The sequence below is a fragment of the Gastrolobium bilobum genome, unplaced genomic scaffold (genome assembly GCF_033153095.1).
Source record: "Gastrolobium bilobum isolate Gb01-03AN ecotype WA unplaced genomic scaffold, APGP_CSIRO_Gbil_v1 utg9042, whole genome shotgun sequence".
Classification (NCBI taxonomy): Eukaryota; Viridiplantae; Streptophyta; class Magnoliopsida; order Fabales; family Fabaceae; genus Gastrolobium; species Gastrolobium bilobum.
This window is the reverse complement of record NW_026899634.1, coordinates 2869-74957: the sequence shown is the minus strand read 5'-3', so window position 1 is coordinate 74957 and position 72089 is coordinate 2869. Positions and strand designations below refer to the sequence as shown.

At 36.3% G+C, this 72089-nt stretch overlaps 4 protein-coding genes across 5 annotated transcripts in view; 3 read left to right on the top strand and 1 right to left on the bottom strand.

Annotated features, from left to right (window-relative positions):
* The first annotated feature begins 20462 nt into the window (after positions 1-20462).
* Positions 20463-23199, top strand: LOC133292122 (uncharacterized). Of its 2 annotated transcripts, XM_061490498.1 has the most exons (4): positions 20463-20591; positions 21022-21099; positions 21463-21542; positions 22218-23199. In XM_061490498.1, the coding sequence occupies exon 4, from the start codon at positions 22246-22248 to the stop codon at positions 22999-23001; it is 756 nt and encodes a 251-aa protein (XP_061346482.1). In that variant the 5' UTR covers positions 20463-20591; positions 21022-21099; positions 21463-21542; positions 22218-22245; the 3' UTR covers positions 23002-23199. The 2 variants fall into 2 exon arrangements, with proteins under 2 accessions (XP_061346482.1, XP_061346481.1); XM_061490497.1 differs by lacking the exon at positions 21463-21542.
* A 1966-nt stretch (positions 23200-25165) lies between these two features.
* LOC133292119 (serine carboxypeptidase-like) lies at positions 25166-54324 on the bottom strand. The gene is made up of 9 exons (XM_061490493.1): positions 53948-54324; positions 53006-53174; positions 40275-40394; positions 36995-37138; positions 36742-36895; positions 27442-27530; positions 26434-26692; positions 26175-26308; positions 25166-25703 (listed from the first exon to the last, which is right to left on the bottom strand). The coding sequence occupies exons 1-9, from the start codon at positions 54259-54261 to the stop codon at positions 25575-25577; spliced, it is 1512 nt and encodes a 503-aa protein (XP_061346477.1). The 5' UTR covers positions 54262-54324; the 3' UTR covers positions 25166-25574.
* A 13893-nt stretch (positions 54325-68217) lies between these two features.
* LOC133292120 (uncharacterized) lies at positions 68218-69367 on the top strand. The gene is made up of 3 exons (XM_061490494.1): positions 68218-68469; positions 68959-69149; positions 69248-69367. Exons 1-3 carry the CDS (start codon positions 68289-68291, stop codon positions 69365-69367), a joined length of 492 nt encoding a protein of 163 aa, XP_061346478.1. The 5' UTR covers positions 68218-68288.
* A 2678-nt stretch (positions 69368-72045) lies between these two features.
* Positions 72046-72089, top strand: part of LOC133292123 (uncharacterized) — a 1326-nt gene continuing 1282 nt past the window's right edge. The window contains exon 1 of the mRNA XM_061490499.1: positions 72046-72089. This exon is cut by the window's right edge and continues 174 nt beyond it. The gene's annotated coding sequence lies outside the window, so the exon portion shown is untranslated.

The following is a 72089-nucleotide window of genomic DNA, read 5'->3' as shown; positions in this document are numbered from 1 at the left end:
TATATATATATATGTGTGTGTGGCAGGATATTCTTATATTTGTGTAAAAGTTAGAGATCTTATACTCAGTCTTGATCCACTTGTATAAGCAATAGAATTCCTAGCATAACGTACAACAATAACCAAACCCTGATCATATGCCAAGATGAATCATGTTTACGTGAGCGAGGGAGAATCTGCCATCGACTTTGCCCACCATATCCGTCGTTGCTGCTCAGCATGTCACCCCTCTCCAATGAGTGGTCGTATTATTGATTCCACGAATAAACAACATTGAGCAATGCTTGACTAAACGTCAAGGTCTAAAGCAGCAATCTACAATAACCGAAAGTCAATACCTTCAACTTTTGACTACATTGTCTAGAGAATTCATCTTCCTCTTATGGTTCACCAATGTAGACTCGTTTACTGTGAGATATTTTGGCCAATCCCGTTAAAGTTCTTGTTGGTACCTTATTCATAGTTTCAGACAATCTTAAATACTCAAATGTTCAAGGTCAATGAAACCATGCATGCCATCAGAGAGTGAAAGCAACTTTGGACAATTGTAAATCAAAAGTGTTTTGAGACAAATCAGAGTTGACAGTCACTTAGGAAGTTCCTTCATATTATCACGGTCCTAAATCGTCAAGGAATGTAATGTGTTCGCAGATCTTTGCAGCCATTGAGGCAAAGCCACCAGTTATGGCAAATTATAAAGATATACAAGCTTTAACCTTAACTCAAGGATTTGGCTGTGAAGAAGGACCTTTAACATTTCCAACTTACTACACCCTGATAATAACCAAACTTTCTAGATTTGGAGAAGTATAAAATGGAAAACACTTAAAACTCCCACAAGAATTAATAGACAACCATTTAATATTAGGATACTTCATTCCTTCGATCAATGACTCCAAATTATCACAATAAATTAAATTTAATATTTCTAAAGAAGTCAATTTTGCAATGTCTTTGTCCAGAAAATCAGATTGTTTTGTGCTTATACTCAAAAGTTGAAGGCTAACCATGTTTCCTATTCCTTTTGGCAATGTTTATAACTTAGTGCATCCATTGAGGTACAAAGCTTGCAGATTTTGGAGCTCACACATGAATTAGGGAGTCTCATATGTTTTTCATTTGAGGTAAGAGAGAAAATCTTAAATGTTTCCACTTACCAATGGAGTTGGGCAAACTCTTTTATTTGGAATTAGTTAAATCCAATAACCTGAAGTATTTGCACATTTACACCAATGTATTCAAGAAATCTTCATTGTTGGCTCCCTCAAGAAAAAGTATGGTTCTTAGACCTTTTGGAAAGGAAGTTTGACCTAGCAAATCATTTTTTACGAATGCCAAATGATAGGAATTCTCGGATATATTCTAACTACAAGAATTTATGAGTTGAAACTAATCCTTTGCAACATACATTGCTAGAGCATGCACCAAATCTTGTAATTTGAAGTTGCAAGTAGTACCATGGTCAGTAAAATCTTGAAGAAAAGATCTTGATTGTAGCTCACACAAAAAATCATTGCCAACATCTTCCAACATGTTAGTGATGAAAGAAAACCAAGCGCCAGCCAAAGCTCAATAACAACAAAATGATTGAAATCAAAGTCCTTCTAGAAAAGGGAGAAGCAAGCAAAACACTGTTTTATTTATGAAGGTAGTTGATCATAACTTAATTTTATAGTAGGCAAAATGTCACTTTCTTTCTGTGGTAAATTCCAAATCTCATTGTGACACCCACTTCATTATTGATTTTTAAAAATAATGAATACCCAAATGTTCTCAATGCCAATCGAAGCCCTTCGTATTTTTTCAAATTTTCTTTTCCAATCTACAACAATTCAGGATATATTCTCTCTTCTCCTTCTTTGAAAGCCCATTCGGCAAATAGGGATTATGAATCATCATGAGAAATACCCTCTAAATTATAAGATGAATTAGTGCCCATCATGGTAGCAATTGAGTGGCTACGTATAGTGGCGTTCATTGTACGACTGATATCTCAATGTCCGTGAAAGGAAACCTGAACCCCAAATTCAAGAAAAAGGGCATACATGCTCATTCTTGTAAATATAGAAAAAGTGGCGCTCATTCTACGACCGACCTGTGTATACATGCTCAGAGGAAGAAGGGACATACCCATCTACGTTGGCACTATTACTAATGGGGAGTGCGGTCATCAAGAGTGATACATGAACACAAGGAGAGCACCTCTATCACAACCCAAAGGATAATAATCGTGCAACATAGTAAGAGTGGCATCTTTTGTAATTTTGGGAATACTTTTCGCAAACAATAACAAGCAGAACATAGCAAGAAAAATTAAAGAAAGCATAAAGAGAGGAGATACCAGTATTTCACAGGTTCAGAAACTCAGTATTAGTGAGTTTCCTATGTCCTGGGGCCTAAAGAGGGTTAAACGCCCTCTGATATCACACTTTATTCAGAAAGCAAGAATCACAGGTATAGAGTTATGGCATACAAATACATCTATAAAAAACTAAATATGTGGAGATACTCTTTTAGACAACAAACCAACAAGAACAGAAAACTTGAACAACAGACATCAAGATTCACAGATCAGCTAAGAAACATAAAATCAGAGCTCAAGAAAATGGAGTAGACTTCACCAATCTTCACAAGACAGCATAGGAAGCGTTGTTCCTCTCACTGGACCTCCAAGCTAACCACCACGAGCTTCACCTGTCCTCCTTGCATATTAGCCTCTCCACCGTTTGAACACCAATCGAAAATGTGCACCGATCAAAAGAATCACCTTGTTGAGATGAACAAGGTTCTCCACAACAGCAAACAAAGTTATGCACTCTATAAGCCAAATTTTAGCAAAGACTCTCTCTCACAAACCCTAGTCGAAAGAACCTTCAAGAAGATATCAGAGAAAAGAGAAATAGCAGATTTTTCGTGTATCAGTCAAATGTGCCACGATGCTGTATATTGCTAAGTCACCAAAGGTTATTAAACCTTCACATTTGGTAAACGACAACGTTTCTTTTATTTTGCTTAATAACAAACAATGGTAACAGCAGCTGATATTAAGCAATGAGGTAAAAGGGCCTTACAATAATAATAATAGCAATCAGCCCAATAAGGATGAAAAAAGGATAAAGGCCCAATACTTTAGAGAAATACATACAACAAAACTCCACCTATTTTTCTAAACATACAACAGAATAAGTATGAAAACCAGATTTGGTATAGGCATTTAACCCATAGGCCTATATGCAATGCATGATCATGGTGGTTCAATTTTTAGCAAACCTATAGCATCTCTAAATTTGCCAACAGGTACAGATTTCGTAAAAATATCAGCAGGGTTAATTGTAAGAACCCGCACCGTTAATTAAGGTATTTAATTAATTAATTACGAGAAAATAGGAAATGATTCCATAATTGACCCTAATAATTATTTATGAGGCTTAGTAATCGTAATAAGTGATTAAGAAAATTATAAGAAAAATATGATAAATCTTAGAAAATTATGTAGTTTCACAATCCAAAGTTTGGGATTAAAATGCTAAGCGTAGCAATTAAAGTTAATACTGTGTGTTTTATGGCTAAGTGGCTATATATATGCATTTTAGCACATAACCCTAGGCAGACCAGAATTCCTACGTGAGGCACTTGGTGGGCTGAGGGTGGTTTACTGTTCCATTGCCTCCTTTCACCATTTTTGAACTCAAGTTGTCACCTTTACTTGATTTCTTCCCTCTTTGAGCTTGTATACACTTAAGAACATGCATGGTGAGGAAGTGTGAGGGTGTATTCTGAGTTTCCATCCTCTGTGTGTGGGTGAGAGTGCTGTTTTGGGTGGTGTGGTTGCTGAAAGTCATAGTTATGGCATTTTGGAGGTCCAAGTGGTGACCTTTGGTGAGAAGAACCAACCCTTGTGAAGCCTTTTTCGTGCATCTTTCTTGAGTCAGACTTGAGGGGCTGTGTTGAGCTCCAAGAGAATCTCCTTCTCTGTTTTAAGCCTTTGGTATGTATACCAACCTTTGATCTTGAGTTTAATGCTTAAAAATGAAAGCTTGATGCATGTTAAGGTCAAAAGATGATAACTTGTTGTGGGGTAATGTTGAACACACCTAGAAATGCATGTTTAGGTGTTTAAAATCGGTAAAAACCCAACCTTGGAAGGATATCTTCACGAAAATGCAGAAACTGCATTCTGTCGTGAAATATCTGGATATCGGCCCGTGGAATATCCGGATATGGGATATCCGGATATGATATCCGGATATGTGTATTCGGATATGGGGTTTTGGGATATCTGGATACTAGATATCCGGATATGGGATTCTGGATATCCGGATATTGCATATCCGGATATGTCCAGTGAGATATCCGGATATGGTCCCGAGGAATATCCGGATATTCTGGGATTTCGTAGAACAGTAGCTGTGATGTGTGTACAGTAGGCTATTGGGGGTTTGTGGACCCCAGATTGATGAAGTTGAACTTCTGTATTTAATGGACTAAGCCAGAATCATGGGATTAAGGGCTTGTGGCTTTGTTAGAAGCTTTGAGACTTGAAAACGTAATGAAAAGGCGTTGTCTTAATTTTGTATGCTTGTGGTGCATGTTGTTGATGTATTGTTGGTCCATAACAGATTGTGAATCTGCTGTGTTTGGACTTTGAGTTGTGGACTCTTGGCTTTTGGAGTTAGCTTGCAAGGTAAGCTTTCGTGTCCTCGGTTTAGCCATGTTGTGGTTCCACCATGTCCCATGGGGGTATGGTTTATGCATGCTGTGTACATGCTTTTGGATATTTGATATGTTGATTGAACTTTACATGTAATGGCTTTTAATATGCATGTGTTGTTTCATCTTGACGGGAAGCCTGAGTATGTAGCGCCATACAAGATGGTGTACCGGGGTGAATGCAAGTGGTACTTGCACGGTGTGTAGGTGATAGACGATAGACGTATACCTGCACTGTCTCTGGCCAGTAGATTAGTATTGACACACATGACATGATTATCTGCTGCATTGCATTGTTTTTGAAATGATAAATGATAAACTGCTTTTGAACTTATATTGCACATGTAAGTGAGCTTAGGGTGGAAGATCCTTGAGGACTCACTGACTTACTGAGATTTCCAGATTAGGGATCTTACCCCACGTTTGGGGAATGCTTATTTCAGGATCAGGTAGTATGGGTACTGATGCCTCAGGCGGCGGGAGGCCGGAGCTTAGCTGATTTTGTTGTTTCTACTTATTTGTTAGCATGACTGGATTTGGATGCTGTTTATGTTTTCCGCTATTTATGATATGTTGTTGTTGAGACTGATGTTGGGCATGTTGCCTTATTTGAGTGAGCATGGGGATTGTCCATGACACTTTCTGTTGGTACTTTTAGATTGGAGTCGTATAAACTGTTAGATGGTCCGGTCTACGTTGTTGTAGTTCCGTGACTAGAGCCACACTTATATTATCTATGTTATGAGGTATTTCAGTTAGCTGTTTTATTGCAATTACATACATGCGATCTTTTAGTAATTGATTATCAAGCAAGTTGGTAATGTTAATGGCATCATAATTGAAAAGAAAAAGTAATTCCGCATTTAATTAAGCGCAGCTTAATACGATATTATGATAACATTACCGGATATATACGGGGTGTTACATTAATAATACTAGAAATCTTTTCAAGAATTACTTGTTCACTAGCTATTATTTCCCTAATAAAATGAAGCCTAACATCTATATGTTTTGTTCTTTCATGAAATACAGAATTTTTTGAAAGATGGATAGCATTTTGTGAGTCACAGTTTACCTTTGGTGGGTTCTTACCTAAACCCACTCACCTACTATACCTTTTAACCATATGGCTTCCTTGATAGCTTCAGTCAATGCCACATATTCAGCTTCTGTTGTTGATAATGCTACTATGTGCTGAAGATTACATTTCCAGCTCACCACATTACCTCCCACAGTAAACACAAAACCAGTTAGTGATCTACGATTATCAATATCAGCAGCATAATCAGAGTCACAATATCCAACAATATTAAAATCATTATAATCAAATACATAAAAATTTAAACAGCAAATGATATATCCATTTAAGTATCTAAGCAACCATTTAACTGCACTTCAGTGCTCTTTGCAAGGTTTACTCATAAACCTGCTTATCATGCTAACTCCATATGCTATGTCTGGCCTTGTGCTAATCATAGCATACATTAGACAGCCAACAACATTAGAATGGGGAACAGATGACATATATTGTGTTTCTTCAGGAGATAATTCTCCAGAAACAGCTTTGAGCCTAAAATGAGCACCTAATGGAGTGCTAACAAGCTTGGACTGATGCATCTTAAAGATTCTTAGAACCTTTTTGACATACTCAGACTAGGATAGTGATAGATGTCTATCTTCCCTTGTCCTTGTAATTCCATGCCAAGAATCCTCTTGGCTGGTCCAAGAAATTTCATTTCAAATTCCTTTTTCAGCGTATTCTTAACAGAATTTATTTCACTTAAATTTTTAGATGCAATCAACATATCATCCACATATATCAACAGATAAATGTAACAGTCATTATGAAAAAAATTTAAAATAAACACAATGATCAAAACTACTTCTAACAAAACCTTTTGATAAAACAAAATCATCAAAATGTTTATACCATTGTCTGGGGGCCTGTTTGAGACCATATAATGATCTCTTTAGCAGGCACACCATGTTTTCTGTCCCCCTCTTTACAAAGCCTTCAGGCTGTTCCATATAGATTTACTCATCAATATTTCCATGGAGGAAGGTAGTCTTGACATCAAGCTGCTCTAGCTCTAAATCATAGATAGCAACAGCAGATAACATCAACCTTATTGATACATGTTTGACCACAGGTGAGAAAATCTCATTGTAGTCAATTCCTTCAACCTGGGAGTACCCTTTAGCCACTACCCGAGCCTTAAACCTTGCTGGTTCCACTCCTGGTATCTCTGGTTTTCTTTTAAAAATCCATTTACAGCCAATTACTCTTTTTTTCTTTGGTCTCTTCACCAAAACCCAGGTTTTATTTCTCTTTAAAGAGTCCATTTCCTCATCCATAGCTTTCACCCAACTACTCTTGGATTCCAGCCTCATAGCCTCTTTAAATGTAGCAGGTTCATCTAACTCAAGCATATCCCCAACTTGTAAGGCATATGCCACAACATCAACATGTGCAAACCTACTCGGAGGTCTAATATTCCTCCTAACTCTGTCTCGTGACAACAAGTAGTCATCAAGACCACTATTTCCCTCTTCAACCTGTCCTCCTTCATCAAGAGGACCGGTTTCAAGCTCTGGTTGACCAGAAACAATTGGTTGTTCCCTCAGTTCTTCACCATCAGCATGCTGCCCAGTTATGGCAGATTGCTCCACCTCAAACTAAAGAGTTCCAGGTGGTTGGGAAGAACTGGAATCACTCATAATGTCCTTGTAGAAAATATTTTCTTTGAAAATAACATCCCTACTGACCACACACTTCCTTTCAGTTATAAGCCAAAGCTTGTAGCCTTTTACACCAAGGGGATAACCTATAAAGACAGACTTTAAGGCTCTAGGACTCAATTTATCTTTCCTAATATGCATATAGGCAAGACACCCGAAAGGTTTTAGGTGATTTAAATTGGGTGGCTTATTTGACCAAAGTTCTATTGGGGTCTTAAAGTCTATGGTAGAGGAAGGACACCTATTTATAACATAGGTGGCTGTAGCAACAGCCTCTGCCTAAAATACCTTGCCAAGACCAGATTCAGCAAGCATGCACCTCACCTTATTTAAAATTATCTTATTCATCCTCTCAGCCACCCCATTTTGTTAGGGTGTTTCAGCACAAGTCCTATGTCTTTGGATCCCATGCTCCTTGCAAAAATCAGCAAACTGATTGTTGCAAAACTCTAAGCCATTGTCAGTCCTAAGGACTTTAACCCTTTTTCAGTTTTATTTTCAACCAGGATTTTCCAATCCTTAAAACTAACAAAAGCTTGATCCTTATATTAGGTCCAGACCCTTCTGGAATATGAGTCAACTATTGAAATAAAATAGTGACATCCAAATAAAGAACTGGGGATATTTGGAGACCCCTACAAGTCTGAATGGACATATTCCAACAGTGCCTTAGAGGTATTGCTAGCAGCAGAAAAAGAGAGCTTGTGAGTTTTTCCCAAAACACAATTTTCACAAAATTCCACACTAGTTTCCCCTTTTGAGATAATAATACCTTGCTTATACAGCTCAGACAGCCCCTGATTGCTGATTTGTCCAAGTCTCCTATGCCAGAGAATGGATTCATCAGTGTTAGCAGCTGCCACACAAGCTTTTTGTGTGACAGCTTGGCCTTCTAATATATATAGGCCATTCACAAGCTTTCCTCTCATGAGGACTTGTGATCCCTTGACAATATCAAGTAACCCTTGCTTACTTCTAAACTCAAGGCCACTAGAGTCAAACATCCCTAAGGAGATCAGGCTTCTCCTTAATGTGGGAACAAATCTAACTTCCTTTAGAACTTTACAGCTCTCATCACCCATCTTGAACATAACAGACCCCACACCTTTTATCTCACACACTTGGTCATTCCCTATTAAGACTTTGACACCCCTTTAAGACTCCAGCCCACTAAGCCACTCTTTTCTGGGTGTCATATGGTATGTGCACCCAGAATCCATCACCCATTCAGCTTCAAAAGTTTTATCTGACAGAACCAGTGCTTCTACACTGTCAAACTCAGTGAGTACAATTGCATACTCAGTTTTATCTTGCTGTTTGGGGACCCTCCTTGGGTTTTCAGGGCAATTCCTTTTCAGGTGGCCCTCTTTATGGCAGTGCCAACACACAAGCTTGGCTTGTGGTTGACCCTTACTCTTATCTTGGTTTCCCTGGAAACTCTGATTACCTTGGGGAACAGTGTTGTTGTTCCCCTTCCTTTTATTGTTTGACTTTCCCTTTTTATTTCCCTTCCCTTTAACATAGAGGCCTTCAGCAGTGGGCCTTTTATGAGAAATTATTTCAACTTCTCTAGCCCTCAAGGCCTCAGTAATTTCATTAAGAGTCATATCTCCCTTACTGTATTTTATAGCATCCTTAACCCCTCTGTAGGAGTCAGGAAGAGAATTCAAGAGGATCAATATTTGATCATCATCAGTGACAACAGCCCCTGCATTCTCCAGCTGTAGAGTTAACTTATTAAACTCATCTAAGTTATCCTCTAAACACTTACTAGGGTCCATCTTGAAAGAAATAAATCTTTCCTTCAAGAACATTTTTTGGGGGCTGACTTGGTTTGATACAAACATTGTAACTTCACCCAGAGCTCATGAAGGTTGGTGATCTTGCTAACCCTACGCAGTACACTGTCAGAGATATTAACAACTATCAAGCTATGGGCTAAAGATAACAGGTCTTTCCTTTCTTTTGGTGTCAAGTTTTCAGGTATGTCATTTTCAGCTCCAATTGCGTCCTCACATTTTTGCTGGACCAAAACAACTTTCATCTTAATTTTCCACATATTAAAATCACTTCTCCCATCAAATTTCTCCACCTTCAGCTTAGTGACGCCCATCTTGCCGAACCTCCACAGCCAGGCACGTAAACCGAATGGAAGAGGGGGGAAGATATGACAGACAAAAGAAAAGAACAGAAAGAGAATAGGAACCTAAGCTCCTGATACCAATTGTTGTAATTTTGGGAATACTTTTCGCAAGCAATAACAAGCAGAACATAGCAAGAAAAATTAAAGAAAGCATAAAGAGATGAGACACCAGTATTTTAAAGGTTCAGAAACTCAGTATTAGTGAGTTTCCTACGTCCTGGGGCCTAAAGAGGGTTAAACGCCCTCTGACAACACACTTTATTCAGAAAGCAAGAATCACAGGTATAGAGTTATGGCATACATATACATCTATAAAGAACTAAACATGTGGAGATACTCTTTTAGACAACAAACCAACAAGAACAGAAAACTTGAACAACAGACATTAAGATTCACAGATCAGCTAAGAAACATAAAATCAGAGCCCAAGAAAATAGAGTAGACTTCACCAATCTTCACAAGACAGCATAGGAAGCGTTGTTCCTCTCACTGAACCTCCAAGCTAACCGCCACGAGCTTCACCGGTCCTCCTTGCAGATTAGCCTCTCCACCGTTTGAACACCAATCGAAAATGTGCACCGATCAAAAGAATCACCTTGTTGAGATGAGCAAGGTTCTCCACAACAGCAAACAAAGTTATGCACTCTATAAGCCAGATTTTAGCAAAGACTCTCTCTCACAAACCCTAATCGAAAGAACCTTTAAGAAGATATCAGAGAAAAGAGAAATAACAGATTTTTCATGTATCAGTCAAATGCCACGATGTTGTACATTGCTAAGTCACCAAAGGTTATTAAACCTTCACATTTGGTAAACGACAGCGTTTCTTTTATTCTGCTTAATAACAAACAATGGTAACAGCAGCTGATATTAAGCAATGAGGTAAAAGGGCCTTACAATAATAATAATAGCAATCAGCCCAATAAGGATGAAAAAAGGATAAAGGACCAATACTATAGAGAAATACATACAACAGCATCCTCCATGAATCTGGGAATAAACAAACACGAAGTCAGTAGAAGAAGATGAAAAGTCTGAGTTAGTTGACTTTGGGCCACTCTCAGGAAAAGCTAATTTTATGCAATTGTGTAACTCTTTTATCAATCAGACATTAACATAACTGCACATGTGAACAATTAATATAGGATGTGTGAGTCTAGATATCATTCCCATGGATAAAACTATAAAGTTAAAATCAATATGAAGCAATAAAAGTAACACTTTTTATAAAAGATTTGTGTTTTAAGAACTACAAGGACTAAATTAAGGCTAACTACTTACTAATTACTAAACTAATCTAAAAATAAAGTAGAAGTAAAGTAGGAGTGCATTCAAGAATAGAAAATTCAAGCATCAAAGGTATATTTGGTTCAATTTCTCCAAAATTGCAATTTCACTCGAATGCTAGAACAATGTTATAGATATCCTCCATCAGTAACCAGAACACATGATTGTGTATAGTGGCTATCACCATCATTACACGTATACCCAACAACTAATTCTCATATGTCTATATATGGCTCAACTAATTACTGAATTCATTAAGTTCAAGTTCATTTTGGCTAAGTTCAAGTTAATTACTAAATTCATTCTCGACCTACAACTTAACTAAATTAATTAGTTAATCCACATTGTTTGAAAGGTTCTTGGTTCACCTATATGTCTATAGCCCAAACCCTATAACACTTTCAACTTCTTGTTAGTAAGCCAATAAGATTAAAGATTAAGTACTTTATTAAACAACTAATAGAAAAATAACTTAGCAAAGTTTAGGCAACCATGGTTAAATTACTATACGAGTACTCTATCACCCAATCCTAATAATTTAGCTCATACTTGAAAGAAAAGAAATAGATACGAAAGATGAAAGGAAAGAAGAAAAGAAAAGGGAAAGATCCATGGAAAGTAAGATAAAGAAAGACAGAAGTGTTTTTGTAGCTTTACTCTCGTAGCAACTCCACGCACCGCCACTCTCCACCTTTTCTTAGCCACCGAAGCAGGGCAGCAATCAACCGGGTCTAATGATGTCTCTACTAGTCCGTAATTTCATCCCTTGACCTGTTGGATATCTCAACCTGGTGAGTTGAAGTGTGTTTCTACATCTTTATTTATAAATATGGGTGACTTGGGCTCCAAGTAATTATTTGAATTTGAATTCCCTTAAAAATTTCCTTCCACTCTGATCTTGATTTATCCTTACGCTCAAAATTCTGATCTTGTTTGTTGGAGATAAGGATTTGTTATGATATATGCTTATCCTTAAATTTTCGCAACCTTCTTATACTTATCCAGTGTTGTAACTGCCTATCTTCTATTTGAATTTGAATTTTCGTGCTTATCTTCTTATCCATTCTGTTACAGCATCAAAATGCAATGTTTCATTAATTGTTTCAATGATATAACATTGCTACGGCTATGAGTTGCCTCAAAAATTTCAAAGACAGTGAATAGCTCTAACACTCGAAATAACTTCAAATATCATCACTTAACATATTTTTAATTCAAAACATAAAGAGACTAGATTAATGCAATTATTGTAAGAACCTGCACCGTTAATTAAGGGATTTAATTAATTAATTATGTGAAATTAGGAAATAATTCCATAATAGACTCTAATAATTATTATGAGGCTTTAATGATTATAATTAGTGAGTAAGAATGCTGAAAGTCGCTTTTCGGAAGAAAAGTGCGAATACCAATTCTGCTAGTCAGTGTAAATGCATACCGAAAAAGTATTCCGGAAAATTGTAATAAGTGCATGATAATTACTAGAATAATATGTAGGACTTGTAAAACGAGTTTCAAGGCCAAATAATGAGAGCAGGTGCCAGAAACTGGTACTAGCTATGAAAAACGCGTACCAGAAAGATGCTCCGAAAATTATAAGAAAAATATGATAATTCTTGTAAAATTGAGTAGGATAAGAATCCAAAGTTTGGGATTAAAATGCTAAGCGTAGAAATTAAAGTTAATACTGTGTTAATTGGTTAAGCGGGCCTATATAAGGCCATGACACACATTTCTAGGTCAGAAATTGTGCCTCCTACGTGAACTTTGCTGAAGCCTTGGACCAGCCACCTTGCTTCTTCATTTCTCCTCCCTTTTCTCACCAAAGTCACCACCTTTGATCATTGTTTCACTTCTTGGTCAAGTAAACACTTGAGTGTGAGCATTGGAGAGTGTTTAGGGTGCCTTTTCTGAGTTGTGAGGTTCAGTTTGGGAAGGGTTGGAGGGCTGACTTGCTGGATTGGTTGTGGTGGAGTGTTGTTCTTGGTTTGTGAGGCTTCAAGGAGCCTTCTTTGTGAAGAAAGACCCTTGCTTGGGTGGTATTTTCGTGCACCCTTGAAGTCAGTACCTTGGGGTTGTTGTGTGAGCTCCAAGAGCACCCATCTTGCTGAGTTTAAGCTTTGGTAAGTTGTACCAACCCTGATCTTGTGTTTTGATGAGTAAAAGAGGTGTCTTGGTATGTTTAATGAGTTAAACAAGTAACCAACTGTCATATGAACATAAATGAACCTTAAGATGCATGTTTAAGCTTCTGGAAGTGTTAAAAATGGAACCTTGGAGGGATATCTTCGCGAAATGCAGAAACTGCATTCTGTCGCGAAATATCCGGATATTTGCCCGTGGAATATCCGGATATTAATATCCGGATATGGGTATCCGGATATTGATATCCGGATATGGGAATCTGGATATCCGGATATTGATATCCGGATATTGCCAAAGTGATATCCGGATATTGCCTGTGAGATATTCGGATATTGCATATCCGGATATGTCCCCGAGGAATATCCGGATATTCTGGGTTTGCGAGGAACAGTAGCGTACTGTTCATCCAGAACTGATCTATGGGTTTGTGGACCCTAGTTTGAGGAAGTTGAACTTCTGTAATTAATTAATGTAAGTCAGAATCATGTGATTAAGGGCTTATGACTTGGTGAGAAGCCTTAAGACGTAAAACGTAATGGAAAGGCGTCGTCTTAATATTGTATGCTTGCAGTGCATGTTATTGATATATTGTTGGTCCATAACAGATTGTGAATCTTTTGTGTTTGGACTTTGAGCTGTGGACTCTTGGCTTTGGGTGTTAGCTTGCAAGGTAAGCTTTCGTGTCCTCGGTTTAGCCATGTTGTCATTCCACCATATCCCATGGGGGTATGGTTATATGCATGTTGTGTTACATGCTTTGGATATTTGAAATGCTGTTGAGCTTTATGTGTAATGGCTTTTAATATGCATGTATTGTTCCATCTTGACGGTAAGCCTGAGTATGTGGCGTAATACAAGACGGTGATCCGGGGTGGATGCAAGTGGCGTCTTGCACTATGTGTGGGTATTTGGCGTATATAAATCCTGCATTTCTCTGGCCAGTAGAATAGAATTGACACACATGACATGATTATCTGCTGCATTGCACTATTTTAGAACTGATGATGATAAACTGCTTTTGAACTTATATTGCACATGTAAGTGAGCTTGGGGTGGAAGATCCTTGAGGACCCCTTGCCTTACTGAGATTTCTTGTTTAGAGATCTCACCCCACGTTTGGGGAATGCTTATTTCAGGTCCAGGTAGTATGGGGACTGATGCCTCTGGCGGCGGAGGCCAGAGCTTAGCTGATTATGATCTTACTGCTTATTTGCTAGCATGACTGGACTGGATGCTGTTTATGTTTTCTGCTCTTTATGTTTTGAGTTGAGACTGATGTTGGGCTTTGTTGCCTTATTTGGGTGAGCATGGGGATTGTCCATGACACTTTCTGTTAGTACTTTTAGATTGGAGTTGTATAACCTGCTAGTTGGTCCGGCCTCCTTGTGGTAGTCCCGTGATTTATAGAGACACACTTATATTATTTATGTTATGAAGTATTTCAGTTAGCTATTTTATTGCAATTACATACAAGCGATATTTTATTAATTGGTTAATAAGCAAGTTGGTAATGATAATGACATCATAATTGAAAAGAAAAAGATATTCTGCATTTTTAATTAAGCGCTGCTTAATACGATAGTATGATAACATTACCGGATATATACGGGGTGTTACATTTATCATATGAATCTAAAGGAATTATGCATAAAATATGGCACCAAATCATCAAATATAAGCTCAAAAACAACTTTCTATGGGAGAGTTATCAGCTATACGACCACAAGGAGCCTATTACTTAGACTCGTCAAAAAGGATCATAAGGTTGATTTCACCATAAACTTGTGACCTATCCGTCCAATTGCTCGATGGACTAATGCCTGAGCTTCTGAATAATGAGTTTCTACCCAGACATCCCTATGGACCTCAGCTAGATTTATCTCAGCATGACCTTCCCCTTGAGGGAGCCCTTCAAGATTGGACTGGTGAAGAGCACGATCGCCGCATTCATTTATAAAAGCCCCTAAACATGTCTACACTCAACGTCACTTGCACCACCAACACTATGCCATTGCGGGGGTTTTCTACGACCATCGCCACCATGTGGAGCCCTCAAGAAAGATTGGAACACCTCCTGAGGAAATCTCTCCCTACCAAAAAAAACTAATTTTGAAAACTGGTAGATAACTTCTCCACCTAATCCTGACCACTACCATCACCCTCAGCACCCCCACCTAATGTAGCGGTACGATGCTCATAACCACTCACAATAAGAAAACAACAACCAAAAGAAATGGTAAAAATGAAGTTTTTAAGGATGTATTGTATAATATTCCAAATCCAAGTATTTAGGAAATTGCATGTGATTAAATAATTAATCATGCATTATTGGGTTGAATTAGGTAAAATACCTAATTAAATGAATTAAGGTCACTTTTGAGGTAAAAAGTGCAGTTAGTGAGAATTAAGGGGTAAAAATGGATGTAGGCAAAAGTACCCAAAATATGAAAGTAAAAGTAAAAATATTCCTAGAAAAATATTCCAGACCTTTGGATAAAGTTTGAAAGAGAATGAAGTTGAATAAATAGATGAGCTCATACTCATTTGAGATGACTTAACAAATGTTAAGTGACAAAAACAGAGACAAAACCACCCACTTCTTCTTCTTCTTCTTCAGGGGAGGCTAAGACTGAGGGAGAGAGGAAACCATTGATGAAAAGCTCCAAACCCCAACTTCCTTGATTCTCAACCAAATAAACTCATTCCAAAGCCAAAACCACTTCAAATCTCCTCCTCTTTCTTATTCCTAACTTAGTTTTGAGTGGGAACCATTGTGGAGGGAGATATTGCTTGTGAAAGGGGGCAAAAATTTGGTATTGGTGGTGCTTGAGGTGGAGTCTTGCATTCTTGTGGTTTGGAACCCTCACCTTGGACCATTGTGGTTGGATTGTGGATTGAGGCAATTGGACCATCCTTGAGTGACCGACCATTGGAGGGAGCCATGGAGCTTGAGTAGCTCATTTGGATTGGGTGTATTGGTGATTGGAAGGAATTGCCAAGTGGACATACCAAGAAAGGTTGGTGTGGATAAGTGAGCTAGAAGAAAGCTTGCAAATGAGGGGAAACATCAAGATGTAAACCTTTGGATCTTGGAGGTTAATCCCTCTTGTTGTTCCACCATTGCTTTTATGGAAGTAATGGTTAATGAATGGATGATTGAGTGGTAATGTTAGTATTATGGTATGTTTGCATTCATGTAGTATTGTTGTGTCGTTGGAGAAAGAGCCAATGGACAAGCACTAGGGGCTAGGTTGTATGCTTAGTGGAAAGGACTAAGATGCAACTGAAGCATGTGTGATGATTAGATTGTTTAATTTTGTGGCCATTTGAATGCACGAGTATGCTGTAATTAAATCATTACTGTTATTGCCTCTGAATATATGATGTAGTTCATGCCATGTGTATACTAACCCTTCATGCAAGAAGTGAACTCTGGGATTGGAGAAACTCTCCAAGAACCCTGGGTTTATTGAGTTTATCTCACCCCGTTTAGGGAATGCTATTTCAAGTACTAGCATGGATAATGCGGGACGAGGCAAGAGGCCTGAGTAGAGGGCACATGATAGCTTGTCATTTTGGGATTGTATATCATCTAGGATTGTTAGATGCATGCGCCATTTACATCATTATATGTTTGTGTATTTTGAGGCCATATGATGTAATATATATGATGTTATGTTGTTATAATTATAGATTGGTGCAAGGATTATTTAAGGGATTAAAGATAAATGATGGGATGTAAAAGCCACAATATATGTTGGATATTGTTGGTCATTCCTAGTCTATTAGGTGTTAAGAGAATGGTGAAAGAGGGAGGAATTTTCTCATGAAGTTATGTGAAAACAGGGAGGGCATGTGTTGCCCATTTGGAGAGCACTTTAGTGCTGATAAGGGCGCTAAAACGCGCTAGGTTCGTGAAATAGAGGAAGTCTCTGCCCTTGGGCGTTTTAACGCGCAAATGGGCGCTAAAACGCACAAGTGGGTGTTTTAACGTGAAAGTTGAGCACTAAAACGCGCTGAAGGCCTGGAGAAGGCCAAATTCACTGCCTCTGGGCGTTTTAACGCCCAATTGGGCGCTAAAACGCGCTACCCGAAAAATCAGCAAAAACATAGTTTAGTAAAACCGACATAACTTGAGCTATGGTGCTCCGATTTGAGCGCGGTTTGAACCCACTTGAAGCTAACAAGGAGATCTATAACATAGTAGGAGATGAGAACTATAGAGGAAGTATAGAATTCATATAATCATAAAAGATATGAAGATGTTTAACAACGTGTGGTCTAATAAAATAAGAATATGATGTTAAGCTTAGTTTCATTTATTCTGCAACGTCATATGGTTATGGTCACATAATTGGTTATTTTAAATTCGGCTTTTTTCAAAAAGAAAAATTTATCTAGATTTCTAATTGAACCAATGTGATTGTAACTGCGCTTAATATTATATGCAATGTTAACAAACTGGTTCTAGAACGGAATGTTACATATTTAGTATTGAAGAGATGTATAAAATATCGAGTGATGAAGAAGAAAAAAGCTCTCACCTTCAACAGTAATCAAATGAAGAACAAGCTCCAAGACTAAAACCTTAAACCAAAACCTAATAAAGGAGGAAAACTTAGGAAACTCGAAGAGGAGAATGAAGAAGCTATGAGGAAATGAGACGCAAAATGGGAGCCAATAGTGCAAACGAAAGATATAAAGGCGCGAATTTGAAAAGATGATTGCAAAGTTGGGGGGAAAGGGTCAATCCACAGGGGAAAATGTGTGATAGGGGAGTCTCAGTTGCAGCCCATCATGAGGCACGCAACGTGAAGTTTGTCAATGATCTCCAACGCACATCTAGCCAACAAAAATGCACACGTGTAAAGTTGTAACCGTCAAAAGGAAACAAAAGAAGCCAAGGGTCAGCTAAGATAACACGAGCTCGGGATCAACCTGGGAATACAACTCTTACTAGACGACACCAAGTAAGAACACAGTTAGCGCATCCATCCAAATAAGCACCCCCAAGCCTAAAGAATTCAAACATCGGCCCGTGGCCAACCATAGGAGATCGAGCACAATTGAGACGAATTCAGTACAAACAAAATGGCTAAATAACACTCGTCGGACTAAATCTCATCCACCATTGACAAGCTCACCTAATACAAAAAATGTACATTGCAGTACGGCCTAGAAAGCGACAAACGAGGCCTACAATACAAGCAACTTGGCCATCAATGCCTAACAGAGCATGCTACTTCAGCCTAGCTATTCGAACTCTTAAACTACTGAGTTAGAGGGAAATTGTTCTGGACCTAACCTACGGGCCCCACATCTTCTAGAAGGAAACCAAATAAAATAATTTCTATCCAAATTATTAGAGGATCTCATCCATGATCTCATCCACTAAGACTTTGAGTCCTATTCAAACTCTCACATCTTTAGCTAAACCTTTTTTATAAATAAAGGGTTAAGTCTCACATGTACACATCTTATAATCCATACTCCTCTTAATTGTCATTGTATACACACCACCTCTTTTGGTTTTAAGCTTCTTAGTGCATAATGATCTGTTACCCCTTGTGATTGTCTCTTCTGTAGACACCGTGAGCATATAGATCTTACATTTATCATGATTCCCTCGGATCGAAGAAAAAATAATGCACACAATCTCAGTCGTTGATTCACTTGAAATATCTATTAAATTAAAGCTTTTAACATAAGTAAGATTAACAAGTATGATTAATATTATAACTTATTGTATAAAGTTTAATTACTAATTGTTTAACGGGGGTGTATTGGATTGGGATTTCAAAGAATTTTAATGGATTATTTTTGGACAAAAAAATTCATTGGTATTCAATCAGGATTTTAAAGGATTGAAAAAAAGTCATATGATATTCGATTAAGATTTTAAAAGATTATTTTAGAGTCTGTCCAAATCTGTTTGTATGCAATCAGGATTTTAAACAAAAAAAAAAAAAAACAATCTTGTGGTATTCAAAAATTTGACGAATTTAATGGATTTTTCATTGGTGTGGATTTTGTGAGACTTTTTAATGAGAAATATAAATAGGATGCATCTCTCACAATCTCACCCTAACCCTAGGATTCCTTTGGCGAGTCGACCCACTCGAATCCAGGTTCCACCATAGGAGCTTCGTCAAAGCTTAAAAACAATAAATTTTTAAGCGATTTTTATCACAAAAATAACCCAGACACAACAAACCAACAAGATTTTAATATAATACATCTCAAAAAAATATTTTTGAGTGATTTTTTTTAGAGTTTTAGGAAATTTAAAAAATGATTTTTCAAGCTATTGATCGCAATTTTTCTTGGCACAAAAAATATGTGATTTTTGTATTAAAAACAACATAAAACAATGGAAAAATAACAGAGAACGAAAACCCCTAAACCAATTATTATTTTACATTAATGAAACAAGATCGATTTAAAGAAAGATTGAAACTTTTATAATATGAACCCTTTCATAACAATACATCCATGAAAGAAATTCTTTCGCTATAGGAAACGATTTCAAATAATTTTTTGCCAAGAGATCACTAAAAACTTATTTTTGAAAAGCCCGAAAGCAATTTAAGGTTTCAATGTATTGATTGAAAATAACTTGAGAAATTTTATAAACTTTAATGTAATAAAACCCAAAAATTAAGATTCTAATTTTCTTGGAATACCCAATAAAAACATGCATATGATATATGATTAGAAAACTCTCCCACGTAGAACAAAAACTCTAAAGTTTACAAGATCAATTGCAAAAAATTCCAAACAAAATTTTATCATGAATTTTACTAATTGAGAAAATAATATTAAGTTTTACTTTTTTTATTAATATAATTGTATTTCTTTTCTTTTTTTGTTGACTGTTGTAATTTATATTTGTTAAAAATTCATATGATTTTTTAAGATATTATAAATCTATATTGTCCTTTCAAATCTTATAAATTTAATCTCATGAATTCTTGATTGTAAAAAGATTCTTTAAAATCTCTTCAATTTTAAATAGTCTTTTAAAATTTAAAAAAATTTAGAGTAAATACTATTTTCGGTCCTCAGCAAATTTTATGTTGTCCGCTTTAGTCCCTAGCAAATAAAAAGGCTATTTGTGGTTCTTAAGAAATTCGAAGTGGATCAATTTTAATCTTTTTGAGGGACTAATGTGGGTCTTTTTTTAATTTGTGAGAGACTACGATTTCAATTAAATAGGTCTATTTTGAATTTTTTAGGTATCACGAATAGCCTTTTTTTTGGTGAAAAATAATATTTTTATTTACTATGGACTAAAGCGGATATCGTAAAATATTTGACGAGGACAAAAAAGATATTTACTCGAAAATTTATCTAATTGTTTTTTTTTTTTAATTCTAATCGAATAACCCCGTTGCAACAAATAAACGGAACACCTCCGAGGCCCAATTTCAAAACAAAGCAATATACATTCAGACCGCAGAGGGTGATGTGGTTGAGTCTCCGAAAGAGGAGAAGAGAAAGGTGAGGGGGCAAAAAACAATACATGCGTTTCTCTGCTGCTTGATGATCCGATCCTCTGTTTAATGCGGTTAGGTTTCCATTTTTCTTTTACTTCATCGTTATTTCAATATCAAATTACCAAAATTCTCTCTTTCTTTTAGTTTTATGGTTCAATATTATATAACCCAACATTTATTGGTCGATATTAGGCTGGATTTGTTGGTGGAATGGTAACCCCTTTTTGCAAAACTAAATAGGGCAATGAAATCAATGAGCTTTTGATCTCATGTTACGTTCTTCCTCTATATTCATGCTTGTTATATTATATTGTTGTGTTTGGTTGGAGCAGAAAGCACACATTTTCTTCAAGGGCTTTTATTTGCTCTTACATAAATGGGATATGACTGTGTTTGTGTTGTTATAGGGGTTAAAGTTATTGATTTGATTTCTTCTTGTCATTTTCGTCTTGGGAGCCTAACGCTATTTCAATGGTTTTTTTCTTTTTTCTTTTTCTGTAGGAACAAGGTGGATATACTTTAGTGATCTGTTACAATTGAGAAGACCTCATAAAGCTATTATCCTAGACATTTTGTAAGGTATGCTATATAATAGTTTTGAGGTTCATAGATGTTTGTTTTTCATTTCCTAGTTGCTTGGAATTGGAACTCATGATGTAAGTTGTTTGGTGTTTGATGTGATGGGAAACTGTGTATTGCCTCCAACTTTGCGAGATTTCCAATTTGTTATTGAAAGGTTTTTAACAAGAAAAAAAATAGAGTATATTTTCTGCAGACTTACTTTGTTTGGCATAGTTTGGTCTTTACAGACAAAAAACTCAAGACGTTTTAGAAAACACAAGTTAATTTTATTTGCTGTGGGATAAAAAATATTCTTTGTTACGCTCATCATTTAATTTTCTTTCTCTTATACGTATATGTCATCTACCTATTTCTTTCCAGTTTCATCCCTTTACGGGGCACAACCTTGGTCTCTCCTTCATTTTCTTCATTTTTACTGATAAATGACGCCACAATTCTAGGTATGTTTCAATTGGTGGATTTAAGTTTAAGGAAATTCAATTTGAAACTTTACTACAACAAAGCACTGGGGTGGCGCTTGATTTTTTATGGACTTCATATTTAGATTTAAGTCTTTGATTTAAGTGAAGTTTACTGTCTTAGACAGGGTTTTAAATCACCGTTGCAAGTCATGTTTCCGTTCGCAATATTGCACTTTTGGAGGTCTTTGCAACCACATCAAAACCTCAATATTTCCCCGTAATTATCCTAATTTCTATAACAATAATGCAGCTTCCACTGCAATTTATAACGTTTCTCTCAAATCCTATTATTGCATTATTTTACCATAATGTGGAGTCCTTTCAGTTCTAAATTTCTTTCCCACCATAGATGAACTGTCAAAGTGCAAAGACTATCAAATGCTTTAAAAAAGATATTACACAAGTAGAGATATGAAGGCATGTATAATGTGATCCATTTTGTTGCATCTGTTAATCTGCTACAGCACTCGAGGACATTTTACTCCATCTAGTGTTTTTTTTTTAATTATTTGTACTTTTCATTTGGATTCATCTGTCACCAACCCCAACTATTTCGGGATAAAGATGATGTTGTTGATGTTGATATTGATGTTTATGTTGTTATTTCCTTTGGTATAATTTCTCTGATTTTGTTTCTTTCCTGGACAATGTCAGTGATGAGCAATAATTTTTCTTTGGGAAGATGCATGGATTCTCCACTGCTGATGGTTTTGTGGAGATAAGTGATTCCTTGGCAGAGATGATTAAATTCGCGGCTAATGAACCATCTGTTGGTCTTTACTTTATCCAACAGCATACTCAAAACGCAGTGCCCAATGTCATCAAACTTAAGAACAATGTTATTGAAAAGTCTCATGAAACAACCTTGCATGCAGAAGATTTGGAGGACTCTGTCTCAATGGTAAAATCAATGAAAGAGTGTGGATTTCCCATAGCTGATGAGATGATTGGAGACATTAAAAAATCTCTGATAACTATGACAACAGAGCAACCAAAAAGTGGGCTAATCCGTATGTCATCGACATCAAATTTTCAGACAGAGAGAACTAGTTTTTGGGGTAATTCTGCAGTTTATGCCCAGGAGGGTAGCGAAAAAAGAGGTAACTATTTTTCAAGTGTTTTTAAGTTTTCGAAACAGAAAGATAGCAGTCTCAAGTGTCCACAACTTGATTCTACGGGATCAATAGATTCCAAGACTGAGAAGCCACAGCTGTCCCCTAATGTGCCATTGTCAGTCACTACTACATCTTCACAGGGAATGGAAGATGAATCTCAACCTGAACAGAGTAATACTAATGATCTTGATAATAAGTTATTTTCAGTATCAGAAAAATATGATGACTTCAAAGCTAGTAAAGAAGCTAAGCTGGAGGAGTGGCTGGAAGGATCTAACAAACATGACTATAATTGCCAGACATGTGATGAGAAAAGGCTTTAGCTTGGATACAAAATTTCAGCTTGTATATAATGTTGTATAATATCTAATTGCCTCTGACTAGACATTATACAATAAAATAACTTTTAATAATGTCAAATGTTCTTTTTACAATCATGACACCATGTGAGATTATTAGTCACATAGGATCCAATATTCCTTCTGACTGGATTGAGACATGGATTTTTTCGTTGTAAAATTTGGCTATGAAATAGAAAGAAATACGTTATTATTATAGATTATGAAGCTTGTTTCCTCCCTAGCTCCCAAAATTTCTCTAATGGGTTTACTGCTATTGATAAACTATGTTCAATTGTTATGTTCCTCTTTTTGTTTTTTGTTTTTTTAATTTGTTCTCGTCATAATTGCATTGAGGATAGCTTGGTTCAATTGGTATTTACTGGCTTTTGATAATGCATGCTATGAATCTTTATTGGGAATTTATTTTCAGGACTTGGTGGTAGTCTCAATGCGACACCCAATCGAATTCAAAAGTAATTATGATTCACCTAATTATATTTACTCTATCCAATTATTTATTTTTAATGCATATATGGGTTCATTTATTTTCAATTTTAGCTTAGGAGTATTGAAAATTTACTCTTAGACCAGGCATGCAATGCACGAACAAGATACCCTATTTAAATGATTCTATTAGATAAAATGAGGTATAACATTGTCACCAAAGAATTTTAAAAAAATATGAACCTTCAAGTTATTTAACAAGTAAATAAATAAAATAAGTATTATTTATTGTGGACCGATACCATGGACCACTTATCGATTGTTATAGACTAATAGCATGGCTCAATGATCAAATCGACGAACCATTTTAACAACTGTTTTGCATACCGATATATGTTCATAATTGTCACCTCGATGCCTGCTTTGGATATGGACAACTCCACACCAAACAAGACTGAGGATTGCCGGTTGAGTTTTAATGCGAGCAATGGGAATAGTCTCTAATAAAGGAGCCGGAGATGACAAGATAACATACAAAGGTGGTGAGGCAGCAAGGTTGTGTGTAAAAGTTTCGCTATTCACCCCCCCTCTTAGAGTTATACTTCTTAAAATGCAAGCTACTTAGGCCATTTGCTCAACATTTTTAATTACATTTTGATCTCAACTAATATATATATATATATATATATATATATATATATATATATATATATACACTTAAATTTTATTTTATCTTTTTTTTTCCTAATCTTTTTGTACTTTTCATTTGAGTTCATTTATCACGGACCCCAACTAGTCATCTTAACAAATTCGATAAGTTTTGGTTGTTAAATTAGTTAAGATTTAAGAACGAACTTAATTGAGATATTGAACTTCTAAAATTCTCATTTCGAAAGTACAAGTAAAATTTCACGTTTTGAATCATCCTAAAGTGGGGGAAAAACAACTTCTTGTTCAGACTTGAGCTCATTTTTTCAAGTATTTTATCCATTCAGGATAAAATTAGTTAAAAGTATTGCATTGATCTAACTAAGATAAATTAGTTAAAAATTATTTTATGATTTTCAGGATTTTACAATAAACCCTAACTTTTAAGGGCTCTTTCAGGAAAGCGAGACCACCTTCATTTGATGGAAAGTCACCCATGTTGTTTTCATGTTGCAAGCTGATGCGAAACATTGGAAGAGAGCTACTCGAAGGCTGCATGAGGGCCAAGCAGCACAAATAACGTGAGTACTGAGTAGTATTCCAAACTTCCTTTCTCAATTATATTTCTCAACTAGAGTTGAAGAGATATAATTTTCCATCTTCTATAGTAAAATACAGAGGGGAAGGCCCTTCGAACGGAAATAAAATTGCTCTTTTATGTAGAGTACAATCAAACTTTACCCTTATCCACGCAAAGGCAAGGCATGGAGCCTTGTTAAACGTTTTAATCTTAGGACACATAAATATCGAATAAAAGAAACCAGACAGGAATAAAAAAAGCAAATCACTTTAGGCAACCTTTCCTCTGGACATTTATATTTCTTTTTATTTTGATATCACTTTCTTGGTGACCTCCCTGTTCAGAAATTGAATCAACATTTGAGTATAGTTGCAGCACTTAGTATAAAAGACAAAATAGAGTAGAAGTAACTAGATCATTTAACCAAATAAATTACTTAAATATTAAAAAATCAGTAGTATAGAGAAAAGTAAACTTGAAGATCCAACTACTACGTTTTATAGTCAAATCCTTGCATCAATACAGATCCAACTTTCAGCTGCGTGTCTCGATATGTAGTTTCCTGTTTTCTGAATTTCACTAAAAGGGTATTCATAAGTGAATCACAAATACCACATGTTTCGAGGCAACAATTAACGAAAAAAGCGAAATCTAATTCAGGAGTATACAAAGAAACTCGATCTTATGGAAACAAAAATAAGCATCTAAAGCAGCAAATATACAAGCATAGAAGCCCTTCTTTCTTACATGATACGAGTTCTTGTATGAGGTTGGGGTGATATCACATACCACACATACTAACTACTGGTCACACTCCCACTGCAATTTTTTTTCTTGTTTTTGTTCCCTTTTGATAGATTAATTAAAGCAGCAACAAAAGAGATCACATCTCAGCAACCAATTTTTCCTCATCAGCTCTAGATTCTGAAAGGGTTCCCTGAGTCCATTTCTTCAGCATCTCTAATGCAGCCTTGGGCTGGTCCATTGGAACCATGTGACCCGCATCATGGACCTGTTTTTGTTACACATAGTATTGAACTCAATAAACATTTTCCACTGACCATGAGAAAAGCTACAAAGGAAATTGGTACATAAATGGAGTGTCTATTTCTAGACAATATTGACTTTGCCTGTTAATGCAGAACAAGCACAAGTTTGTATTTGACCATGGCAAAAAGTGTGCAATTTAGCCCCACACAATATAATATTCAAATAGTGTTAATGGCCACCAATTTTAACATTCTGTCTAAATCAATAGCAAAACAAGCACTAATGATTTGGATGCAGACATGCAGTGTCAAAATTGGGATAATTAGCACAGCTGAATAGTGTGAGGGCAAGGGTAAATTGTACATTTCAAAAAATTTGGGCTAATTCAAACGGAGAGTACTTTTATTTGAGATGACATTGATAGTTTTCACTTCACAAGCACATGCCTATGGACTATGAGTGGATGTGTGTGGAGCGAGAAAAAGACACAGACCTTAAGGAAACTTAGAGGTCCGTAACTCTTCAATAATCCAGCTTCTGATTCATCAACAACAAAAGGGACTTCAGGTGAGGCTACAAATTCTTTCTGACCAGACCATTCCATGGCATGAACCCATCTGGAATTACCTACTCATTGAAATCATAACACCAGGAAGAGGTCCATCAATTTATTCATTGAAAGGTTATACAGAAGAAATATTAAATTTCTCAATAGATCTTAAATCAGTTAGATAGTGAATATATATACAGACCAAGCCAGTTGCAGATGAGATCATATTCCCCAGCATAAACAAGCAAATTGATTCCATCCTCAAGAAGGACAGGAATTCCAACTTCAAGATTCCTCATCCAATCCATCAGCATAGCCATATAAACTTTAGTGCTACAAGAAACATAATGGATTTTCCCAACCCCTAGTGCATCCCGAACAGATTTTTGGTTGAGGAACTTCTCCATATTTGAAAAATCATAGCAAAGGCTCCCTTCACACTTCTTTCTAATATCATAGTACTGCAGCAAAAGTATATAACTGTTGGCTAAAATTAAAAATGTACCATTGTACCCATACTAATTCAAGATTGCAATCTTCATAAATACCAAGACATGAGTTTTATGACCTATTAGCAGAATAAAAGTCTTTCTTAGCATTTATTATAAAATTTCTCAATTAAAAAATCCTCAACTAAGAAAGAGTTAAAGGACTTGTTTATAAAACAGACTTTTGACTTAGAAATGGTCAATTATTTTCATGCCTACTTGTAATGTGGGGAAAGCATCATCAACTTAAGAGTGTTCCAAAACTAGAAAAACTGATTCCTTAGACCTCTCCACGTGGTATATGGTATTTTAGTACCTTTTTCCCCCAAAATAATAATAATGCCTGAATCATATTTCTTTCCTGTATTTTTGTACAGTGCACAATAAGTTATTGGCAAAATAAAAATTTTGAAAAATAAGAACAAAAGGTATCAGGTGTCAGCAATTTAATACAATGAAAATCCTTTCTTTGCTCCTCGCTAACAACAAGAGTTTTTAGGTTGAGTAATTCATTCACAATGCATCAAACTTATATGAAGGAGTGGGGTGGGATAGATGACCCCACTGGCCACATTCAATTTAATTTAAAGCACAAGGTAGCAAGAAAACCCTATTTTAACCTTGCATCATGTTGAATAAGCTTTTCACATAAGGCATCTGTTACAACATGAAGTACTACTGACATGTCAACCACACAGAAGCAGCAGAATTAGTTTACCCACATTTGCATTACCGGCATGTAACATGATGTCATTGAATATGGCATTACAAACTACAAATGCAGCCACACAGGAGCTCTTTCCGTCAGTGCCTGAAAGCATTAAAACAAATATTAAGAAGAAAGGTAACAGAAGCCAACCAGAAGAAGAACCTCAAACTATGAGAGCACTGGATTCTGGTGATGTGAGAATGATCAGGACTGTTAAAATATTTAGATGATATCATTTAAAATTAAAATTATATCTTAATACAGTTTAGAGGTCTCTTAAAATCAGTTACACTATTTCCTTATATTTCATGATTTATTTCCTTATTTTAGGAGTCTCCTATCTAGTATAAATAGAGATTAGCACTATTTCTTTTGTAATCACATCAATCTAGTCTTATCCCTTTTTTCTCCATCTATACCTATATCCCTATAATTTGAACAACGTATCAAATACCATCCTTCGTGACCTGTCCCGTCACTTTTTCACAGCTGAATTCCCTGAAATTTGGAACTCTATGACAACCATCAACATTCTCTAAGCATTTTATCGTCTTCCGCAGCATCTCATGCCACCTCTGTCATTGTCATCCACCGTTAGCTGTTGCTGGAAAATTTTCTAACGAGATCTCCAACCGGAAAACTATCGATCATGGGCTTAGCCGTCCCGCGTGCCCACAGTCTTTCCTCGATAGATTTGCATCTAATCGAGGGGGAGAAACTCAAGTTGCAACCCTTTCCCATTGAATTTTGTCAAATGCAAGTTAGCCCTAGCAGCCTCTTTCGTCTTCCTACCATAAAACTTTGCCTCTCCCTCCTTCACTAGGTGACCTTGACTTTCATTCAATAGTCAACATGGCTAAGGACAACAAGGGCAGCAAAAGTCTAAAAGTCACAATATCCTTGTTCCCCTTTCTATGTCCATTCATCAAACAATACATGTATATGATACAAGTTACACTTGTATTTTCATGTAAAACATCACAATATTATTCTCAAATAAAAACGTAAAATCGCAAAACATAAACGAAACTTAAGAGTTTACTACTTACAAAACAATATATATCTAACATATAGAAAACCAAAACACCCCACTCTACTAACTAATGCGTGTGTCCTAGGATCCAGACTCATTTACTCAAAAATTTAGTTAAATCCTCTTCATTAATCGTGCACGGGCCACGTCTTGGATCCACTGTAAAAGCCCAGAATATTAATTATTTTTTAAATTTAATTAATAATTTATCATTTTTTTAAAGTACATAAGTATACATATTTTTTTCTATTTTAAATTTTAATTGACTGTTTTATAAAATTAAATTAATTTTTTTATAAAATGAAAAACGTGTGTAGAAAAGAAAAAGAAAAAGAAAAAAGGATCACGTGTGTAAAAACCAATTCAACCCAAAAGCTTAAGCTGTTGGGTGAGGCTATATTAATAGTTTTATATATCTCAACACGCCCCCTCACACGAGAGCCCACTGGGCTTGAAGGGTGGACAATGCACAGATCCACCTATCTGTGCTAAGAAATTCCACATGAGAAAGTGGAGGGCGATGAGAATCGAACTCGGGACACGAGGCTCTGATACCATGTAAAGAACCAATTCAACTCAAAAGCTTAAGCTGTTGGGTGAGGCTATATTAATGGTTTTATATATCTCAACAACGTGTATAAAAAATTAAATTTTTTGCTGGTTGTTGCTGATTGTAGTAACTAACTGTGTATTCTGCTCTTCCCTTTTGCAACCACTTTTTTTTTTTTTTTTGAAAAAAACTGAGTCAACTCGGTAAGGATGTTGACACGGCGTTTCAACTGTTTCGACCCAGAATCCGTTTCGACTACCGTTTGGACAAGTTTTTTGTCATAAAAACGTAGTAACGTACCGTTTCTACGTTTTGACACTACGTTTTTACAACACTGAGTTGCCTCCATGCTCCATGAGTATTAGGGATAAGGATGTTGTTGTTGGGCCTTGTCCTAGACGTGCTTTGGTTGGCTCTCCCTTTTTGTGTGGTTGAAGCTTCCAAATCCAGTTCTTGATGAACTTGTGAAGTTTTACGTTCTTGTGTACACTTGTTAACTAAGACATTTCCGATGATGGACATTTCAACGAAGTCTCTTCTTCCTTGATCAGGCGATATTTCCAGCCATCTTGCTGAGTTTTCTTTCCAGCAATTTCATCTCTTCAAGATCTATAGCATATGTACTTGCCTTTTCAGCCATGTTTTGTGGAGCCCAAATTATATAATATGGATGTTTTTCCTTTCTTTAAAAAGACTTATTTCTAACAATCCTACACCTTAGTATGCTTTAACTTGAGGGGGAGAGTTAGAATATTTAAAAGATAATGTACAATATGAAGATTACATCTTAATATAGCTTAGTGTATCATAAATGATCTTTTAGGATTAGTTTCATTATTTCCTTATATTTTATGATTTGTTTATTTATTTTAGGAGTTTCATATTTAGTATAAATAGGAATTGCTGGTTTGTCTTTTATAATCACCACAAATCACATCCAAATGCAATATTATATTTAGTCTTGTCTCCCTTTTTCTCCATCTATATCTACATTCCTATAATTAACAAGAACAATTAATCACTTAAGTTACATGATCATTGGAAATTAACAAACAACTGCTCTTAAAGCCAAATAATAAATCACATTTTATGCTAATTATATACTTAAAAGTAATACTTTATACAGGGAAATTGTATGCAATATATATATATATATATATATATATATATATGCAGTTTAAATATGCTATTTAGTCCCAAATGCAGAGAGGACTTTATAACTATACATATACTAACTTAACGTAATCTAAATTTACACAATTTTTAAAAAATACATTTTAGAAACATTTGTTTTTGGGTAAACAAAAGTTTAGGGTGTAGATTAATTCAAATTTTTGTTAGGATATACGAAAAATATCTCATAATATTATTATGGTATCTTAGAATATCTTAAAGTATCTCAGATGATTTCTTAGGAGTGGTTTCCATATTTCAATACATTTCAAGAGTTGTTTTCTTATTTAATTAAGATTAAGAGTCTAGTACTAATATAAATAGAGATTAATGCTTTGTCTTTTGTACCACATCATATCATTTCCCATCATTATACACAACAGAATATTATTCGGAGTCATTATTCTATATTTTCCTGCTTCCTTACTTAAATTTATAATTTCAACATGTCTTCTCACTATTTCATAGTCGATCTTCCTAAAATTTAGAACTATTTTGTTCGTGTTGGTAACCATGTAAATAGTGTCTAGGTTCATTGTATAGACTAAATAGAATCATGCAATTACTTTAATTAGGATAGCCATTGTCTCTGTGTTTATTATTTTGAGGCTATATAATCTAGACTCCAATGTATAGTTCAAGGACATGGATTTCAGCATAAGCCTCGTTTTTCTTTCTGTCAACATGGGATCTAGAGCCTCAAAGAGACATACCTTAAACCATGTTTACACGATAGACCCACTACTCACCAGTGCCATTTCTCCCTCATGAAATCATGCTCTCCTCTCTATTTAACCACCCAACCATTGTCGTGTTATCTTTTTTATGGTCTCTTGCCCCTACTGCAGCCAACAAAAATTTTATCCAATGACTTTTCCAGTCAAATTAACCAACCAGGTACACCTTCCCAATCACACGCTGTCACTATCCTCAATGTGTCTCTTTACCATGCTTGTCCAATTGTGCATGTGTCATGCTTTCAAGCTTTCAATAGTTGTACCACTGTATCCTCTCTTAGGATTTTCCTTCCATCAATGCGCTAGCACGTCCTCCTGCCTTTGCAACCTCTGTTTGGTGGTCTCTAGGCCCTCCTTCACTGACCAATGACAACTAGTAACCTGTCAAATGTTTGAGCCCCATATGTTCACTAACCATGTCAATGCGTTACTGTGCACTGACAAGTTAGAAGGTACCAGCAATGACACTTCAGAATCTATCAAGCACTAAGAATGTGTAGATGATGGGCCATGGGCCTAAAAATTAGTGAATTAGTTAGTTTGTTATGAAAACTATTCTAGAATATTCCTAAAGTATAGGATAAAAGGTAGGTAGAGTGTGTAGTGTGGGTATGCATGAATTCAGAATTGGTTAGTGGGGAAATTTGGAGTCCTCTAGAGAACTCTTGGAGCCTAGGTGTGTTAGCTGTGAGGGGGATTTGAGGTCTCTTGGGATTTATTTTCTGCATTTTATCTTTGTATTAGTGTATGCAAAAAGAGGATATGCCTCTATTATTAATGAAATCAGTGCTGTATTTTTCTGGGTTCCATCAATTTGGTATCAAAGCACTTCCGATCTAGAAGTGCTTCTAGTCCAGATGGGCTTAGAGGATGTGCGCTCTACTGGTATATGCGTTGGAATCGTCACAATCCTAATGCAAAATTCTGGGATTTTACCAAAGCATTTATAAGTGAATATCTACCTGAGATTTGTGTGGTAGAAGAAGAGGCAGAATCAGAGCATTCCACTGTAGAAAATAAGGAGGGAATAACATCTCTAAAATCAGATCCAACAATTGATGGTGACGAAGTAGTAAAAGAAGAAAAAAAGATATCGCAGAAGAAATCAAAGAACAAGAAGAAAAAGGAGCAAAAATAATCGAAGAGGAAATAAAAGAAGAAAAAGGAGGAAATGAAGTAGATCGAAACGTCGAAGAAAAAACTGAAGCAGAGACCGAACAAGAAGAGAAATCAGAAGTGGAAGTGGAAGTGGAAGCAGAAGAAGACAAAACAGGAGCAAGTAGCGAAGATAATGGAAAAGACGAAAAAGAAGAAAAAAGAAGGTGCAAGCAGCAAAGAAGATGAGAAAGCGAACATAGAAGAAAAAGAAAAAGTCGAAGAAGAATCAGATAAAAACGAAGAAAGAAACGACAGGGAGGAGATATGCAAGAAGGGTCAGTGGAGATCAACAACAGCAATGACAGGCACGCGAGGTTCTGACAGTGGACAGCGGCGGAAACGGCGGATCGACGACGATGCAAACAGTTTGCCAAAACGAAGGGCAGCAACGCACAAAACACCAAAGATCATGGGACTGCAACTCAATCTTCGTGCGGTGGTGCAATAAAAGCAATGTATGATGGCGAGTGACAGGGAGCAAGATTCTGGCAACTTACATCAGAGGAGAAGGCAGAAAACCGAGACAATGGTGGAAGCAAACGTATGGGTAGACCATTTGTGGAGGAGAGTTATCACGCACGCGTGACCATTTTCTACAGCAAGGCCCCAAATAGTTTTGAGATGCCAATAGATGGGAAGTATTGGGCTGGGCTTGTTAGGAAGTGTTGGGCAATGGGAATTAACACAAATGGTCCAAGAAGTATTAATAGGTTGGGTAATGGGCTTGACAATTGGCCAGCATGGACAAATCAAGCCCAAACAAATTTTGTTTCACGGCCCAATTTAAGTAACAATTACGGGGAAACTGTATCTAATGGGTCAAACACAGATAGTGTTGTTCTCAAGGCTGCTTGGGCTTCCAGAGTGAAAAAACCAAGATGTTGGTGTTGTAGAGATGTTGGGTGATCCAAAAGAGGCAAGGGTTGATACCTTCAATCCAATTAATGTTTTTATTTATATAAATAATGAAGATAAAATGCATCATGTCAGCAAAGGTGCACCAAAGCAGATTTTGAACGTTGTGCACAAGAAATCAGGAATGAAACAAAGTTCATGCTGTTAGGGATAAGTTTGCAGAGCAGGGCTTACGGTCTCTTGCAGTATCTGATACATGATGGGTGTGAGAAAAAGGGAAAATACACTCTGTAAAAATAAATGGGATAGATAAGAGTCCACCACAATTGAGATTAAAGGCTAAGTCATCATCCCAACTGATAAAGAACCCACTAGCCTCACCACTAATCCAAGGTTAGACAAAGATAACAAGATTCAAGACAAGTTTGAGAACTTGCAACACATTTTTCATTTATCAAATCTGTATTCTGCATTACAAAATATCCCATGTTTATAGAATAACTAAAAGCATGAGAATAGAAAGAGACATAACTACAAGAGTTGTGTTGTTTAGGAAATAGAAATAAAAAAAACTAAACCCAACTCTTAAGAGTCATGCTCCCAAGAATTGTGTTGCTTAGGAAATAGAAATAACAATAATTAAACCCAACTCCCAAGAGTCATGCTCCCAAGAGTTAATCACCATTAAAGATCTCTTTATTGCACTTTAAATGCTAAAACTTTTATCTTCCTTCATAGTTGACCCATTAAGGCAGCCAACTAATCATAATTTGACCCAAAATAACTTTTGAACCCAACTGAAATTGTGCCTTGAAATCAGAACACGAATTTGCAAATCCTGGACTTAACATTTTAGCTTTTCTAATCAAATGTAACATTTTTACTTTTGTATCAGTATCCTACCAAGAAGTTCCTAATGGAAGAAAAGGAAGCCAAAGAGGGCCTTAGCAATTTATTGGACTCATGCCTTTGTTTGATCCACCGAGACATGATAGTGCAGAGACAATATGAAGAGCATTAAATCTTAGAGTAAATGTTAAAAAGATAACAAGGGTGGTGAAGGAGGCGCTGGGGTATGCATGACTTGCAAATTTGGCGAAGAAAACAAGAATTTTGATGGACATTTGGGCATCCCATAGTTTTATGGCCAGTCTTATGGTTCAAAAATTGAAGTTGTAATTAGGTCGAGAGGCTTCAAACAATGGGATCCTGGTGGCAGTTCTATCACATCACTTGTCCTCTTCCTTCACCTTGAGGACAAGGTGAGTTTTGGAGGGGGAGCATTGATGGGCCACGGACCTAAAAGTTAGTGAATTAGTTAGTTTGTTATAGAAACTGTTCTAGAATAATCCTAAAGTATAGGATAAAAGGTAGGCAGTGTGTGTAGTATGGGTATGCATGAATTCAAAATTTGTTAGTGGGGAAATTTGGGATCCTCTAGATAACTCTTGGAGCCTAGGTGTGTGGGCTGTGAGGGAGAGTTGAGGTCTCTTAGGGTTTATTTTCTGCATTTTATCTTTGTATTAGTGTGTGCAAAAAGAGGCTATGCCTCCATTGTTAACGAAATCAGTGCTATATTTTTCTGGGTTCCATCAGTAGACCACCTCATTACCAAATCCAACTTGGTGCCAGCACTAAACAGTTCAAGCGGGCTAAGATTGATGCCCAACTCTATAGCATCATCAAAGCCAATATTCATTTGTGCCCATGATATCTGCAAATTAGTTTCGACTCAAGCCACAACACCTCTATGAGGTATGTCAAAACCTCATAAATGTCATTGCTTCTTAGGTTCGATGCTTCTATGTCTGATATTTGGGTAAGATTCAAGGAGCCTTAAATGATTTCAACAAACTTCCCTAAACTATAACCCTTACCTAGGAGATTGAGCAATAAATACCTTCTCCATGATGCTTACAAAGTCTCTAGTGACAACGCTCCAAGTTCAAGTTGGTTGTAGTTTTTGGAAGGATTTGTACCTTTACAACGAGTTGGATGCTAGCCTAGACAATGGCTTGAAGGACGACGAGAACTAATTAGTTTTGGACAAACTGTGCTTAGGGTTATGCCATGCCCAGAACGAACCTGCTCATATACCATATGAAAGAGAGATTTATGAATTGATTGAGGAAATCCTTAACAAAAACTTCTACTTATTCATGAGTTACACAATCTCATATATTAGGAAACTAGAAAGCTAGGAAAATAATACAAATCAAATCCTATTTATTTACTATGTCCCTAAATAGGAGATACTTTCCAACTACAATTTCCCAAAAGATGTATGTCATGGAGATTCTTGAGGAAACAATTATGTTGAATGCAAAGCCAATTGACACTCCCATGGATCCAAATGTCAAACTTTTGCCAAACTAGGGAGACTTACTCTCAAATCAAGATATTCAAAAGACTAGTTGGGAAATTGAACTACTTTACCGTCACTAGTCCAAACATATCATTAGTAGTGTGGTTAGTCAGCTACACAATGCTCCTTGTGCAGGACACTAGGAATTAGTAACTCATACCCTAAAATGCAATAAATGAGCACCAAGAAAAGGTCTTAAAGGTCATGCTTGAGTTGTTTGATATTCAAATGTTGATTAGGCAGGTTTCACTATTGGTACGAGATCCACTATTGTGTATTTAGTAAGGATAGTATGATTTCCATAAAAAGTAAGAAACAAAATGTTGTTGCATGATCATGTGCTAAAGTAGAATATTAAGTCAAGGTATATGCCACTTACGAACTCATTTGGCTTAAATAATCAATTAAAGAACTCAGGCACACATTGTCTTCACTCCTAGACTTGCAATTGCACTATCTTTGTCCCATATGTGCTCTAGCAGTGTCTCTGAATCCCAAATTCACTCTAGCCCCATCCCCAGTCCCAAACCCCATCACCAATCTCAATTCCATCACTTGCCACTACATTATAATTTAATTTTCTTTTCGTTTGTTTGATGTGACAAGCTTATTAAGTTTAGTTTGAAGAGGTGTTAGAATATCTAGAAAATATCTGATAATATTATTATTGCATTTTATGTATCTTGGATTATCTCTATTGAATGGTTTCGTTTTTTTTTTGGTAAGGATTGGGATTCTAGTGATAATATAAATTGAGATTAATGCTTTGTCTTTCATAGTTTTATATGTTATCATATCACATCACATTATTATATGTTGAGGCTTTAAAATGTTTATGGCAGAAGAAGGAAGAAGAGTAGGCCCATGATAGCTAGATCAAGGTCAGAAGGGAAGGATCTAGGAGGTGCAGGCCCAATGACACAATGGAAATCAGTAGGACATGAACAAGATCCAAGAGAGGACCCAAACTCGGGAGTGGAAAGGAATTTCAAGGGAAGAGGAGGAGATTCCAATTAGTGTGAAGGATGAAAGCAAAGAAAGTTAGTTAGAAGAGAGAGAAAGTTGTTAACGGTTAGGAGGGATGATGTGTGAGTTTATAGAGTGGGATGGGAACGTGTGTGGGGATCATGATGAGAGTAACAACCAATTAAGGAGGGGAATAAAGGATCTATTGGGGACCTCAGGGGAATCAAGAGTAGAGTCAGTAATTTCTTTCTTTGTTCTTCCTGCAAAGTCATTTTTTCGAATTTCTGTTTTCACATTTTGTAAGGAGAATTGCTCAAGCGTTTCAATATTTGAATATAAGAAACTCCGTTCTATCATTATATAAACCATTCCCCATGAAACTCCAACTAGCAAGGGTAGGGGACATCACATTATTATATACAAGAGTATAATGTTAAGTGTCAAATATTCGCTGAAAGGAAAAAATGTCAAATTACCACATAGCTTTATTGCCAATTCACAGGCTGGAACCAACCCTATGTCAAGAAGGTCATGTGTAGCCTTCTTAATTATGCCCATGTCCAGTGCATAATCTGTGTAAGCTTTATACTGGATTGCAGGATCAGTCATCCCATTACCAATAGCCAGTCCCTGTTCAAACAATTAAAATAAGAGACGCAAGAATTATTTCCTTCAACACAACTCCGTCACTTAGAAAGTTAGAATGGTTCATTATGTAATGCAACAGACCTTCAGGTTTATATGAATTCCTTCATTAGCTTGGTTTCCCCTATGGATACGAGTTGCAAAAGCAGGAATATAGTGCCCAGCATATGATTCACCAGTGATAAAAAAGTCATTCTTTGCATATTGGGGATGCTCTGCAAAGAAAGCCTGAAGGAAAAAGAAAATAACTGTTAAGAGGGTATTTTAATCTTTCTAAAATATTTTTACCATGTCTCTGTCTGTATTACACTTACAACTCTGCAGTGTGAAATAATATACAAACCTACACCCACATTTGGGATGATATCCTGTTACAAAACCAGCCATTTGGAAGGGTCTACTTCCGTAGGAATATTTCTCAACAACAAAAAAAGAGACATTATGGGAGTTATGACAGCCAATAACTCAGGAAAAGCAAAGGGGTTGTTTTTATTGACAGGCAACCAAGAACTCAATAGATACGAAATAAACTTATACATAAGGAGGAACCTCTTAGAGGATACACAAACAATTGTATTATGAGTGGTTGGTTGAGAACTCATCTCAGATTCAGGGGCTTCTCCCTTGGCAAGAGCATTCTTGTATTATTGTCTATCACAATAAAATAAATCCTCCTTGCTTCTATATTCCCTTTATTCTCATAACAACAATTTTATAAGTTTCCAATGGCATATCAATTTGGTCCAACCCGTCGGATCCAAGACACCATGGAGTGACTTGAAAGGAGAATGAACACTCTTGAAAATTCATTGGAGATTTTGTAGAGAGACACCAGCGAGAATACAATTAATTTTCTGTCCATATGCAATAGTTTAGAGGCTATAAATGAGACTCGTGAACTTACTAAAATTTGGATACACCAAAATTGAATTGGGATTAATGGGGTTGGTTCAACATCCTGCCTTTGGAGACTCAACCTCTCATTCAGGGGCAACAAGGGAAGGAATGGGAGCAAACAATGAGATTTTGGTGGGACAGATGAGGGCGACGAAGGTGGAAATGCCATCTTTTGAAGCAATCGAACCTCTTGGGTTGATTGTGAGAGCAGAAAATTTTTTTGAGGTACAAGGAATTCCAGAACTGGAGAATCCATTTAGCATTCGTTAGTATGCAGGAATGAGCAGCACAATGGTTTCGTTTTATCAGCAAAAAAATTCCTCAAGTGGGATCTTCTAACGAAGTTGTTAATGTCTTCTCCCGCATTGAGTAATGGATAGACAATGTGGATCGTGAGATAGCCTATCTTTGTTGGTGTCTCGACTCGAAGGCTGTGAGACTGAAAGGGTCACCACATAGGGTCCCACTTCTCCCAAGGTTCCTCAGCTTGCGAATGATGATGAAGACATTTCATAAAACTTGGATGATGATCTATCAGATGACAATGAGATTCTAGGAAAGACTGAACATGATGATGATGAGAATGGGGAATAGTTAGTTGATGAGGACTTTTCATCTTAATGTAATATATACTGTTAGAGATATATAAAAACCTCACCTAACAACTTAAACTTTTGGGTTGAATTGACGCTTTACATGATATCAAAACCTAGGTGTCACAGGTTTGATCCTCATCGCCCCCCATTTAATTAATAATTAATTAAGTCATGCGGAGTAGTTTCTTAGCATAGATAGGTGGATCTGTACATTGTCCACTCTTCAAAATCAGTGGGCTCTCGTGTGAAGGGACGTATTAGAGATATATAAAACTATTAATGTAACTTCACCTAACAGCTTAAGCTTTTGGGTTGAATTGACACTTTACATATACGCTTGCTAACCTTCAATTTACCTTTGCCTCTATTATTGGCTTGACAGTTTTGCTTCACATGACTATTGGCATAGTTACTTTTCGTATGGTATATATGCTTAATTTGAATACATAAAGGACAATACATTGGGTAGTTCAATATGCTATTTTACGTTACTGGGACATTTTGAGCTGCTTGATTGATGCTTATTTCACTTCTATCATTTTCTATAATGCCAAAATCGTGAGTTAGGGTAGTTAATATTACATTAGTAAGACGGAAGTTATGTTGAAATCTAATCTCCTTGAATCTTATGCATGATGCCAGGGCGAGTAATTATTTGGCTGCGCTTTATCTCTTTTTATATTGAGTCTGAAACTCCAACCTATGGTCATAGTTATCACATATTGGATGCGGGCGAGCCATCCTCAATGCTATAACAAGATAGCAGTTAGCTTGAAGGTGCTATACCAAATATTAAGGATATAAAATAATTTATAATGCACAATATAAATGCTCAAAAACAAAAATTACCATAAAATTAAACATTTATTATAAGTACATGTTTATATTGTAATTTTTATTGATTTTCTTTTTCCTTTATTAGATATATTATGATAAGTCAGATTATACAGAAATTATGACACAATTTTCTACCTCCAGTTACAGCTGTCGTCTCCAATTGCAAACTCTCCATTTTCAGCTTCTTTTTTCATCTTGATGAAAACTAAAAATCAACAAAGATGGGGGAACGAGATCCTTTGAAAAACCTAGAACTAGAAGTGTTTATATTTGTTCAATTATGTAACATATGAAATGAAAGAAAATCAATTTAAAATCGGTTCAGAACCGAGCCTTTTAAAAAATTTCAAGGAGGATGTACCACATTTTTGAAGACCCACCTTATGGTTTAGCTAGTATCTTGCTTAAGGACTCAGTTCAGACTGAAGAGGCTGTTACCTCTGCTGCTACTTAATTTTTGTGTTTTCTTCGGGGCTTGTGCCCTCCATGTATACAAAAAAAAAAAAAAAAAAAAACTAGTCCGGTTTCAAGAACTGTTTTAAAAAATCAGTTCCTATGGTATTCTTATGGATTTTTTGCACATCCCTAACAAATCCCTAAAAATAAAGAAATTACCAACCTAATTACTGTAATTTAGGAAACTACCAAACTGATTATGTAACCTAAAGATAGAATATTTAAAATAAATACAAGGTTATATGCAAAATTGGACGAGATATTCTTTATTAGCTCAATTGAGATAAAAATCTACGATCCACATTTAGGGTTGTGTTAAGATGGTATTCTAATCTTTCTTTCATAGTTGTATTACTCATAATACGCTACATTGCAACCACATATGGGCATGGCTTCCAATATTTCTCAAACAGGAGCTTCAAAATAATTCTTACCAAATTTAGCATAACACAGTAAGAGGAATTTTAACATAAATAAGTTTCGAACTACAACTTCCATCACAAGAATAATAAATGTTAGGTAATAAATGAACATTGCACTAAAATTCCATAACTAATATTCAGAGCAAACACAAGTACCTGCAAAAAGTCATACAAGTCATTGCTAATACCCTGTTCATTATGACGAATGTCACGCAAATCATTGCTGTAGCTAAAGCCAGTTCCAGTTGGTTGGTCAACATACAAAAGGTTTGATACCTACAAGGATTAGCAACAAATTTTAATACTGATAAATAATTCTCACAGGTAAAGTACAATACAAAAAACAGTTGTATAACAGTCACAAAATAAAGTTTATTTCTATCTTCAAAATGACTGTTGGAAACTATGTAAATAGTGCCTAGGTTCTTTTGTATAGGAAATAACCAAATTATGCAATTGTAGGAATTAGGATCCTTGTATTTATCACTGAACTCCTCATGTTTTTGGTGGAAATCGTTTTGTTCACAGTCATACTTCAAGGAAGGACAAGCTAATGACCTTCAAGTGTCTTTTGCTCAAATATTCCCATCTTCATAAACGGTGTTGTTGCTACTTTCTCATTCTAGGCTGACATGTCATGCCTGCTGACATCACCTTTTTCGATCATCAACCTTTCAATCCTTCACCGACAAAAGTCTATTAGGTTAATACACCAATTCCTTTCTATTATCCTCCTTTGGCTTCCACGTAAAACTCTAGTGTTGAGCTAGTCTCGTCCTATATTAACCTCAACATTGACCTCGACCGCTCATTGGTTCCGCCCTTCTCTCTAGTTGCGAAAATGACCCCAGTTTCTTAAACCTGATTGTTGTTTCTCCTTGGCTATTCTCTATGGTTATTTACAAGACAGAGTTTATATGGGACAATCACCTAGTTTTGTTGCTTAGGGGGAGCCTAGGTTAGTATGCAAGCTTTGCAAATAACTCTATGGCCTAAAAAAATCACCTCAAGCCTGGTTGGGTCGCTTTAGTACATTTGTTCAAGACTTCAGCATGATTCATAGTGAATCCAACAAAATCTACTCTCTATTGGCTTCAATCTACTAATCAATGCATCTATCTTGCTACTATGTGGATGACATTATCACTGGAAGGGATTGATTGTCATTTAACAACTGAAACAACAGTTATTAAAAGATTTTCACACCAAGGATCTAAGCAAGCTCCAAAATTTCTCAGGTATCAAGGTGGCATTTAGGCATGACATCTCCAACTCCCAAAGAAATCATGCCTTACACATCCTGGAAGAAACCGGCGTGCAAGGGTGGAGACCCATCGATACATTTAGGGATCCCAATGTCAAGCTTGTACCATAGTACAAGAAGCTATTATCAGATCCTAGTCGTTATAGGAGGGTAATTGGAATGAAGAGGAACAAAAAGCTATTATCATATTTCAAATAAAGGAAACTTGGTGGAATGAAGAGGCACAAAAAGCTACTAAACAGCAAAAGGACTATTTTAGATGTTTGCATAAATATTATAGTGAGAAGAACTTGCCAAACGTTTAGATTGCTAAAAAAAATGCTAAGAAAGTCGTGCAAGAGACCAGAAGCAAAGATTTTTCCAATTTGTACATAATTGTTCTAACTATATAGACATCAAGCTAAAGAGCCATAATATGAAATTGTGGGAGAGTTATTGAATATCGCTTAAAAATAAAAACAAAAGTTTCTATAAATAAATTCGGATTTATGCCAGGAAGATGTGCCATGAAGGCTATTTTCTTGATACGACAGTTGATGGAAAGATATCAAAAAAAAAAGGAATGACCTACATATGGTGTTTATTGATCTAGAGAAGGCGTTTAATAGGGTTCTAAGAAAGGTTCTATTTTGAGAAAAAAAAGTATCATCATAGTTTGTGCACGCAATCAAGGATATGTATGATGGTGCTACTACATGCATTAAGGCATGTAATGGAACATCATGTCATTTTCCAATCTGAACAGACGGTATTTTCGTAAAATTAAAGCACATGAGGTTTAGGAGGCACAGAAGACTAAAACTAGTGCCTATTGAAGTGTGGATACGCCTGGAGGGTGTGGCAATAAATTGGCTAACAAATATTTTTAATAAGATTCTCCAAACTCATAAGATGCCTAATATATGAAGATAGAGTATGCTTGTGCCAATTTATAAAAACAGGGAAATATCAAGAATTATTCTAATTATAGACGTGTTAAGCTTATGTGTCATACTATGAGTATGAGGTTATGAGAGAAAGTTATTGATTATCATTTGAGAATAAAGACAAAGGTCTTTGTAAATCAATTTGAATTTATGCCGGAAAAATGTACCATGGAGACCATTTTCTTGATACGACAGTTGATGGAAAAATATCGAGAAAAGAAGAAGGACCTACATATGGTGTTTATTTATCTCGAGATGTATGATAAGGACTCAAGAAAGGTCCTATTGAAGGGAAAAAGTATCATCAAAGTATGTAGAAGCAATCAAGGATATGTATGATGGTGCTACTACATGTGTGAAGGCTTGTAAAGGAACATCAGGTTATTTTCCGATGTGAGCATGAGGTTTGTGCGTAGAATTACAGCATATGAGATTAAGGAGACATTAAAAAAGATGAAGACTAATAAAGCTTTATGATCCAATAGTGTCCCAATTGAAGTGGGAAGATACATGGGTGTGTGGCAATAAGTTGGTTGACAAATCTTTTTAATAAGATTCTCTAAACTAATAAGGTGTTTGATATAATGAAGAAGAGCATGTTTGCGCCTATTTATAAAGACAAATGAGAGATTCAAAATTGTTCTAACTATGTAAGTGTTGAGCTTAAGAGCCATACTATGAAATTGTAAGAGAGAGTTATTGAACATTACTTGTGAATAGAGACCAAGGCCTCTGTAAATCAATTCAGATTTATGCTAGGAACAAGTATCATAGAGGATAATTTCTTGATCGAAAATTGATAGAAAGATATTGAGAAAAGAAAAATGACCTACATATGGTGTTTATTGATACTGAGAAGACATATGATACGGTTCCAAGAAAGGTTCTTGAGAGGAAAAAATAGAAGCAATTAAGAAAATGTATAATGGTACTACATATGTGAAGACTTGGAATGGAACATCAAGTTATTTCTGTATGACGATAGGTATACACCAAGGTTTTGCATTGAGTCCTTATCTTTTTGCTCGTGATAAATTAAATAACAAAAGATATCCAAGACAAAGTGTCATGGTATATGCTATTTGCAAATGGTATTATGCTTATTTATGAAACCAAAACCAGTGTTCATAAAAAACTAAAAATGTGGAGGAGCATGTTGAAATATAAAGGATTTACGCTGAATCGGAGTAAGACTGAGTATATGAAGTGAGTTTGCTCCGATAAGTTATGGACATTAAGATTTCGTGCATTTTCTTGGATACGAAATACCCAAAAAATATGTTTTTAGATTTTTGGGATCTATTTTTCAAAAGAGTGGAGAGATTAATGATGATGTAAATCATAGAATTAAAGGAGGTTAGATGAAATGAAACAATGCATCAAGGGTTTTTGTACGATTGTAAAATTCCTTTGAGGCTAAAAGTACAAAAAGGAAAGTTTAATAGAACAATAAGGCCTACAATGATATACAAAGTTGAATGTTAGATAGCATATAGCCAACATTAGTACAAAATAATAGCAGCAAAAATGAGAATGTTAAAGTGAATGTGCAATCATACAAGGATGTACAAGATAAGAAATGAAGATATTTGATGAAAGGTAGGAGTAGCTATTAGTATGGGTATCCTAGAGACAATCTGAGTAGTCAGATGACAGTATGTACTTTGGCATTTCCATAAATAATATTAGAGTATTACTTTATCCGTTCCATAAATAATAGTCAAGGTATATCTTCGAAGATCTATGATGAAATTATGATCACGACGACTCGAATACACCATTTGATTCTTTACTAAACTTGTTCCCATTCTAGTATTACTAAGATAGGGGGCATTCGCCGGCTCAATTAGACTAGCACAACATCAGGTTACTACTTACTTGGCTATGTAAGGCACAGACCTTATGGATGCAAGTATGGAAATGCCTTAGCCGATTTTGTGGATGGAATTGTTAGCGGAACAAACCGCACTGAACTGACCCACTGAAAAACTCCACAAAGAATCCTTATTGCATGTAACAATGGATACAATTTCTCATTGTTTGATAGTACAAATCATCCTTAGATTTAAGATTGTCGTCGAATGCTATATTTAGGCTATATTTTGATTGTACAACTGTATCCGCCTGAAACATGAGGATTATTGTGTATCTTTGAGTATGACTTGAGGGCATGATTATAGATGTACAAGCCGAAAAAATTCATCATCACTGTAAGGGATTAATTGTCTACAAGAGACCGGTAGGACTCAAATGACTTATATAACACTCAGGAATCTATGCACAATAAAGGGATCATGAAGGTGTGCACAGTAGAGTTTATAGAAGAAGACTCCTGAACTTGGAAAAGCTTTCTTTCGGTTACTAAAGAGTTAATTCAATATCCTTGCTCTTGACTGAGAGATGGATGATGAGATGAAGGAATGGACTGGTACAGCAGCCAAATGAGAAAGGTAGGTCACTTGATCTTCAATTTAGTTCTAGAACCACAAAGTTTGTCTAGTACTCTATGTGGTCATTAAATGAGTTGAACCCATTAAAGGAGTTTAATTGGACCAACTTTATTATGCTACTGGCTAAATGGGCCTAATGGATCACACACCTATATCATGTTTAATGGTATGGATTAGCACATGATTTTTGTGCTTATATAAGTTGTATGGATCTTATGTGATAATATCAAGCAAGAATGATTAAAAAATGTGTTTTAACATATGAGCTTGGCCCGTGTAGGCACAAGATAACTAGGGCTTGGAGGCGCTAATTACTTGCTCCAATGGGCCTAAGGAGTGCTACCCTAATATGATTTGCTGATATCAAATCTTATTTTTTAATTCAAATCTGAAATTTCAATTAGTTAAAATTTGATGAGATCTTAATTTAAATTTTGAATCGGAATAGGTTAAAGATATGTTAAGTTATCTTGAGTTTAAAATTTGAATTACTCAAAGGTTTAATCAGATCAAATCTTATCCTAATTTAAATTTTGAATTTGAATAAATTTAAGAAATCCTATCTTAAGTTTGAAATTTGAATTTCAAATCAGATCACATCTTATCTTAATTTAAATTTTGAATTGGTATTGTCTCAAATAGTTCATAGCAAGGTGGGAATCTTATCCTATTCTTAAGAACCAAAATTTGACTTGGTCAAACCCTTATCGAAAATAAGTGGGTAGAGTGTGATTTTTTGAATTTAAACTAGAGATGATACAAAATCACAACTAGTTGAAATTTAAAGATTAAACATGATATATCCCTATCATATTTCGAAATTTAAGAGGGAATATGGAAACTCATGATTAGATCATCAGTCTTAGGGTTCTTCTTTTAAAAACCCTAAGAGGGATGCATTCCAAATATCACACACAAAACCCTACACACCTACGATCACTCCTTCACTCTCCCTTATTCATTATTGCATCCAAAGCAAACCAAAATCATTTAATACCTTTCCTCCAACCTTGGACAGCCTAGCAAGCATTCAAGCAAAGAGGATTCGTAGAGAAAAGGTTCTCCCAAACCATGGGAGCGATAATGTAGATCAACGTTAAAAGGTATTATACGCTTCAACACCAAGAGTTATCCAAATAGTTGGGAATCATTAACATTAGAAGATCATCAAAAGCAAAGGTATAACCCTTCCTAACTCCATGAATTTATTGAGTAAATCCTAAATCGGGCATGATGCCACATAAAACAAGAAAAGTTTTTGTTTTTCCATTCTGTTACATATGCGCGCTTTATATGATAAAGCTCACACCTTTTTAACTTTCAATAACACCAGTAGCTAAAAAGATGAGAGAACATATATTGAGATGATTTGGGCATATGATGCAAAGACCCCAAAATGCTCCGTGAAAACAAAAGTTTGTTACCATGAGTTTAACATAGAAAGAGAAAAAGGGCGGCCGAAACTTACTTGGAGAAAAGTAATAAAACAAGACTTAAAGGAATAAGAATTAAAATATCGGATGGTAAGTCTTAGGATGAATTGGAGAAAAGTTATTAGTACTGTGGAGAGGTAGACCCATGTTCTTCCTATGTTCCAGACAACCCTCGTCTAGTCTTTTTTCCCTATATTTCCCTACATTTCTTTATTTACTTAATCCATTTATTATTTAATTATTTTCCTCTCCAATTTATTTTACTATTCTTATTTTTTTCATTTATTTTTCAATATTTTTTTCGTATTTTTCTTTTTTAATTTGTATTTATTTATTTTTCCCTCAATCTTTTTTTGTGAGTTCATCAATCACCGACCCCAATTATTTTAGGATAAAGTGTTGTTAATGTTGAGGAAACCTGATTTTGAGGAAAAGCAATAGACAAACTATGGTTACCAAATCAAGTGCAGAAGTTATGTATTAAGCAATGGGAAGTGCGACTTGTGAACTCTTTTGGTCCAAATAGTTGCTTAAAGAATTGAATATTTGTGAATCATAGCTAGTGAATATCATGTCACCTACACTACATGTATCTTCAAATCTTATTGTTCATGAGAGGACTTGGCATATTGAGGTTTATGAGAAAATTAAGTTGAGGGAGATCTCAACAGCATTTTTAAACTCTAATGATCAACTTACAGATATTTTCACTAATCTCTTAGAGGTCCCAAACTCAACTATATATGTGACAAGTTTGGCACATATGATATATTTGTACTAGCTTGACGGGGAGTTTTATAATATATTGGGCATTTATAGTAGTTGTTAGAATATTAGATATGATTAGATTTGAATAGATATGATTAGATTCTGTCTTATCCGTAAATAGTCTGATTGTATTCTGACTGTATTAGGATTAGGATTAGGTTTGGGCCTTACACTTAAGCCCATTAGGGTCTCTATATATTGTAACTCCCTGACACAGATCAATACACAACGTATTCTTTTACATTTAACTTGGTACCAGAGCTATTTCGTTCTGGGAACCCTCGCTTCCGCTTAGAAATCTTGTTCTTCGCTTTAAAACCTAAGCCCACTGCTTAGGAGTCATCTTTTCTTTGCCGTGCGTCCTTCCGGTAAGACATCAAGGGCTGTAAGTCCTCTCCAGGCATCTTCTGCACGTGTCCACATCCCCAAACAGTCACCGAAGTACCATCAGCCACCGTCAGCCACTGTTCAGGCTGCCGGAGTACTTTTCCGGCGAGTTTTCAGTCTGGAACGAACGCGAACAGAACCCTCTCCTCCCGGCGACCTGCTCTGTGGAAGTCCGGCCACCATCGGAGTTGTCACGCGCTCTCACGCGCCTCCAGTCTTCTCTGCGCGTGGGCTTCACGCGCCACCTTCTGCCGGCGCGTGAGCACTATTCCGGCGGCTTTTTCCGGCCAGTCTTGGACAGAGAAGCTCGTCTTCTCCTCCTCTTTCTGGATCTGTGGTTGGTTCTTTGTGGGTCTGACTTTTTGTGTGCACCTCTTCTTGATTGGTGATCAAGTTCGTTTCTCTTTATTCGGTTTGTATCTTTGTGATTTGATACTATGGCAGCAAACCCTCCAATTCATTCGGAGGTCAAGTCTCCATCTCCTCCTTTGAGAAATTCTCCCAATATCATCTCTACCAATATTGGGTCCATTACCTCTTCAAAATTGAAGGGATCTGTTAATTACAAGAACTGGGCCACCTCTGTCCCAGGAGGCCGGGGCCCAGGAGGCCCAGGAGGACGTAGCCCAGGAGGTCGTGGCCCAGGAGGCCCACTCGGACGTGGTCAGCGACCTCGTTGTCATTACTGTCAGCAACTTGGTCATTATGAGGAACGCTGCTACACCAAGTATCCTCACATGCGACCTTCTTTTGCTGCTAATGTAGCTCAATCGGATACTGCTTCAAATGGTTCAGTCTCTCTCTCCTCTGAAGAATATGCAGCATTCCAGGCCCTTCTCAGGAAGTCCTCTCCTCAATCTCAGGCCTCTGCTTCAGAAACTGGTAATCCTGTTGCTTGTGTTTATCATTCTGCATCACTTGGTCCTTCGATATTTGACTCAGGTGCTACTGATCACCTCTGTGGTAATAAGGAACTCTTTTCTTCCATGAGATATTCTAATAATTTACCCTCTTTTACTCTTGCTGATGGAACTAAGGCCCCCGTTCATGAGATTGGACAAATCTTCATGAGATTGGACAAATCTGTCCAACCTCCTCATTGACCTTGACATCTGTCTATTACATTCCTCACATCCCTTATAATTTAATATCGGTTAGTAAATTGATCAATTCTCTTAATTGTATTGTCACATTCTCAAACCATTCTGTTTCTGTGCAGGACCCGGGTACGGGGAAGATGATTGGAGTGGGCCGTGAGTCACGGGGTCTGTTCTACCTTGATGTGTCGAGTCCTTCAGTTGCTTGTTCTCTCACAGAATCTCCACAGCTCATCCACAGTCGTCTCGGGCATCCTAGTCTTGCGAAATTGCAGAAGATGGTTCCTCTTTTATCCGGTCTTCAAACTTTAGATTGTCAGTCATGTCAGCAAGGAAAGCACATACGCCCCTCCTTTGCTAATCGAGTCAATAAATGAGCTGATGCTCCTTTTTCAATTATTCATTCAGATGTTTGGGGTCCTAGTCGTAGTGCGTCTATTTTAGGTTTTCGGTATTTTGTCACCTTTATTGATGATTTCTCCCGTTGTACTTGGATTTATTTAATGAAAAACCGTTCTGAGTTGTTTTCTATTTATCAAAAGTTTTCTGCTGAAATTCATACTCAATTTGGTGCTTCTATTCGTATTTTACGTAGTGATAATGCTAAGGAGTATGTTTCTGTTGACTTTTCTCACTTCTTAGCCACACAGGGTACTTTACACCAAACCACTTGTCCTCACACTCCACAACAAAATGGAGTAGCTGAACGTAAGAATAGACATCTCATTGAGATTGCCAGGACTCTTCTTATTCACATGCATGTTCCTCTTCACTACTGGGCTGATGCAGTCCTTGCTTCTTGCTTTCTCATCAACCGCATGCCTTCATCTGTGCTTAATAATGATATTCCTCATAACTTATTGTTTCCAGATGTTCCTCTCTTTCCTCTATCCCCACATGTTTTTGGTTGTACCTGTTTTGTTCATGATCTCACTCCTGGTAAGGATAAGTTAACATCCAAAGCCTTTAAATGCATTTTTCTTGGTTATTCTCGTCTTCAAAAGGGTTATCGCTGTTACTCTCCTGACCTCAAGCGTTACTTAGTTTCCGCGGATGTCACCTTTTTTGATCAACAACCCTTTAATTCTATCCCATCTCCATTGTCACAGGTTGATCATGTTCTTCCTGTTCCTTTTCTTGACTTGTCTTTGCCAGATGCAGGTGCTTCTACTCCAGATAAGCAATCACCTATTGCTCCAGTACCTAAGGACCGTCCACTTCTCACTTATCAGCGTCGTAAGACAGTACCTCCAGTCGACTCGACCCCTGCTGACTCATTGCCCTCTGCAGTTGATTCTTCCCCTCCGGATCCTTCACCAGAGGCTCTTCCCATTGCTCAAAGAAAAGGTACACGTACTACTCGTAACCCTTATCCTCTTTATACCTTCTTGAGCTATGATCGCCTTTCTCCTCCTCATTTCACCTTTGTTTCTAGTCTTTCTTCTGTTTCTATTCCTAAGACCACAGGTGAAGCACTTTCCCATCCAGGATGGCGCCAAGCGATGCTTGATGAGATGACCGCACTTCATACCAATGGCACTTGGGACCTTGTTTCTGCTCCTCCAGAGAAGTCTATAGTTGGTTGTCGCTGGGTGTTTACTGTGAAAGTTGGACCTGATGGCCATGTTGATCGTCTCAAGGCACGCCTAGTTGCCAAGGGTTTTACTCAAATCTTTGGCCTTGATTATAGCGATACATTCTCTCCAGTCGCTAAGATGGCGTCCGTCCGCCTATTTCTTGCCCTTGCTGCTGTTCGTCACTGGCCACTCCTTCAACTTGACATCAAAAATGCCTTTCTTCATGGTGATTTACAAGAAGAAGTTTACATGGAGCAACCACCTGGTTTTGTTGCTCAGGGGGAGTCTGGGAAGGTATGTCGTCTTCGAAAATCCTTATATGGTCTCAAGCAGTCTCCTCGAGCATGGTTCAGTCGCTTCAGTTCTGCTGTACAGGCGTTTGGCCTAATTCGCAGTAAAGTTGACCATTCTGTATTCTATAGGATTACATCTCCTAACAAGTGCATCTATTTGTTAGTCTATGTTGATGACATCATCCTCACCGGAAGTGATCAAGACGGAATCCATCAGTTAAAACAACATTTATTCAGTGCATTTCAAACAAAGGACCTTGGGAAGCTGCGTTACTTCTTGGGAATTGAGGTGGCGCAATCTAGACAGGGCATTTCTATCTGTCAAAGGAAGTATGCCTTGGATATCCTAGAGGAGACTGGTATGTTGGGGTGTAAACCAGTTGATACACCCATGGATCCTAATGTTAAGTTATTGCCCAGACAGGGGGAGCCGTTATCTGATCCTGGACGTTATCGAAGGCTGATTGGGAAGCTCAATTATCTTACTGTGACTAGGCCAGATATTTCTTTCGCTGTCAGTACGGCCAGTCAGTTCCTTGATTCCCCTTGTGATTCACATTGGGATGCTGCTGTGAGGATCCTCCGATACATCAAAGGAGCACCAGGAAAAGGTTTGTTGTATTCGGATCAGGGAAATACAGAAATTTGTGGTTACTCAGATGCCGATTGGGCAGGATCACCCTCGGACAGACGCTCTACTTCTGGTTATTGTGTCTTCTTCGGAGGAAACTTAATCTCATGGAAAAGCAAGAAACAACCTGTTGTTTCCCGATCTAGTGCAGAAGCTGAGTATCGTGCAATGGCAAATACTACCTGTGAGTTGATCTGGTTAAAGCAGTTGATTCAGGAGCTTCATCTTTGTGAACAGAAACAACCCATGACACTCATCTGTGATAATCAAGCTGCGCTACATATATCCTCTAATCCTGTTTTTCATGAGAGGACCAAACATATAGAGATTGATTGTCACTTCATTCGGGAAAAGATTCAGTCAGGAGAAATCAAGACAGCTTTTGTCAACTCGTCTAATCAACTAGCAGATGTTTTCACTAAAGCTCTTAGAGGTCCTCGGGTTGAATACACTTGTAACAAGCTTGGTGCTCATAATATATACGCACCAGCTTGAGGGGGAGTGTTAGAATATTTATGATATGATTAGATTTGATTAGATATGATTGGATTCTGTCTTATCCGTAAATAGTCTGACTGTATTCTGACTGTATTAGGATTAGGATTAGGTTTGGGCCTTACACTTAAGCCCATTAGGGTCTCTATATATTGTAACTCCCTGACACAGATCAATACACAACGTATTCTTTTACATTTAACTGTAGTATATAAAGTGTATATTGTAGAATCATCACTTAGGAACTAATTTAGGATTATTTATATCTAGGATTGAATCAAAGTAATCAATACTAGCACAATATAAAGATATTATTTGCAGACTATAGCTTGCGGGGGATGGTAAATACCCCTTGGTAGCTTCTTAGTGGGTGTTATGCTTGAACCTATAGCTTCAAGTGATCGGCAAATACACCTGGATCTGTTGTTCTATTCGGGTCAAAACTACACGGTCGGAGCTTCTCTTCTATATGTCCAATTCTCCTCTCCAACAATTCAGCTTGATCCATCTAGTCTACAAGAGAATCAAGTTTGTATGGCTTAAGCTCTGCTCAGAGCTCCCATTCATCCAAATTCCTCGAAGGATCTCATCATCAATGTACTTAAAGGTCCAACGATCCATTTGAACTCGCCTTGATAATCCACAATCGAACCAGTTTTTCATAGAAATTAGAGAAAACCTTGCATTCTCGTTCTCCCCTCCCGCCACTGATACCAATTCAGCACTCTTCCTCCATTGTTAACCGTACCGCCGACATCCACTCAGCCTACGACACCACATTCAACAAGAAATATACTCACCCTACTAATCCACCTATATACGTCTTCAATGGAGAAGATCAGAACCTCCAGCTTTTTCACAGAACCCTCCCCTGTTCTAAAAAACGACTTGAATTGTCCTTCAAATCCTCCAATTTTTATTGTTTCATCGTGATTTCCAACGATCCTCCTTGGCTGGTGTTCCTGTCAGTGTCGTTCAAATCAATCTTTGTACCACCCTCGCAAAGTAGGTGCATGATCTCTATGTTCGTCGCTTCATGTTTTGCAAGCTCGTGCTTCTTGTTCTTCTCTCCATTGATCATGGCATTCGTTAGAGAAATATACCATTGATGTAACCATCATCAACTGCTTAAACTTTTACGTTGAATTGATTTTTATAGGAAAAGTGTTTGTCATTTTAAATGACATAAAGTTGTCATTTAAAATGACAAACATCAAACCCTTTTTATATTATATCTAACAAAATCATTCCTCCAAAACTTGATTCCTGGCAAAATGTGCTGAAGCTAGGCATCACAATTTTTTCAAGCCATAGTACAAATCGTTGCTCGCAAAATGTGCTAAAGCTCAGTATCACAAATTCAGTTTAGATTCCTAAACTTGATTGTCGGGTACGGCAGCAGCATTGTATGTTTTTCACTCAAAAAGCAATACGTAATTAGAAAAAGTTGATAAGACATTGCTTACAATACGTGTATACACACATGCAAACTAGGGCACCTCGTGTCAACAATTGAAATTTGTAACAAAAAATTTAAAATAGAAAACAAATATGAAATTAGGATACCTTGTCCCAACCATACTCATTCCACACAAGAGACAAGTCATCAGCAATTTTGAAAGGGCCATTTTCATAAAACAAACCCAATTCACTGCCACACCCAGGTCCCCCAGTCAACCAAATCACAACAGGATCCTCCTCGCTGTTGCGTGATTCAAAGAAAAAGTAGAACATCCTGACGCACCAACCAAGCGTGAGAAACAAATAACAGGAATATACTAACCATCCAATTCTACAATACACTAAAAATTATAGCGTATGAAACAATAACTGTATTATTTCTTACACAATTTAAATGTAAACGGTTATGAAAACGACAAATATAATAATTCACCAACTGATATAATCATTACCGTCCAAAATTCGAAAACTTTATAGTATAATTTTTTGGGTAAAGTTCGGCAATGCTCTTGTAGTTTACTCAAGAATTACTTATGTCTCTGTAATTTTGTAGTTTACTCAATAATTACTTATGTCTCTGTAATTTTGTTTATCACATATGTCCCTGTGGTTTGCAAAAGGGTATGTTTTTTTTATCACATATGCTATGTGATTTTTTATTTTCTACAAAGTAGTGGGACATACGTGATAAGAAAAAACCCAGAGAGCTATAGATGATTATGAAGCAAACCAGTATTGTGAACTTTTCCCTAATTTTTTAGTGGAGCCATGCTATTAAGTATGGAAAAAATTATCACGAAGTTCACCATGAAAAGAAAAAATTGCACAGATATATGAAAAAAAAAATTAATTTAAAAAGTAAGTGAACACACGCCGTCGTTTATACAACTTTCACGAAAAGCTTTTTCTGAAAATCATCATTTTCCTTTAATAGTGTAAGCTGGAAGTAAAACAAGTAAAAAAAGAAGAAGAAAAAAAACTAGGGTTTATGTAAGTTAATGTGAAAAGCAGAAATTAAACAAGAAATGAAGTTCACAAGAACCAAACCTTGCGGCATGGGAATGCTGAATGGAGTAATACCCAGCGTGGTGACCCAAATCCTCAATCGAAACCTCAGAATCAGAACCTACTAGGTTGGGGAATCTGAGGCGCTTCTCAACGATTTTGCCGGGTTGGAGCGAAGAATTAGCAGCATGAACGATGTTGAGATCTTCATCGGGGAACAAATTGAGGTCTCTGACAAGGTTCTTGGCGTGGAGCACAAGGCGAAGATCGTCATCGGAGGCAGAAGCTGAAGGCGAAAAAAGGAGAAGGAGAAGAGTAAAGAGTACGATTGACGTGGAAACGAAGGAATGCCCCATTCTGGAGTGAAGAGACGGACACAGTGCTAGACCCACTCTGCTGCTAGTGTGCTGTATCTTACTATATTTGACTTTACAAAGAATATATGTATGTTCCATATGTGCAGATGTGTCCTGTAGTCCGAGAGTGTTAGATATAATATCTCAACACTTCTATAATGTGAAAATAAGAATTATCTATGAGAATGAAATTAGAAAAGAAAGAAAGTTTGAGAATAATTCACTATAAACTAAAAAGTATAATTACAATAAATTTTGGGTAAAGCATTTCTTTAATCAATGAAAATAAATTATCTTCTGTGAGTATAAAATGATGTTATTTTGTGGTGAAAATTATAGTATTTTTGTAATTATAATTTATTGTAGTGTTATATTAGTTTTTATCATTATAATTTTTTAATCTTATAACCTCGAAACGACGTCGTTTTGGGCTCACTGGAGATAATTTTATCTCCATTGACTAAAGAAATATTTTTCTCATAAATTTTATGGTAAAAATTGCAATCATCCAAAATTATCGAAAATTTAAAAAAAAATTAGTTAAAGAATGTTTTTGAAAGATTACGAGATAATCACACTTGTTAAGTACTAAGTCATGGCTAGTAGAATAAAATAAAAGAAGAAAGGATACATAAGGAATTAATGCGAAGATGGTTGATTTTGTCAACCAAAAGTTTTTTAAAAAAAAAATTATTTCAATCAGTTCATCAACTAGTCCGATTCGGACGGGTCCAAAATTAAGTTAAGTTATTTAATTGCATAAAGCATAAGTTAAGTAAGTTGATTAAGTCATAAACTTAGATATTTTTAGTTTTCTTCATGCTCCAATCGAAAGTCTCCATTTTTAATCACTTTGAGAGCTCAAAACCTACCTTTTGATTGAATTGATGAAAGATTTTGATGTTTGAGAGTATAATGCATAGAATTCCTTGGTGAGCAAAACCTATCAATCATATTCCATCAAAAATCTCTTGAGAGGAACTTATTTGCTTTAGAAGTTTGAAGCAATTTGGTGAACTTGTATAGTTTGAGAGTGTTTTACACCATAGAAGGTTGCAAGAAGTTGCTTTCATCATTCTAAGATGTCTTATGGTGAGTAAATGCAACTTATTACATGATTTCGTGGTGATTTCATAATATTTAGTTTTCTCATGAATAGTACCACGAAATTCATCATTCTATGATGAATTTTGATGTTGTTTCTTTGATATTCATGTTATAATAACCCTAACCGGTAAAATGATTAATCAGACATAATTAGGTGATCAAAATGGGGATTTGAATTAGAAATAAAAGTTGGAAATTTTTGGTGGTTTTTGGGGAAATATGGCAATAGTGTAAAACTAAGGATAAAATCGTAATTTTACAAGGTTATCGAAAAACTCGAAATTCATCTATTAAGAAACTAATAATGGACATTGGTGAATGTTAAATTTTTGATTTGATGATTAATTCATAGATTAGTGGAGGTTTAAGCAAAGACTAAACAATGTAATTTCCTAGGTAAGTGGGGTAACTTAGTAATTTCACATGGGGAACATTGACCATGAGTCAACACTCAAGTGAATTAGAACATATGTTTTGGACCTATTTATCAGCCTTATCTTCGACCTCCCACCTTGCAAAATCGTGGAGCACCATTGAAGACTAAGGAAGAAAGTTTGAGCTTTCATCTTCATTTCTAGCTAAAATTGCCAACATGAAACTTGCTTGTCTCCTCCTTGTGAATATTTTTCATGTCTTGAAGTCTTGTTGAAAGTTAGTGTGTAAGGAGATCATTTTCCAAGAGGGTTGGCAGTTTTGGAGGCTTCCATGGCTGTTTAAGGGTTGTTTGACTTAAATGGAGGCTTGAAACTCATTCCTTAAAGCATTTAGAAGATATTGGTGGTAAGTTTTCTTTATTTTACTTGAGTTTCATGGAAATTGAAATTTCAGTGACTTTATGAACATGTATGGACAATTGGGACTGTTGTTGTGCAATTTTTTATCAATTAAATCAATCACACAAATATGCAAGTGCACGTGTCACAAGTAATAAAGAGATGTGTGAGTCCAAGATCGTTCCCGCAGAGATAAGTTATAAAGTGTGATCTATTCAAGTAAATAAATTAGGAAAAATGATTGATTTTGATGATTGGATTTGTAAAATAAAAGACAATTAAAACTAAGAAAATAGTAAGCTAATTTTAAAGGTTTTAAGATGATGGATGAGATATAGGTCAGATTCAATTTCACCGATACAGTAATACTGAAATGATGCTATAACGATGATATATCAATGCTTAATTAGTAACCGAACACTAAGATATGCTGGGGCTTTTGGCCAACCTAACATATATACCCAATAATTAATTCCTACATCTCTATGGCCAAACTAATTACTGAATTGTTAAAGTTCAAGTTCAAAGGCTATGTGATGTGAAAGATCTCTCTACCCACAACTTAATCAAGTTATTCTTCTTAACCTAATTAATCCACACAATTCAACAAGGGTCTGGATTAGGAAACCTCTCGGCCTCAACCTCCTCAATATCATATATGTATCTCTCGACATGCATACATGAATAAGAATAAGCAAATTCATCGAAAAACTAATTAAACGTTCATAAAAACAAAGTTAAGCATCCATTACAGTGTTACAGCATAGGTACTTTATCACCCAACCTATAGAGCAATTTAGCTCATAATGAAATAAAAGAAAAAATTGAAGAAAAAGTAAGAATCCATGGAAAAACAGAAAAGAAGTTGTTGTAAAACTCTGTCACATCTTGCTCCAGCAACGCTCCAGCGGCTCTTCCTCCTCCAAGAATCTCACTTTCTCTCTCTAAAACGTGGTGTGGTGTTACCTTCAGTCGTTCCTACCTTGCCTCTTGCTTTTCTGCCCTCTCTACCTCTTGCTTTTCTGCCCTCTCTATCCCTTTTGAATCCGTAGAGGACTCTTATTTAAATATGAAAGGTGGTTGGTTAATTGGGTCAAAACTTTGGGAGTGAAAATTCATGAATTGTGCTGCTGCAGCATTATCTTATCCCTATTTTCTTGGGCTGTTGGCACTAGATTGGATAGGATCTTAATTTTCTTGTTCCAATATTATTGCTGATCAAATAAGAGTTTGTTGTCCTTGATCTTTGAGATTTTGAGATAAAAATTAATCTTCAAAAATGTCCCTTGTACTTGCTCGGTGGTGCTTTATCCATTTGTTGGAGAATAACTAACTTTTGAAATTTGAATTTCAATTGTTCCCATGTCATGTTGTACCAATTTCTATATCATTACTTCGTCAGCTTCTCTGCTACAACACTCAGGCATCAACTTTTCCTACAAAGACAAACACTCAACAAATCATCTATTCTTATACAAAATCAAGGAATATTGTCTCTTTTCCATACTTAGTCATCTCAACACATTTAATCATGAATATGCAATATTTAGCTCAATTATCATGCAAACAAGACAACTTATATGGAATTTATACAGCAAATTCATCATAAAAATACCAAATTAACTCTTAATTGAGAGAGTTAACAACTGTTCTAAAAGGATTGATGATTTGTGTGTTATAAAGTATGCTCACATTGATAAATGATTGGTAAAAATGAGTTGAAACCATGGTTTTGGTGTAATATAATTTGAGCCGAAATTTGGTGCAAAAAATGATGAAATCCTATGTGTTTTGGGTTGATGAATGGTGGATTGAAGTGTGGATGTTTAGATTAACTAATGGTGAGATTAAATAGGAACTTAAAACATTGGAATGCAAGAAAATTCCCTAGGCACTTGTTGGAGCATGCCTCGGCCTTGGAGAGATAAATGATGAGAAATTTGTTGTTAAATATGGAATTGTGTAATTATGGTATGTTGTGGTGGAGTTGTATGTTGTGGAAGCTATAAGGATGGTTAAATAAAATTAAAGACACCAAGGTAGGTATTTTGATGGTTTGGCTGAACCTATGCAAGAAAATAGGTGTGGGTTTTCATGTTGTTTGCATTTTGTGTTGTCAAGCTTTGTGTTGATCATTGAGGTGTATGATCATGTAGGTTGAAGCCCTTGGACTCTTTGATGGGAGATTGAGCCTTGGCATTCCAATTTGGAAGCCATTGGTCCTTGACTATCAAGGATTTAGGTAAGTCTTTGACTTGCATTTGAATGTGTGGTGTATGGTTTGGTAACTATTGGTATATTGATTTTTGAATTGAATTGAATTATTGATTGGTATTGTAACCTTTGTACATGTTATCTTGTGAAAAAGTGTTTTGGATTGGATTGCTTGTCGTGCAAGGGATGAAAGGTTTGCTTCTAGGTAAACTTCTAGTCTTGGGGCTAGTCCCCTTGTGTGTTCCACTATGCTCCATTGGGAGGAATGGTTGGAAATGTGATTGATGGTAATGTTTGAAATAGTATGATCGTGCATCATTGGATATGTTGTGTGCTATATTTATATATATGTTCTCTAGCCAGTAGAATTGCATGATTGTGGGGACTTCCACTGGATAGGTCTTCATGAGGGAGTTTCAATTGATCTAATACCTTAGAGATGTTATCCTTGATGGAGCACTCTAGGAAGTCTCGGGATTTACATGATGGGGTCCTGGAATAATAATCCTTGATGGATGTTCTTGGATGTGTCCGGTTGGATTGTGATTGATATATAATATATACTATGCTCTTATTATTGTTTATGTACATTGAATGAACCATTGGGTGGAGTGACCCTCTAAGACCCTTGATTTACGAGATTTTATCCCACCCAGTGTTTGGCAGACCATATTTCAAGCACCATTGAGCATTCTGGAGGAGATCAGGGCAAGAAGCCCGAGTACGGTTATGGACTTTTATTTTGGGTGCCTGATATATTTTGTATCCGGCATATTTTGGATTTTATGATGTATATGTAGTTGTTGTATTTTGATGTATGATGGACTTAACATATGAACCTTATGATGTTGTATTGCTTGAGGTATACCATGATTAAGGTTCGATTCATGTGTTAGTTTGCCTAAGTCCATCTTTGTTATTTTGGGACATTTGATGTATTTTGCCTAGGTTATGCCTAGTGTGTATTTATATAGTTGAAGTAAGTATTGTAATCATAATTATGTTTTTTGACACTTAGACATGTAATTAATAATGAATGCATGATGGAAGGGCTTAGACCTATTGTGATATATTATGGTTTATTTTGATGTCTTATAATGGATAGAAAATGCATGAATGGATCATATTTACGATTGGAATAGTTAGGGAATTGATGATGAAAAATACTAAGTATTGAAAATGTATAACTTGTAACTTAAGTAATCAATGGACAGTGACTTGAGGCTTAAGAAAGGATTGTGATATGGCAGTTGTTAATGGATGTAAATGCACAAAGGTTTGTTAGGCCTTTGAATTCCATTTCAAGTCTATTAGGTACATGATTGAAGAAATGGTAATTGTTGACAATACAAATAGAGTGCTCCCTATTTTCTAAAAAGCATAGAAAATCTATCTCTAACTTTGGAGATTCATATCTCCCTCAATCCTGGGCCAATGAGGCGTGAGAAGTATCAAAATGAAGCTTAGGATATCCTATACCTTTTCCTAAATTATGGGAAAATTATAAGTTGTAAAATATCTCCAGAATTCGAATGAATGAAGACTGCCCGAAAATGCAGGCTGACGTTTAGCTACTGCCCAGCCACTTAGAAATTCAATATCTCCTTAGTTTCTTATCGAAACAAGGCTTATCATATATCAACTTTAATCTCTAGGTGTCTAGTTTAAACTATTTAAATTTGAGAATAAACTACTACCCTCAATTGCTTATTTTAAGTTGCTAAGATGTTCCCATAAACCAACTTAGCATAAATCTCACTACACTGAATATGCTTATGTTTTCTCATCACTGTGCGCAACCTACTTCTCATTAATTTCTCATATTTTAGTATATTAAATTAGACTCAATTAAACTTTCAACAAGCTATCACAATCCTCATTTGGAGTTGGACAAGCAAAGCCGCCAGCCAACTCCAAACAGAGCACCAAACCTCCCTTACCATTTCTGCGATTCTGAACGATTTATTAAATTAATTGCTCTCAAATTTTTATACAGAATACTAGACACCTTTAGCTTTAATTTGATGTATCATAAGCCAAATTTAAATAAGAATTAATGGAGAAACAATTTTTGGAAACAGGGGACCCGAACAGCCCCTGCACATGACCAGATTGGGCAATATGTGTTCTCTTCGTCCTACAGGATGCTATACAACTCTAATTGGTACCAAATTTTAGGACAACATATATGACATATCAAACTTTAAAATGGTGCATGACACGTCTCAATTGGACGTCTTTGGAGGGAGATATGCACTTCCAAAGTTGGCCTAAAAACTGATTATTTCTTAGAAAATTCGACGGCATCTCCTTTGATTTATTAACTAATCTCACTTACCAAAGTATGTTCTAGCTCCTCAAAATGTACCTAATTAACAAGGGTGGCACACAAGGATCAACAAACCTTGGTGCCCTTACAACCCATAATATTTTTACATCATTTATCATCCACTTTCGATTCCATTACTTAACTTTATTCACAACTTAATACTCATTGTAATCACATAATTTATTTACATGCATTTGACATATTAGAATACCATCATAACCTAGAATAGGCCTATTGTCCTTCCATCACAAACAACTTTCATAAATTACACAAGGTCCATCATACTTTAAATTACAATTCTCCAAATACCAAATATAACTACAAATAAAATTCTCCAAAAATAACCATAATTATACAACACTAGACTTTAGCCAAAATATAACATGAACAATTAAAGCATGGTACATTTCACTCATGCAATACAAAATGTTCATGCTCTAAGTCTAGCCTTTGCAAAATAATCCAAAATGCAAAATGACATGCTATCTCCATGCACTCCATATGCTCTCTACATCCTCAACCTGTGGGCCTCTTGCACAAGATTTCAGCACCGCTACAACCACCTGAAACATAGCCCCATAATGCAAGGTGAGATATACAAATATATCTCAGTAATCTATAGGTCTGCAGATAACTCCGCCCAAAGGCTCACTCAGATATAAAATAACAATAATGCACTATACACATATCATACAAATCATCCGGCCCAATGGCCTACAATATATGGTATACGACATAGGGCTCTAGTTCAAGAATGTATCCTTGGGATATCATTCAAGGCGTCCACAACTATAACTCCCGAGACATTCCTAGAGTGATCATCAACAGATAACAACTTTACGGCCCCATGCCAACTGGAACTTCTTACGGATGCCTCTCTAGTGAAAGTCCTCTTCGACATACGTTAATTATCTACTGGCCAGAGATACGGTACAACTCTATGTACCCAAACAACAATACATGCATGATCATGTTATACTTATACTATTGCATCAAACAACTTCCAACCACTACCCAAATGCATATGATGAGCACATACGAGGATTAACTCCAGTATCAAGATATTACTTTTTGAAGCTCTCGAGCTAGGTAGCTTCAAACACAAGTTACTCCAAGCTTTACTTGTACAAGAAATGCCTACACAAAAGGTCATTTCCACAACATTTAGTACCACAACGACAACCCAATTGGTCATCCAATCAATCATGCATACAAGAGATTCAATCATTTGCCACTTTAGTCTTCTAGAATTCCGTCAGTGGGAAGCAACCTACAATGATCATAACATAGGATCATCAATCCACTTGTTACACAAGTCATAATTCAAAACAATGTACTTCCTCTCCCGCACATATCATTTGGCCATTAAGGCCCTTTTTGTACAATTCATGTTGTTAATTTCTTTTTAACATTCCTATGGTTCCTTTAGCCAATTATAACACCATATCCATCACCCAATTTCATCAGACCATAACTTAGAACAATTTTCCACTATAATATCCTATATGACCGAATTGATGCAAAAAGGAAACCAAGGGATTTTTCTTGTATTCTCAAGGTTCAATGTTCATTTTTAGGCCTACACTAGTTCATCCAAACACCTACTAAAACCATTCTTCATGTCAAATGTCCAATTGTACAATCACACCCAATTTTCCCTAACTTGGCTGAACGCATGCTCTTGGAACATCCAATGATCTTGCATTTAATTCACATACATTACACACTCACACAAACTATTTATACTTGATTCAAATCCTCACACATTCAACCACATAATTTTTTGTATCATCTTTCCCTAATTTACCTAACTTGGCCGAATTGTACATATGTGTAAACCAAGGATTCTCAAGTCATTTTTCACACATTCAATGCACAACGCATTATTGAAATCCACAACTCAATTTCTCAATCATACAACAATCCAATTTCACAAAATCTCAAGCTCATCATCAAAATTTCCACTAAGTTACAAACTTTTTTATAGTAATTTTTATGAGCTCAATCACTCTAATTCATCATTCTAAGACACATTTATCTAATGCACAAAATCCATTTGAGGTCCCTAACTACATCAATCAAGATACACATAGCTTTAGGTCTTGAAAATTGATCTCAACAATTCACCAATAATAGGTAGTGAAACTTACCACAAATCAATGCTTAAGCCTTTAATGAATGTCCTCCAAGAAATCAATCAAGCAAACTACCACCAATGTCTCCACTTTCCTAAAAAATTTGTGACTTTCTTGGAGGAATATCTCACTCCACAGGGCTCCTGCACCGAAAATGAGGTGGGTGGTTTTGTTCTAGGGAGAAAACCAAGCAATTTTGGCTTTGAAATCGTTCAATTTCGTTGAGTGAAGCGCTAGTTATAAATTTATCAAATTTTAACTCTTTTCTTCAATGGAGGAAGGGGGTCTGTGTTTTTGGGCTGCACAAGGGAGGAAGATGATGTTCGAAATGAATTTGGACATGTGCTCATTTAGTCACTTAAGTGGGAGTGGGCCACACAAGTGCCACCTCACTTAAACTCACTTAATCTCACCACTAATCTTCAATGAATTCAAGAACTATCCATTAAATAAAACTTTTAACATTCACCAGAGTCCTTTAATTATGTTTGAACAGATGAATCCAGAGTTTTCCGGTAATTCGGTGAAATCACTGTTTTAGCCTGATTCGTGCACCGTTGGCACATTTCCCCAAAAGCCATATAATCCATCAAATTTCATCAATAATCATATTTCTTGGTCCTATGTACCTTTTCCAACTTATATTCAAATCTAGAGCACAAATTTCACTCGACACATTTTTCGGTGCAACTGTACCACTGTATTTTCATCTGGTAAAAATACTATTTATCAAATGTTCAGAAAATTTCCTAACCATTTAATTTTTTGTTCTAAATCCATTTTCAGGGTTAGTTTTTCCATTTGAGACCTTATACTATCATTTTACTTATTAGGGTTACGTATTTGTTACATTCCCGTTTTACTCTTTTTACGTATTTTGACCCATAACTCAAGATTTTCACTAATCTTATTTTTAATTCCTTATTTTAACCATAATTATGTGTTTTAAATCTACGAGGTGTTATAGAGTGAAACTCTCTTGGAAGTTTCATCACAGAATAGATTACGAATGCATGCTTTAATTTGATATTATTAATGCACTGAAAGTGAACTACAGGTGGAGTGATCCTCCAAGGACCCTTAATTTACTGATATTTTTATTTCACCCCGTGTTGTGAGGATCCACCTTTCAGGTACCTCCACTGATAGAGAGGGGGCATCTCAGGGCAAGAGGCCCACCAAGATTTTAGTTCATAGCATGCTGCTTATTTTGGATTACTTTTGCTGTAAATATACTTGCAATTCTATTTTGAAAAGCATATTAGAATATGTATATAGGAACTTAGGATATGATCATTATTATCTTGTATCACATTTTCAGATGTATATTTGTGTAAAGGATTTTGATCATATGTTTTGTAAAGCTATGAGTTACAAAGTTGTAATAACTATGCGGCATAATGATATACACATCTGATGTTATTGATGGGTATGTTTTCATGAGATAAGAATATGTATATTGAGACAGATAAATGATTAACTTATAATGTTGATGCATGTATGAGAGATTATATGCAAGAAATGAGAAGAAAGATAAGTGTCAAATGTGTATTAGAATAAGATAGAAAGATGACTTGATATCCAAGAAAGAAATTGAGCAACAACTTGCAATTCAAGAAATGTATATGTATAAGGATGTAAGTCCACCTATGTTTGTTGGGCATATGGTTGTCATTCTAGCTTAAATCATGTACTAAAACAATGCAAGTTTTCCCGAGAATTTGTCCAAAAAACCAAGGGGACCATTTTGGGTACAGAGCTGCTTGCTGACTTGCTCGCTCTAGCGAGCAAATATAGAATGAAGACAGTAACCACTGTCTAGAAAGGACATTGCTCGTGCACATGCTCGCTCAAGCGAGCAGTTACTAGCCTTGTTAGCCACTGTCCAAATTAAAATGTTGCATGCTTAGAGGAGAATCAGGGGATGGCAATAGTTACTGCTCAGATTTTGAATTTGCTCGCTAATGTGCTCGCTTCGGCGAGCAGGAAAGTGAGGAAATACGATCTGCTTGCTAGCTAGCTCGCTGAAGCGACGAACTTAGCGAGGAGACATAAATAAACCCGTGTTACTGCCTAAGTTTTTAATTGCTCGCTGATGATGCTCACTCAAGCGGGGGACTGTATGGTTTGACCATGCATGTTTATGGGGACTGTATGGTTATGACATATGCTATATGTACGATACATTTAAGAAAGATTTAAGTATTCCACATAATGAATGAGTTATAATTACATTTTTGAATTGTTTGAAATATGGAAAGATTTTTTAACCAAAAAAGCAATTGTTGACAGTAAAGAAAAAGTTTAGTCGTATTTTAATTCAACTGCTATGATTGTAACTGCGTTTAATGCTGTATAAAATTATAACAACCCGATCATGAACAAGGTGTTACATTAGACAACAGAAAAAATATATGCAGAGAACTATTCTCAATAATACACATGTGAAAAATATTCTCAATAATCTTGAAGGTTTTCGAATTATAATATTTTCAGTTGTGTCTATATGAAAAATATCTCCTTCTAATAAGTAAATAAATGACATAAAATATATCCACAGGTAATTGTTAAATAAATCGAAGTAATCTTAACATTGAACCTTACTAATTGTCTAGACTAGGGAGAGCTATGATTATGAGAGGCGAATTTGTGGTCTAACTCTAAGCCAAAGTAGAGTGTACCCTATTACATAGCCAATTAATCCCGTCACTAATTGGGTTAGTGTCACATCAAAATCATCATTTCAAATTACTTCCCAAAAATCAATTTGGTACAATAATTTAAATCATGTGTACGTCTATACAATAATTTATCAAAATATATATCAGAGTTGTAACATTATATATATGGTACCAATGTTTCATAGCCAGCGTAATGATATTATATAGGCTGTCATAATATTACTTAATTGTATAACCAACATTAATCAATAATTATATTATATAATATAAGAAGTATTTATGTACCATAATATTAAAAGTATAGTCACCATAATCAATATTAATATATTATATGAACTTATTATATTATAATTATATGTTCTAATGTAAAATTCAACAATCATCTTCAAGATTCTCAAATAAATAATATTTTATATTTATATTTGATCAATCCAATACAATATGAGCAGGCCAATATGTTTTGGGCCTAATCACACACGGTTGAAGAGTGAAGGCTTCAAGTTGGATTATATACTTCTCGGGTTGATGATGGCTGCTATGTGGTGGATTGATGTAGATTCTCCTTGGCGCGATAACTCTGGCTGGGGGTACCTGCAATGACACTTCGACGCTCAAGTCAGTATCAAAGTTAGGCTTATGAGGTATTCTTACTGGAAAATAGATTATTGTACCTGGGTGGGCTTTTTGACCACTATAGCCTTTTTTTAATAATTAATTACCAAATTAACCTTATTTATAAACTATTTCAAAAATTTAACCTCTTCAGAAAACATAACACCAATCTGCCCATATTTGACCGTTGACCATGAAGCCTACCCGGGTACACCCCTCCTTACCCGGGTATATTTCTTGAACTGGAAAAAAGTTTGAATTATTTACCCGGGTAAGTAGGGGTGTACCCGGGTAAATAATCATTCTCCCAACAACAAACAAAAAAAACAAACAACAAGGGAAAATGAAGACTTTCTGACAGTATTTTACATTTTTGCAGCCTTTACTAAGGTTTTATTTCTTTTACTCATTCTCCCAACAACAAACAACAAAAACAAAAGCCTTACCCACTAGTTAGAATCAGGTACATGAATCAAATAACACCATGATGTTCTGTCTTATGACTCATTCTGCCATTTGCAACTCTACCATGGTGTACATGAATCAAATATACTTAATCTATTTTTTGGCTCTGCACCTCTGCCGTGCCTTGTGAGTACCAGGATTTGCTGCATGGAGTTCCTTTGACAGAACATAGATGCAAGATTGATATCATTTAATAGATTTGGAGAGGTGTATTGTTGGAAAGAAGTAAGACATTGAAGAAAGGCCAATTCAGAGTGATATAGTTACTTGGGAGCTATACCATCGAGGAGAATAAATTTGAGAAAACTGCCTTGAAGTTTTCTCAGTTAGGACAATTTGAGAAATGCCAATGCTGAAGTTTCTTTTCCTTTTCTCCAGATAAATACTCTAATAGCTAATGGTGACAAAAAGTTATTAAGGAAAGTCGTTACTGAGAAGATGTTTTCTGTATGCTTCACTTCCTTTTTGTGATCTTATTTAGTGTATTATATGAGCTTATGATGCAGCTTTGTACATTTTGGCATTAATTTCTAAGAGTGTACAGTTGAATTTCTGAGATGTTGTATTTCATTTTCTGTATGATTATTTACCCGGGTACACCCCTACCTACCCGGGTAAATAATTCAAACTTTTTTCCAGATTCAAGAAATATACCCGGATAGGGAGGGGTGTACCCGGGTAGGTAAAAAATTTCGAAAATTACTCGGGTAGAGAGGGGTGTACCCGGGTAGGCTTCATGGTCAACGGTCAAACATGGGCAAATTGGTGTTATATTTTCTGAAGAGGTTAAATTTTTGAAATAGTTTATAAATAGGGTTAATTTGATAATTAATTATTAAAAAAAGGCTATAGTGGTCAAAAAGCCTACCTGGGTGTGTACCCTTTGTTTATATAGTAAGTCTGATGCCGCATTTGGTAGGCGGTATGTCCTCTGATTGGCTGTTTAGGGGCTGCAGGTTTATCTGTTCTCAGCTGGTGCCTTTCTGGCTATACCTCTATATGTCAAGCTGCCATTGTAGAGTGGTGGCAAGCTGGAGCTGTCTTTTGTGTATTGGCTTATGGCGCGGTGGTTTCCTGCTATGTTATGGACTTCTTCCTTAATTCTTAAGTCATGTCTTAGGCAATTTAGGCGCGATGAGGCCATTGCGCCCCTGGATCCTTTATGCGCGATGAAGATATCACGCATTTCATGGGCCCTATGTGTTTGGGCCTTGATCTTTGGGTTTTAACCCTTTGTGAGATATATAAATGCATACTATTGCGCGGTGTGCCTTCGTCAATTTTTGGCGCTTTAAATCGTGTTGCGCGTATCATGGTTAAAACACCATTATTACTTCGCTGTTTAAAACGATTGATTAGATGTTAACTTTCAGAAGCATTAAATGCCACCGTAAGTCTTAACAACAACCGTGGGGTGTTTTAAACTTTAATCCTATATTAGAGTAATTTTTTATTCTTTAAATTTTTTTTAATCATACAAAACATATAATATAACATTTTATTATATTTTAATTGTTTATTAATTTTTTCTAATCAGCCTTTTGCTTCAAGGTTGATTTTTTTTTACCATTTACGTGATTGTCTTATTTGGACAAAAAAAGGCAAGTTGTTGTCACATAACTCACTCATGGGCGTGTTTTGTGACCACATCTTCCCTCGCGGTCTTGTTTTAGTGTAAGACACTAGAGCTATAGCTATCCTTTGGAACCCGATGGCTTCTTCATTGGTTCGTTCCATACCCATTTCGTTTCCGAGGAAATCATTGTGTTCTCAATGTGCTCTAGAATCTCTCCGCCCTTCGCTTCGTGCTTCGGCAAGTCCGAGCCAGAAAGCTCGGTTCGTTGCTCGGCGTAAGGAGTCGATTTCGGTTCGGCAACTCGAACGTCCCCTAAGTAATGTTAGAAAGATTGATAGTTTCTTTCTTTTCTTTTTATATTTTTTTTACTTGAATTTATAATTTGAGGCCGAGTCTTAGAGCTCTGATAAGTTTGTTTCTTGTGACCGAAATGTAAATTACGAGAGAGAGCTTATAGTTGCTATTTTTTTCTTATAAAATTTTAATAATTGATTTTGTTATAATTTATTGAGTTATACCTATTAATTAATTATTAATTTTAATAAATTATGGTGATTAGATCGACAGAAATCAACAATTAAAATTTAATAATAACACGTATTTTGTTTAGAGTTGAGGGGTAGAAATTTTATATCACATATTTGAAATTTGAATATGATAATAGCCACCTTGCAAAAATATAAGGAAATACAATTGATCCTTGCCTCTATCGTCGCAAATTGGAGAGTTTGGATTTGCGCTTTTATTAGTTTGTAATTTGAAATAGGTAATTTTGTTTGATTCATAATATTTTTGATTTATGAAGTTGAATACATGCGGTTACCGGCAAGTCAGTATTCTGTGTTGGACGCGGAGAGGATTGAGCGTGTAAACGACAACACTTTCAGGTGTTATGTGTACACGATTAAGTTCTTTGCCTTTGAAGTTTGTCCAGTTTTGCTGGTTAAGGTTGAAGAGCAACCTGATGGGTGTTGCATCAAGTTGTTGTCGTGCAAGGTGTGTGTGTGTCCCTCTTTTTGGATTTTTTTACTTTCGATTTCTTTCTATTATTTTACTTGCTTGTTCTGATTTCTTTGTTTAACAATTGGTGACAGCTTGAGGGCTCGCCGATTGTGGCTGCTCAGAACGACAAGTTTGATGGTGAGGATTGTTTGCTTTGCTGCATGTTCATGTATGTTAGAAAGTTTTTAAATTTTTTTTTCTTCCTTTCCTGAGTGTATCAAGAATAATAGTTTTGATTTTTAATTCTGTCATGGTGAATCTTAATAGTCTAGATTGATCACACTATCAGGCAACTCATAGTGCTAAACATTATCTTTTTAAGTGCATCCAGATTGTCATGCCTATTGTGGCTTTGGGTTAGGTCTAATACCTTGACATTTCAGAAAACGGGTTCAACTTGTTTGAATGAGCCGCGATATACTTCGTTTCTTAGAAACAAAGAAATTGGAATCCCACTGTGTGTGTAAATTTAATGGGGATGAATTTAGGCATGATGCATTTGTTAAGTGAATTTCTGGCTGTGAGGAGAAGGAAGAAAGAGTTTGACTCAGAGAGAGAGAGAGAGAGAAGAGATTGAGAGAATAATTGAAAGGAAGTTATAATTGATTAATTACTTTCCTTGTGATCTATGGGCTTTCTTGTAGCCGATTACACCTTGTTCTTGCATGTAAAGATAAACTAACTAATTTGACATCTAATTAACAAATAATATAATATGGGCTTTTTGACCCTTAATTAATAATTAATTACCAAATTGCCCTTCATTTAAAACTATTTCGAAAATTTAACCCCCCTCAAAAACATAACACCAATCTGACCCTGTTTGACCGTTGACCACGAAGTCTACCCGGGTACACCCTTACCTACCCGGGTATTTTTTGAAATTTTTTTGCTACCCGGGTAGAGTTCTTGAATCTGGGAAAACGGTTGAATTATTTACCCGGGTAGGAAGGAGTGTACCCGGGTAAATCGCGTCCAGAAACCCCAATATCTATGGGTTTAGGCCATTGTTGCGAGGTATAGGGTTTTTGAAACCCCAAATCTCTCTCCCTTACCCTCTCTAATCCGAAACATCACACATATTTCATCTCATCATTTCAGAAAGCCTAATCTTGGTGGGACATTGAGATTACATCTCCACACTCCCATTTTGTGCTCAAAAATCCGAACCAACCTCCAAACCCAAAACCTAGATCTAATTTTTGTGTGAAAGATGAGTTCAAGTCCAAACATGGTTCCTATAGTTATTTACTACAATGGGAGGCATTTTGAAGGTCCGAACGGTGTCCGATTTGAAGGAAAAACAAAAACGATGAAAATCAAAGTGGGCACTACATGCAATGAACTGAAGGAGAGAATTCTTCAAAAAATGGGGTCAGAAGGCATCCATTCCATCCACCGCATGATGGCCAGGTTAGAGACTGTAGTGGATATGGATACAATATACTACATTGGTAACGATATAAATGATGATGAAGATGTGGAGTTCGTAACAGATGCGTTTGTTGAATGGAAAGTATTAAAATATATTGAGATATATGTTGAAGTTGATGCTGGTCAATCTTCATCTTTACCGGTGCATACAACCACTACTGCACATTGTACCGGTCAAGAAGATACAGTTGTACGATCTTCTGCACCTCCTCAGGTAGCATTGGATGAGGATGAAGAGGATGAAGACGAGGACTATGTGGACAGCGAAGATGAGGGAGAACCTGGAAGTGCTATTCCAGAAGGTGATTCGTCAGACACTGACGTGGAGGGAAATTTTGAGGCTGACACGAGCGCCGTATGTCTGGGTACCCCAGCCTTGTCACCACTTCATGTCGACCCAGTCAGTAGTGGTAAGTTATTAAATTTGAACATTTGTTTTAGACAATTTATTATTTGTGGTGGTATTCATTCAGACAAATGAGAGTTGATCTTTAGATGCTGGGACTGAGGTGGAGCCATTCTGGAATGAAAGCCAACATTATTCATTCATTAACTGGGCGCACCCTAATGACGAGCTGGAGATCCTATATGGCGATGATGACTTGCACGGAGGTTGGAAGTTAGGAGATCCGTTATTTGTGCAACAAGAATTTGGGTCCAAACCAGAATTGCAACATGCTGTGAAGATACATTGTATGAAGGGGCGTAGGACAACCATAGTCGAAAAAAGCGACGAGTCAAGATTTGTTATGAAGTGTAAAAACCATGGTGACGGTTGTCCCTGGTACCTGAGGGCAATCAAGCCGAAGAAGGGAGCTAATTGGGTGGTTCGTAAATGGGGTGAAGATCACATATGCCTGAACCAGGGCCTGTCACAGGATCATAGACAGTTGGATTCAGATTTTATTTGTGCGACTATAATGAGTATGTATTCTACTGTCTACTTAGTGGAAATTCTTATTGAGAATATGGTAAAGTTGTGTTTTTTTTTTTTTACAGATATGTTAAAGGAAGATCCATCTACAAAACCCGCTCTGATTCAAGAGAGAATACAGGGAATATATGGATACAACATATCGTACAGGAAGGCCTGGAAGGCAAAAATGAAGGCCATTGTTAAGCTGTATGGTGAGTGGGAGAAATCGTATGGATTCTTGCCAAATTGGCTGACGTATATGACGCAAGTGAATGTGGGTTCTGTGTTCAAACTTGATACAAATCAATGTTTTGATGAACGTCGGGTTTATACAGACAGGGCCGTATTTCACAGGGTTTTTTGGACATTTCACCAATGCATTGAAGCATTCAAATACTGCAAGCCTATAATTCAAATTGACGGCACTCATCTGTATGGGAAGTACAGAGGTACTCTCTTGATTGCAACATCTCAGGATGAAGATGGATTTCTGCTCCCTATTGCCTTTGCTGTTGTTCCTCCAGGTGAGAGGTTGGATGATTGGTCTTGGTTTCTTAGCCTTTTACGTTTTCATGTTACACATA

Bases quoted from the DNA above. Each gene is read 5' to 3' on its own strand.
- LOC133292122 (XM_061490497.1), top strand. From the start codon at position 22,246: ATGCATGGATTCTCCACTGCTGATGGTTTTGTGGAGATAAGTGATTCC.
- LOC133292119 (XM_061490493.1), bottom strand. From the start codon at position 54,261: ATGGGGCATTCCTTCGTTTCCACGTCAATCGTACTCTTTACTCTTCTC. The intron at 26,693-27,441 runs GTGGGTAAACTA...CTTTTGCTGCAG, and splicing joins TACATGCCGGTAATGCAAAT to TACTATGATATTAGAAAGAA. The intron at 25,704-26,174 runs GTCTGTGTCTTT...TAACAAAAACAG, and splicing joins GACCTCTAAGTTTCCTTAAG to GTCCATGATGCGGGTCACAT.
- LOC133292120 (XM_061490494.1), top strand. From the start codon at position 68,289: ATGGCTTCTTCATTGGTTCGTTCCATACCCATTTCGTTTCCGAGGAAA. The intron at 68,470-68,958 runs GTAATGTTAGAA...TGATTTATGAAG, and splicing joins GCAACTCGAACGTCCCCTAA to TTGAATACATGCGGTTACCG. The intron at 69,150-69,247 runs GTGTGTGTGTGT...AATTGGTGACAG, and splicing joins TCAAGTTGTTGTCGTGCAAG to CTTGAGGGCTCGCCGATTGT.